Genomic DNA, 56181 nt, shown 5'->3' with positions numbered 1-56181 from the left:
CTGTATATTCCATTGAATGAAAACTCCAGTGTTTTTATCCATACTACTGTTGTTGCCTGTGTGAGTTGTTTCCAGTTTTTGCTTATAATAATGAAATTATCCATATATTTAGACATATCTTTTTTGTGCCTTTTTGTCGGGTATATAACTAAGAATGGAAATGCTTGGTCAAAGAGTATGCATATGTTAACCCTCAGTAGATATCTCAGTTTGGGAAAGTCGATGAGTATTTCAATAACTCCAGTACTCATCAATACTTGATATTGTCATTATTTTAAAATTTAACCTTTCTAGGGGTCATGTAAAAATATCTCACTATGATTTAAATGTATGTTTTCCTGATTATTGTTGAAATCACATATCTTTTCATAATGTTGATTGACAATTTGGGTATTCTCATTTCTGAAGTACTTGGTCGCATCTTTTCCTCATTTTAAAAACTGAGTTATCTTTTTTTTATTGGTTTGTTGGAACATTAAAAATATATTTTCCATAGTGATTCTTTTTCAGTTACATGTGGTACAAATACACGTTCCATCTTTCTATGTTGGAGATCTTTATAATGATAAATTTAAGTAAAATAAAATAAATAAAATAAATAAATTTAAATAAAATAAATTTAAGTAATATAAATTTACTTAAAATAAATAAAATAAGAGAAATAGAGGAAATGAATATCTTTTTAAAATTATGAAACATTATAATTAACTTCTTAATATTCCTGTAATTATTAAAGAAATCTATGAAAACTGGGTCTAGGTTGTGATCTAGGTTTGTTTTCTAGGTGAGTGCTATAAAACATTCAAGGAAAAGATAATTCCAAACTTACACAGTACTTTTTACATGTATAGAAAAAGAAGTCATACTTGATAACTCATTTTATTAGCACAGTATAACTTTGATTCAAAAAAACAATCAAGAAGACAAATTGTAGGATAATGTCATCTAAGAACTTAAAATATATATTAAAAAAGAAAACAAACGCACATACAATAACAAAAAATCCAGCAAAGGCAATCTAGCAATGGATTTTAAAATGTATCTTGACCAAGTCGAATTTTTGCTAGGAATGCAAGACTGTCTTAACAGAAAATTATTATTCTAATTCACCATATTAACATATAATCTTCAAAGTAGAGTAAAAAAAGGCAAATAGGAGCGCCTGGGTGTCTCAGTTGGTTAAATGTCTGCCTTTGGCTCAGGTCATGATACCAGGGTCCTGGGATTGAGCCTGCTCAGTGGGGATCCTGCTTCTCCCTCTCCCTCTGCCACTCTCTCTGCCTGTGTTCTCTCTCTCAAAAAATAAATAAAATCTTAAAAAAATAAAAAGATTAGAATACACGAATAAAAAACAGTATTTGGTAAAATCCAACATCCATGTAAGACAAAAAGAAAAAAAAAATCAAATCTTAGCAAACTAGGAATAGAAGGGAATGACTGTTTGATAGAGTATCTAGTAAAACCTTATAGCAAAATCATTCCACAAGGTGAAACAATAGAAGCTTACCCTTAAAAATTCAGAAATGAGACAAATACACCTGCCATCATTTAACATGGGAACCTCTATTCAATGTTGTAATGCAACATTGTAATGGCAGCCCAATAAGTCGCTAGCAAAAGGTTATAGGGATTGGGAAGGGAGAAAGAAAACTGCCATTATTCACAGACAGTATGATTGTTTACATAGGTAGGAAAAAAAATCCCCAAGGACTCCATAGATAAACAACGAGAATTATTTAGAGTTCAACAAGGTTTCTCCTAGGATGTATAGCCAAAATTATGTACTTGTTGATACACCAACGACAAATAATTAGAAAACAAAAAATATTTTTAAGTAACATTTACAACAGCAATAAGAATAAAAATAAAAACTAGAAATAAATCTAACAAAAGATGTTGAAAAATTTTATGGAAAATTCTATAATTTGATAAAAGACATTTTAAAAAGACCCCAAAGGAGAACTATACCATGTGCACAGGTCAGATGGGTCTGCGTAACAATATCACTGTTTTCCAGATTAATCTAAAAGCTCAATGCAGTTTCCATAAAAACTCCGACAGGACTTTTCATAGAACTTCACAAGTTTGATTACAAAATTTATATAGAAGAAAGAGTCAAAATAATCATACCATTTTATTTTTTATTTATTTATTTTTTTAAAGATTTTATTTATTTGACAGAGAGACAGCCAGTGAGAGAGGGAACACAAGCAGGGGGAGTGGGAGAGGAAGAGGCAGGCTCCCAGGGGAGCAGGGAGCCCGATACGGGGCTCGATCCCAGGACCCTAGGATCATGACCTGAGCTGAAGGCAGACGCTTAACGACTGAGCCACCCAGGCGCCCCTAATTAAGACCATTTTAAAGAAAATCAAATTGGGGCAGGAATTCTCCCTAGTAGGTATCAACATTTAATTAAAACACACACAACTAGTAAATCAAAGCAATGTGTACAAATTACCTAATTAAACAGAAGAAACAGCCCGAAAGTGGACCCACCCATACCTAGAGTTATGATATAGGAGAGAGACATCCCTGAAGTTTATTAGGAAAAGGGAGCCCTCAATCCATTTTTCCAGGACAACATGCCACCCAATAAATTCAGCTAGATCCCTACCTTAACTTCCTGTAGATTAAGAACCTAAACGTGAAGAGCAAAATTTCAAAACTTTTTCAAGGACAGACTTAAACAAGACACACAAAAAAGAGCTATACACCCAACAAAACTTCTTTTCCACAGAAGACACTCCTAAAAATTGGGAAAAGGCCACAAAATGGAGGAAGGCGTTTTCAACACATTTGAACAAAAAAAGGAGTTAATCGATATATGAAGAAATTTCACAAATCAATGAGAAAAATATAAACCACTCAATAGAAAAGTGGGAAAAGGTATGAATAGGCAATTTACAGAAGAGAAAGTATGAAAGGACAATGGACATTTGAAAAAAAGATTCAACCTCACCTGTAATCCAGGAATGAAAATTAAAGTCAAAGTATCACATGCCAGCCGGATTTGTAAAACCTGAAACCTTGATATACCAAGTGTTTATAAGCATGTGGCCCAACAGGTATACATACATACATGGTTGATCTTTGTAGAAATTAGCACACCCGCCTTGGAAAGCAGTTCAGTATAAAAGATCCACATGCCCTATTCAACTATTAACAAGTCTACTTCTATGTATACTACCCAGAAAAACACTTATACATGTAGTGCACAGACATAAACTAGATTATTTCTAGAAATATCATTTTAGGGGCACCTGGGTGGCTCAGTCAGTTAAGCATCTGCCTTCAGCTCAGGTCATGATCTCAGGGTCCTGGGATAGAGCCGCGCGTCTGGCTCCCTACTTAATGGGGAGTCCGCTTATCCCTCTGCTTCTCCCCCTGCTTGTGCTCTCTCTCTCTCTGTCTATCTCAAATAAAGAAATAAAATCTTAAAAAAAAGAAATATCATTTTAATATCAAAACAACTGGAACTCCTTCATCCTGTGTGAATAAATAAATGAATTTTTTAGAGTCATCTAATGGAATTTTTATGTATTTATTTGTTTTAAAAAATTTTATTTATCTATTTGAGAGAGAGAGAGCACGAGCGGGGGTGGTGGGGCAGAGGGAGAAGAAGAAGCAAGCTCCCCACTGAGCTCAGAGCCTGACTTGGGGCTCGATCCCAGGACCCTGAGATCATGACCTGAGCTGAAGGCAGACGCTTAACCGACTGAGCCACCGAGGCACCCCCAACCAATGGAATTTTATATAGCAGTACAAATGAATGAACTAGAGTAGGTGTCAGCAAACTATCACCTGCAGCCACATCTGGCCCATCAACTGTTTTTGTACAACCGAAGAACCAAGAATGGTGTATAAAGATGAACAGTCGCAATAGATAAGGAACAGGAACTTTGAGGTTAATCCAAAAGGGTTTCAGTCTTCTTGTTATTAGACCTGTATTACAATTTTTATTCAATTATTATTATCATGTTTTGAATTTCATCAAAGTTTTGTGGAAATTTGGCTTCCTTCTTGTTATATCAATACATAATACCCTCAATTTCGCTTCTTGCTTCGTAAAGCCTATAATCTGTGTTATCTGGGTCTTAACAGCAAGAGGCTTGTTGACCTTTGAACTAGAGCTGCCTGTATCAACATGGACGTATCTGTCAATCATAGTGTTGAACAAAGAATTCAAGCTGCTGAAAAACATATACAGTATGATACCACTTGTATGAAGAACAGACCACAGTGCGGTACTCTATGTCACGTGGGCAATCACTCACTGTCACTAAAACCTAAGGAGTTTCATAAACATAAGGGAGGGTTGATGTAATCTAGGAGGGGGTATGTGGGGGCATCGTCTCTATTGACGATATTCCATTTCTTAAGCTGCCAGTAGTCTGATTATTCAATCTTTCCGTATTCATATATGTCTTAGGTATTTTATAATAGATTAGAAGCACAAAGACATCAGATGAGGGAGGGATTACAGAGTCTCTTTAAGGACTCCAAACTGTGCTTTTTGGCAGGTCCTTGGTCCCCGTGCCCTGACTCAGGCCTTTCTGCAGGGTCTTTGGACAGCCCGTGTGTGTTGGGGTCCTGAGTTGCCCCTGCTATGGCTCCGGACAGTGTTTGCATCTCGGGCTCGGGGGGCAGCATGCACCCTTGTAAAGGCTGCAAGAGCATCTCTGAGCAAACGGTGCCACGACTAGCCCAGAGAACAGAGAACACGCTGGACTCAAGGGAGAGAAAGTTTATTCATGACACTGGGTTCTCTCTCAGCCTCAGGTTTCCTTTTGGGTCCTGCCCCCTGAGGGTGGAGGCTGTGCTTAGCCTGTCCCTGAGACCAGCCTGCCACAGAGAAGCTCACCGGGTCCAGGAACCCCTGGGACACTCTCACCAGCACACGTAAAGCCAGGGAGGGGCACCCCGGGGGGATCCCTGCTCAGTGTCCCCACAGCCTAGCTCCAAGTGAACGCTTAAGGCTGGGGTTTGGGAGTTGGGGGGGGGGGCTACCCAGCCCGGCTGCTCCTGCCACCAGCCCAGGGGCACAGACCACCAGCCCGAGTCTGCATTTCTCATCGCACTGGCTTTGGTCCCAAGATGCCATCACTGGGCTGCTTTATTAAATTAGGACGCATTTCTTTGAGTCTGAGGGTCACCTTCTCTCCCAGCGGAAGTGCTCCTAGAGTCGAGGAGGAGCTGATACAGAAATATAATCTAGCCTGCAAGACTCGAGGGGTAAACCACTCTATATGGTGCTGCAGAGCCAAAGGAGAGCTCAGGGAAGGACACACTTGGAAGGGGTCAGGTCTGCTTGGAGAAGGTGTGGTCAGCCCAGCGTTCACCGGGCACCAGGGGGACAGGAGGCCTTCCGAGTGCCTGGGCCAAGTGGAGGCTTGTACATGGGGCTGCAGGTGACTGTATGACCCTTGGGGCCGCAGGCCACACGGAGTCCTGGAGAGGAAGTCTGGGAGCCAGCGCACAGCAGGCCAGCGGGGCACGCAGGCTGCACGGGGCTCTGGGCTCTGTGTTAGAGGGCTGCTGGAAGGATCAGCCGCAGGCCCAGGCTGTCAAGTTGGAGCCCGGATGCCAGTGCTCACATCCGCCCCGCCCTTCCCCAGCTCCACACTGCAAACAGCAGCAGGGTCCCTTCCTCCTGCCACGTCCCTCCAGCGCCCTCTGCCGAGAAAGCTTACTCTAAATTAAAGTAAATTTGCTCACTCTAAAGGATGCTGAAGGGTGTGTCCAGACCTTCACAAACTTTGTACAAACGTGTGACATAACCACACTGAAGCGGCTGGGAGACAAGGCGTCCACCCAGCTAATTTTGGTAAACAGTGTTTGGCCTGGACACGGTAGGGCTAAAGATGAAAGGATCTGCAAATATCATACTCTAACTGGTAAATTCATTTCCCGGAGGGGTGCCATTTTTTAAAAAGATTTTATTTATTTATTTGAGAGCGAGAGAGAGAGAGAGAGAGAGAGAGAGAGAGAGAACAAGCAGTTGGGGGGCAGAGGGGCAGTGAGAGAGAAGCAGACTCCCCCGCTGAGCAGGGAGCCCAATGCGGGACTCGATCCCAGGACCCGGAGATCATGACCTGAGCCAAAGGCAGATGCTGAACCGACTGAGCCGCCCAGACACCCCCCAGAGGAGTGCCATTCTGACATTGCTCGGTAGGCGTGCTGGGGTTGAACAAATACGTACGTGGATGACAGAGGTGGGCCAGGTTGTTTGCACCGCAAGAGAGGGACGCTTGCAGGTGCCCAGAAAAGAAGGCTGGAATGGACCCTGAGGGCCGGATGAGAATTGGAGACAGCCACGGGAGCTCCGTGTATGCACAGATGGGTAGACACAGAGACAGTGTAAGTCCGCGTACAGACATGTCTGTTCCCCATACACACATCCCCCCAGCCCCGTCTGCTGAGAGGTTCTGGTAGCAACCAGCACACTGAGTGCTCACAACTTGGTTTCTAAATATCATTCACTGGTAAAGGAGTGAAGACGCCTTGGTGACATGGCAGGAAGAAATACAAGATGAGCCTGGAGCTCCTTGTAGTGCTGGGAAGGTAAGGAAGGGCTCAAAGCTCAGAAGTATGGGGACGCGTCAAGGGGACTCCAGGACCCACCTGACCCAGCTCGCGATGGCCAAAGCTGGACCATCCAAGCTACAGAGAAACACGGTATTGGATTAGAGCCCCAAGTATGACTAAGCGTACATGAATTCGCAATGACTGAGGAAATGAAAAGTAAGAGGGGAAGACACATCTTCTGTGTAGAAGAATTCCGAATTCCTCTGTACAGATGGCCCCCTCCAGGCGGTGAGACTTGGTTTGGTCCCACTGCTCTTCTTCTGGGTAGGCTAGATTTACTTCCAGGGAATAGAGCCTCAGCCCTTCTAGTGGCAGAGCACAAAGGTGTGAGTGAGGGGACCGGGGTTCCACCCTGCTGTCCCCCCACCCCGGAGGACTCCAAGCACTTCCGGCTCGGCGCTGCCCGGTTTGGGCACATTTGTGCTCAGATAAAGCTCTTCACGTTTCTCCTCTGCCTGAGTTTATCTTGTAAGAGTTCCCATCATGTGTCTGCCCTAGGATGTTGATGTTAGCTGCCTCTCCCCACCGGGCTGTCCCCTGAATGTCAATAGGAGGAAAGGGACTTTGGTCCCTTTGTTCACTGGTATGTGGCCAGCCCAGCCCAGGGCTCGAGAAATGCCCCTCGGGTGAATGGATGGCTGCGTCTGAGCCCCAGGGAAGGAGGACAGGTGGCCAGCTGCCAGGGTCCTCCTCTCTAGCGTCAGGGAACCGGCTGAGCTGGAGAGGCCTTCCAGATTGTTAGTGTCGGGAGTGAAAAGTCTTCCTGAACCCTGGCTGCCTGGGCCTGCCACCCCTCTGCAGAGGGCATGGGGAACAGGACCTCTGCTTGTCCTTCTAGAGACACGTTGTGGCCTCCCTTCCCCGGGGGGACCTGGCTTCCAGGGCCCGCAGCTCTCTGCTTTTGGGGAAGGGTGTCTAATCTATTAGAGAGAGTAGAGGGGAGAGGTAGAAGGGGGGGAGGGAAAGGAGGAGGAAGAGGGGGAGGGGGAGAGGGAGAAAGGGAGACATAGCACACAGTTGTACAGCACGTCCACGAAGCAGACCAGACCCCTCCTGGACCTAGTCACTCAAGCCCTCGTTCCCTGGGGCCGTGACGGAGGGGAAGGAACATGTGTCCCTCACTGGGAACCTCCTCCAGGCCCTGGAAAGTTCAGCAAAGTTTTCAGGCCTTTGACAGGCCCTCGGAGTGCAGTGGGGTGGAGGGAGGGAGGCTCTGAGGAATTTGGGAGAGCCTGTATTGGTTGGCATTCCTACTATCTACCCTCCCCCACTCTCCCCCTCCATTCCTCCCTCTCTCCCTCCCTGCCTCCTTTCTCTCATTCGTTCATTCATTCATTCATTCATTCAATCATATACCCAGTGTTTGTAGCTCACTAGCAGCTTGGGTGGGTGGCAGACAGGACAGAAAGGAAGACTGGAACCAACATGTTCTTCCTGGTCCAGACACTATGTTAAGCTTTTTAAAAGATAAATGATCTAATCCCCACTGCAAACGCTGGAGATTATCGTTCCCATTTTAGAGATGAGAAAACTGAGGTTCCAGCTGGTGGATTGGAAACGCCGCTCCTGTAGGCCTGGGGCACCGCTGGAAGCTAAAGGCGGCTGTTCATCTTGTGGCCGGTTTGTGTCACTCTCAAGCTCAGGGGGACCGCCCTGTCTGAGACCATCCCTCCCCACCCTTGGCATCTTTTGTCCCTGGGGCCTTCCTCCCACTCAGCCCACAAGGGCACTGCTGTGGGTCAGGAAGCCGGCAAACTTAGAGCTTCCTTGTTCCTGCCCGGGGGGCGGGGGTCTGCAGGGTGGCCTGCAGGAGAGTGGCGTTTCTGGGCACAGACACGGTGCCCACACACCTGTGCTCTCTCCCGTCTCTTCTAGAAGGACAGGCCGCAGCCCGCTCCCCTCGCCTTTCTGTCCTCCCTCTCCCAGGGCTGCACCAGCCCTCCAAGCTTCCGAGGAGGGTTCTCCAGGACGCCTTGTCTCCTGAGCTCCTTCCTGAGCCTTTGCAAGGACGGGGGCGGTCCTGGTGGGCCTCATACCCAAGGCCTCCCAGCTTTTATTTGGCCCACAGTCTCAGCTCCCTCCTCCGAGAAGTGAGCCCCCAGAGTAGACCTGTGCCCAGGTCCCACGAGTATTCACAAGGGGGAAGGTCCTTACCCAGTGGCCCACAGCACACACTGTGACCCTGGCCCCAGCAAGGACGGGTGGACAAGCCAACCTGACTGGGCCTTTGTTTACACTCCCAGCCATTAGTAGGCACAATTAATGCACCATAAATTATCAGCATTACTGCAAGGAACCCTGACCTTTTGAGGAAGAAGATGTATGAATAACCACTTTTCAGATGTGACTGCCAACACCCGCAGGGAGCAAGGGAGCTCGCCAGCATGAGTGGATTCTGTAAAATCAGGTTGAAGGGCTGGACACAGGGAAGGGTGGGCACCGCCTGTGACCTCTTTTCTCTGAGAAGTCCCCCTAACTCTCTCCAGGAGCTGTGTTGGGTCCTTGGAACCCTGACCTCTGCTCCCACTGGCCTCGCCTGTCACCTCAGCATCTCTGTGATTGACGCTAAGCAAGCAGTGGTCCTCCGTGGCCCCCGGAAGCTGTCACGGGAACTGTGGGTGGACATCCTCTACTGCCCAACTCCCTCTTTCCCAGCAGGCCTCCTTCCTTGTCCCAGCACCCCCATTCCTGCTCATTCCTGCCCCCCAGCAGGGAGCCCTGTGGGCAGTGGGTGGGCTGCTCGGGGCCCAGAGCTCAGCTGGAACCTGGGAGCTGGGAGAACAAAGCCTGTAGCCCAGTGAGCAGAACCCGTCCGTCATCACCTTCCGGACCACCTGCCTCTGGCTCAATCAGCCGGGGCCCTTGAGCTTTCTGCTGCCATCTTCCCTGCTCCTTGCAACTCCAGCTGGGTCCTGGACTGAGGTCAGAGCTGACTCAGAATTTGATCAACAAAGAATGGAAGGAGGCGTGTTCCTCCTGGAGCTGGCAGGGGCTGGGGAGAGCAGGAGGCTGGCCACGGAGGCAGTATGGCCCCAGGGGCCAATCCCAAAGGTCATGGTGACTCTCTCCAGTCTAGAGCCCACTGAGCAGTCCCCGAATGTATGGAAGGCTTGTCCTCTCTGCCCCAAGGTGCGGGCTCTTGCTCGACCCCACAAGGTGGGCCGGGGTGGGGGCGTGAGATGAGACTACGCCTTCAGGTATCAGCCCTGGGAACAGGTGTCAGCACTGGCTGGGAACATTTGACTTGATTTTTCATTTATTTCCTTATTCCTCCTGTGGGCCCCTTTGAAGTCCCTGTTCCATCAACACAGTTAATCTTGATCAACAACAATATGCTGGGGGCCCCAGATCGTGAGGGCTCAGTGCCAGTGTGGGAGGAGGGTAGACATTGGCAGAACATTCTGGGGCAGAACATGTCGGGCCCTTCTTGGCACTGCCTTTCCCATGGGGACGTGCAGTTTTCTAGGGGAGTAGGGGTAGGGTATGGGGCCTGCAGTTGCCTGGAGGGCCTTTTGGCTTTGCCTCAGCCCTGAGTCTCAGCCTCCTCATCTGTGAAATGGGCAGAATGAGGACAGGCTCTACCGCACGGGGGGTGGCGGGGCAGGGGGAGCGGCAAGGACCCAGTGAGTAGTGCACACACGGCGTCCAGAACAGTGTTTGGCGTGGTGCTCAGGGGCTCGTCCAGGTCTGCCAGACATCTTTTTTCCTTCTCTCTCTCCCTTCTTCCCTTCCTCCCTTTTCCAGAGCCCATGCCCCAGCTCAAACACCTACCCCACTGTGATGTGGAGAACCATAACTTGTGTCCATTCACAAATATTCATCCCCACCCTCTCCCACCCATCCTTTCTCTCTTTAGCCCCCGACAAGGGTTGACATTTGAGGGAGAGGGTCGTTTTCCAGGAAAGGCTTTGCTCTGCTGTTTCCAGAAGGTCCCTGGAGGAGCACCTCTGACACACCCCAAGCAAGGGCAGCACCTCTGGGGGTGACAAGGAGGCCACGCCCTGGGCCACAGCCATTCATATGCCTTCATGCTGGTGGCTTTTAAAAATAAGCTTGTTGGGGCGCCTGGGTGGCTCAGTCGTTAAGCATCTGCCTTTGGCTCAGGTCATGATCCCAGGGTCCTGGGATCGAGCCCCACATCGGGCTCCCTGCTTAGCGGGGAGCCTGCTTCTCCCTCTCCCACTCCCCCTGCTTGTGTTCCCTCTCTTGCTGTGTCTCTCTCTGTCAAATAAATAAAGTCTTTAAAAAAAATTAAGTAATTAAATAAAAATAAGCTTGTTACGTACATGTAACAAGCATCTAGAAAAGTGCATCGTTAATATTTTGTACAGCTAGATGACTTATCACAAAATGAACCCCCTCATGTGATCACCACAAGTAGCCCAGGTTACCAGCACCCCAAGTCCCACTCCTGCCCCCATCAATCACTTTCCCACCCTCCCACTCCCCAAAGTTACCACTCTCCTATCTTGTGACCTCAGAGGCTAGTTTGGCTTCATATACACGCAGTAAGGGGAGCGTGCTCCTCTGTGTCCCCCCTCTTTTGCTCAGCTTTCTATTTGTAACAGTCAGCCATGTTATAGCGGGTCACAGCGGCAGGCTCATTCTCCTGGCTTAGTTTATATTACTATTATTTACTGTGTTTATTTCTTTATCATTTATTCATTTATCATTTATGTGTCATGAGTCTACCACTCAGACGGTTTTGGATGTTTGGGAGAATGGTTTTTGTTTTTTTTTTAAGATTATTTATTTATTTGAGAAAGAAAGAGAGAGAGAGAGAGAGAGAGAGAGAGAGAGAGCACAAGTGGGGGGAGGGGCAGAGGGAGGGAGAGGAAGAGAATCTTAAGCAGACTCCCCGCTGAGCACGATCTCACAACCCTGAGAGCGTGACCTGAGCCAAAACGGAGAGTCGGATGCTTAACTGACGGAGCCACCCAGGCGCCCCTAGGGAAACGCCTTTATGAACATTGCTGTTCATGGTCTTGGTGCGCATTTCAGTTGGGCGTAGTTCTGGGAGTGGAGTACCCGGTTGTAGGCAGCTCTGTGTTGGAGCTGGCTGCTCCTGGCTCATGTGAGCTGGCTGTTCGATTGCCAAGAATTTGCAAAATTTTGTCCCATTCCAACCTTCCTTCCCTTGCAGTCCCGGGGTTCCTAAGTTGTCTCTATCATGGTGGGAATACCATATAATGTGATGTTACTTATCTCTTTCCAGCTCCAAGTTCAGTGACAGCCATCCATGTTGGTAGCGTGAAATCAGTCACGGGGGAGTTTTCACACCATGGAAATCGGCAAGTTTTACAGATCGAGGCTTAATAGATTTGTTTGGCTGATGGTCTAGGGTTAGCGTGAAGGAAGTGATGGAGAACTTGTTGGTAATGCAGGATGTGCTCAGAGATGGCTGTGACATTGTAAGTAGTGCAAAGAAACTTAGGATACATTTCTCCAGGGCTGAAAACTATGAACTGATTCAGGAAAGAAGTTCATTGCTCACATCACTGATGAATGAGTGACGTTCAGTGTGATTTCTCTTCCGTGTTACCCTTTAACATCAACAAAAATATTAACCAAAAGATATTTTTGTTGCAGCTGCACTCCCAGAGCCAGTTAGGAAGCGCTGATCAGCCCCGCATGGGCCGAGGGCGTATTGTGCCGTAGCCGGCCCCGCCAAACCATTCTCCAAAGTGGTCATGCCAATTTACATGTCTGCTGGTGGGTTTTTAAACAAAATTCAGTTGTACTTTGTACTCCTATCCCAGGACCAGCACTTTCTTAGAAACTAAGGTTAGGGCTGAACAAACAAGCTGACATGGGCTGGTTGATAATTATTGGTGAAAGATTCCTTAAGCAAATACTACTTCCATACTACTTCCACTGTCTGACGTGTGAGCCAGGCGGGGCAGTGGGCTACTTGGCTTCCTGGTGGGGGCTATACTCTGAGGGTCCCACGAGTCAAGTTCAAGTGGGCAGGGGAGGCACCAGGCACCGAGCAGGGTCAGCCTGTGAGTGCTATGGGGTAGGGAGTAAGACTGGGTTGTACTCCCATGAGCAGTGGCCGGGGGCAGAGAGCTGCGGGCATTTCCATGGGCAGATGTGTCCCTCCTGTGCAGGTTTCCCGTCCTCCATGCATCAGCCCCACTGCCCACCTGGAAGGAAGCCTGAACCGGGCTGTCTCTGGGGCAGAAGCCTCGCCTGAGAAAGCTCTTTTCCCATTTCAAGGTAACCCCTCTCTTGTGGGTTCAATTCTCATGTCTCGTATATCACTGCTCAGGTCCAATCTTAATAAATTCTTTTGTGCACTGACATCTGTGGGCAACACCGAGTGGCCCATAATATAATGAATAAACATTGTCCAAAAATGCACACAAGCCCTTCCGAGGCTTGTGAATGTGCCCCGTTGTTCTTGTGGCCAGGGTAGACACTTCCTGCTCTTTCTCTTAGGCAGAGGTCAACAATCAATCACAAAGGACTTTTAGCTGTGAAACTCGAGGAGACAGGCTTTGCATTAGATGTGGACTGTACAAAGAAAAGCTTCAGCCTCCTTCTGGGTTCATGTGCAAAGACAGCACCAACATCCATGAAACAGCGAGATGAGCCAAAGGCTTGAATGGGAGATTGTTGGCACTCCACTGCCATGGACACAGGTGGGGCAGGGGGTACAAAGGTGAGAGTGGGGCTTGAAGGAGTGGTTAGGAAAGGCTGTGAAGTCCCAGACTCCCAACATGTGAGAATGACCCACGGACATGTACAGAGTGTTTCATGAGCGCCTGGAGTTGGACACAGAATTTTGCATAACTAGGTGTCAGCATTACCCTGGGGAGAATATGGACCCATGGTCCAAAATAAATTTTAAATAAAGTGGCAAACTTCTACCTTTGACTCCTAATACCAATGCCACATTGGGTGGCAGTGAGTCGGGGAACTTCCTCCATCACCATCCACCTGGAGGTCCAAGGGTCTATTCTACTGATGGTGTGCAGAATGGAACTTCTGGTCTACCCCTCCCAGTTTCCTTCATCCAGTCTTCCCCATCTCAGCAACACAAGTGCCTTCTTCTAGCTTCTCAGGCCAAGCACCCTAGTGGCATCCCCTTCTCCCGACACTCACACCCCACATTTCTTGGTGATGTAAGCAAATCCCATGGTGTCCACCTTTAAAACACATCTAGAATCCAATCCATGCTGCCACTTCCCCATTGCTGTACCCCAGAACAAGCTGTCACATCTCTCTTGCAGATTACTGCTGAGCCCCCACAATTGTCTGTCTGCTCCCCTCCTGCCCCTCCCTCTAAGTCTATTCTTAGGCCCCTCCAATGGCTCCTCTCTTCCTCAGAATGAAAGCAAATGTTCTTCCAGTTCCCTGCAAGGTCCCACAATTCCTGGTCCCTATAACCTCTCCCTCAGCCACTTGGTTCTAGCCAGGCCCACCTTGTGGGGGTTGCTGGAAAATGCCAGGGTGGGGGAGTGTGAGGGCTTTCCCAGCCTCTTCCAGAGCTGCCCCAGAGGGTGACCCCTCCCCTATTTACAGGGCACTGGGCACAGGCATGGTCTTTCAAGCCTTTTCCCGCACATTCTCATCTCCCCCGTGGTAGTAACTGCCTGCTTTCTTGTCTGTTGTCCTTGCGGGCAGGGACCAAGTCTGATGCATGCTGGTGACCCACAGCACTTGACAGGAGCCTGGCCCAGAGCAAATGCTCTATGAATTGTTTTCAACTGAAGGGAACTCTGACTCCCCACACTCTCCTCCCTCCACCTAGTGCAATTCAGGAAGCCAGAGTCCTCCTAGCCCTACCGGGGCAGGTCTGGGCAGGCCACACGGCCCCTCGTGCTTAGAGACCCCACTTTAGTATCCAGAGAAACATTAAGCTCTGAAAGTGTCTGATTTTTTTGGTTAGCTTATTTTATGGGAGCAATCTCAAAGCAAAATATTTCCAAATATCCTGGAAATTGCTTACTTCCTTGACTCTTTCCTCCATTTCCAAATAGCCATCAGGTTCTGCTTCGTCTACCAGGTCCCCAGCTACTTTGCCCACCACTTCCTCATTCTACAAGTCGTCTTCTGCCTTTGTGTCCTTACAGTGGTCTTCTGGCATTTGTGTTGCATCCTGTGGCCACTTCCTCGTCAAAGTGCAATTTCCCTGGTGACCAGGGAATGGTGGTTAAGAACCATCTGGGCCTGGACTCACCTGGACTCACCTGGATTCACCTGGACTCACCTGGACTCAGTCCCTGGAGCTCTCCGTGGCCCCTGCTGTTGCCTGCTGATGGGCAAAGCACATCACCTGTCCTTAGTCACCAACACTGTGAACTTCACCTCCTGGGGAAGAGACCAAGTGGCCACACGGGTTCTGGGAAAGCTTCTCCTGTAGCCCAGGAAGCTTGGAAGTGGGAGGGAGAAGGCATCGTAGAACAGAGATAGAACCTGAGAACCAAGAGGCAGCTGGCTGGGAGATAGATCAGAAAGTGCCGAGGACAGTGAAGAGTCTGCTGGGAGAGGCCATTAGAGGACTTGGGGCTGCACAGCTGAGGGAGAGGGCGGGAGTGATGAGGGTGACTGAAAGGTGTAATGGGAGCACAAGGCAGAGAGAGAGATCTGGAGATGGAGAAAGAGCTAGAAGTCGTAACAGAGAGAGAAGGAGTGAGCGACAGAGAGTTACAAACAAATAACAAGACAAAACAAGGGATCAGAAGGACAGATGTCCTGGGTCAAGCACTGGGGGCACACTGCTTGGTTCAGCTTTAAAAGGGAGACTGTGGGGGTTGCCACTCTGTCCCAGCCCTACCTGCTCCTCCTGTGTCTTACAGCCGCACTCACCCATTGAAGATTAGGATGCTTAGTTTCTTTCTTTTTAAAAAAGGTTTATTTATTTATTTGAGAGAGAGAGAGAGAGAGAGAGAGAACTCGAGCTCAGTGGGAAGGGGTAGAAGGAGAGAGAGAGAATCTGAAACAGACTGCACGCTGAACATGGAGTCCAACATGGTGCTCAATCTCATGACCCTGAAAACATGACCTAAGCCGAAATGAAGAGTCAGAGGCTCAACCAACTGAGCCAGCCAGACACCCCTGGATGTTTAGTTTCTAAGGATTTGGAGATTTTCCTCTTTTTGTTATTGATTTTTAGTTTGATTTAAATTTGATCAGAGAATACATTTGTGATTTCAATCTCTTTGTTTGTTGAAGTTTGTTTTATGTTCTAGGACATGGTCAGTCCTGGTAAATGTTCCATGGGAACTGGAGAATTATATTCTGCTATTGTTGGGCAGAGTACTCCATAAATGTTGCTTACATCTTGTAGGTTGATGGTGTTGTTGGGTGCTCCTGCACCCTTGCTCATTTGATGTCTCTTGTTCCCTCAGTTGTTGAGAGAGGGGTTTGATGTCTCCAATTATAATTGTGGATTTTTCTATTTCTTCTTTCAATTCTATCAGTTTTTTAGGATTTTGTTTATTTATTTACTTGAGAGAGAGAGAGCACGAGAGAGCAAGCATGAGTGGAGGGAGGGGCAGAGGGAGAGGGAGCTCAGCTCCCACTGAGCAGGGAACTCTGAAGTAGAGCTTGATCCCAGGATCCCAGGATCATGACCTGAGCTGAAGGCAGATGCTTAACCGACTGAGCCACCCAGGCGCCTCTAATTCTACCCGTTTTTTCTTCATGCATTTTGCAGCTCTGCTTTTTGGTGTATACACATTTAGGATTGTTACCCTGTTATCATTATGTAATGTCCCTCTGTGCCCCTAACCGTTTACTTTGCTCCGAATTTGACTTTTTCTGATATTAGTGCAGTCACTCCTACTTTCTTTTTATTAATATTTACATGACATATATTTTTCTATCCTTCTATTTTCAACCTAGTTATGCTGTTATATTTTCCAGTGAGTTTCTTATAGACAGCCAATAACTGGGCTATGTTTTTTTAAAACCACTTTGCCAATCCCAGTCTTTTAATTGGAGTATTTAACCTATTTATATCTGATATAATTATTGATATACTAGAGTTACGTCTGCCATTTTATTTTTTATTTATTTTCTTTGTTTTTACATTTTTCATCATTTTCTTTTTCCTACTGTCCTGTGGGTTACTTAAACATATTTTTACAATTCCATCTTGATTTATCTATAGTGTTTTTGAGTGTATCCCTGTACAGTTTACTTAGTGGTCACTCCAGTGGCCACTTCATGTATATGATTTATCACAATGTACTGGTCTGTTAGGCTGAGAAAGGGACCCCAAAGATGTCCATGTCCTAATTCCCGAACCTGTAAATATGTTACCTTATGTGGCAAAAGGGACTTTGCAGATATGATTAAAATAACGATCTTGTGAGGGGGCATATCCTGGATTATCCAAGTGGGCCCAATGTAATTACAAGGGTTTTTATAAGAAGGAGGCAGGGGATCAGAGTGAGAGACAGAGGTGGGAAAGTGGAAACAGAAGTGGGAGTGATGTGGGGCCAAGACCCAAGGAACTCAGTCAGTTTCTAGAAAAGGCAAGGAAGTGAGTCCCCCAAGAGTCTCCAGAAGGAACACAGCTATATGTTCTTTAGCCCACTGAGGATGATTGGAACCTCGACATTTAGAACTTGAGGATAATAAATTTGTGTTGTTTTAAGCCATGATAGCTATCATCCCCAGAGTTTCAAGCTGTACTTGGGAGGAGTAGGGAGAGATGTGTCTGCTCCATCTTGATCCAGAACTGAAGTCAGACATGCGGTTTTCAGGTGCTGGTGAGACTTCCAGTTTGAGCTGTCTTGTTCACGGTTAAGCATACCTCCATCAGAGTAGACATGAGATCTGGGTGGGCAATATACTTCCAGGAGTTTTCAGCACAGAGAGGGTAGTTTAATCTATAGGAGGAAGGAAGACGAAGTTCTTCAGGCACAGAGCGTAGGGAGAAGAGAGGAGGGGCAAGGAAAGAAGCCGTAGAACCACTGTGGACTCTGTGGTTTTGAGAGTCCCTTGGGGATGGACTGTAATGGGGCAGTGAGAGGTGGGAGGGTGGTCAGGAGCTGAGGTAGGAGCCCAGGACTATCTCATGACCACGGAATGGAAAAGGATGTGTGTGCACGAGAGGCAGGATGAAGGAAGGCTGAGTGCATTTGGGCACCAGATGGCACCCAGGGAGAGAAGGAGAAGGGGGCATCTGAAAACACATACAAGTATTGACCTAGAGAGACTGGGAGCTAAGCCCAGCCCAGCCAGACTGGAATGAAGAGAAAACCATAAGAGGGCTAGGATTCCAGAGAGGAAGGAAGACTCGAAGAAGAGGTAGGAAGGATGAGCAGAGAGAAGCCCTTTGATTGCCGAGTTTCCTTTACAAATGGGGCAACATTGGGCAACAACGCTATTGGTCAGAGCCTTGGTTTCCTGTATCCCCAGCCCCCACCCCTCAGCTTCCCCCAATCCTTCATCCAACACCACACACGCTAGGGAGTTCGTATCTCTTTTCAAGAGGGCCAAGCAGGTGACTGAACTTTAATCTTTTCCCAAATGGATTTCTCTGGAAGTTAATACTCTCTGGAGGAAGACTTTGCTCAAGATCAAGACCTGCTCAGTGGACCAAGAACAGGGGGCGTCTTGGGGCACCTGGGTGGCTCAGTTGGTTAAGTGTCTGACTCTTGGTTTTGGCTCAGGTCATGACCTCAGGGTCGTGGGATGGAGCCCTGCATGGGGCTCTACACTCAGCATAGAGTCTGCTTGAGATTCTCTCTCTCCCTCTCCCTCTGCCCCTCCCCCCATCTCCCTCTCTTAAAAAAATGTCAAATTCCACTTGTTTTAAAAAAAAAGAAAAGGAAGGGCACGTCTTGCTCCCCCTCTCTGTCCCTCCTCTAATTCAACATGAGCACACAGGAGGTTAAGGATGAGTGGACAGAGTGCCCAGGAGAGTACCCTGGGCTAATGTTCTCTGTAGCCTTGGGAGAACGCACGTTCAGTGATAATATACACCTGTGGGGTTAAATGCACCGCTTGTGTGCCAGCACATCGTAGAGACACCTGGGTTTGTGCTAGCTTTGCCTCTGGTTTCAGCTGAACAAGAGTCAGGGGAGGGAAGAGGAGGATTGAATCTGGAGCTGGGAGGGAGAGGGAAGGAAGGGATGGAAAGGGCGGGGTGTCCCTGGAGAAGACAACATCTAGAAGGAGCTAGAGAGAGAGGTCCTAGGCTGCCAAGGCCCTTCTGGACATTCCAATAGGCCTTTGGCTGCAGACTGATTCACTAAGACGAGAGCATCTCTGGCCTGAGAATGGGGGTGCATTAGGATTTGGGAGGCTTTGTCCCCCTCCCCCCACAGTCCTCCCAGCTCATCACTGGTATTTCCTTGCTGCTCTCCTGGTGCCCTCTCTCCTTGTCTTTGGAAGCTGATGTGGGCTGTAGGGGAGGGAAGAGGCCTTTCAGTAGAAGGGGGTCCTAGCTTCCCCATAGGGGAGTTCTGGATATTGGGGGTCACGGAGGAATCTCTTCTCCAAACTTTCCCATCAACTCCCTAGATGCTGTCCTCATACAGATGCTCCTTTGGACACCAGGCCCACAGATGTTAGATGTTGCACAGGGCAGGGTGGGGGCAAAATGGGAATATCCCACCTGCTGGGAGGTCTCTGCCAGGGCACAGAGGGTGAGGCGGGGGGCAGGGGGGAGGTTGGGGCAGGTGCCCCCCCACATGCCACACTGGAGCTCAGTGCCCCAGTCACTGTCATGGGCCAGCTTCCTCCTACCTCCACGAGGATGAGAAGGGTGCCAATTAGACTTATAAGCAAAGGATTTTGGGGAGGGGTATTTCGACCTCTCCTCCTGCCTCTCTTCACACGCTCCCAGTGAGCAATCCCTCAGTGAGGCTCTCCCCTGGGCCAGGCCCTGAGCTGAACTTGAGGATCCGGAGATGGGTCAGAGTCAGCCTCTTCCTCCCAGGACCCAGCTTCAGGGGAGGGGTGTGGGGAGATGGGTCAGTATTACAGTCACTGTGACAGAAGGACGCTCAGCCAGGATCAGCAGGCTCCCAGTGGAGGGGCGCCCAAAAGGAATGTGGACATGGGAGATGGAGAAGGAAGCCAAGGAGGGAGAGAGGGAAGAGGCAGGGATCAGGGACAGAGACATGGAGAAGGAGCTGGAGAGCAGGACAGGGTGAGACTGACACTCTAGGACACATGGGCAGTTGAGGGCAGCCACATGCTCCATTAGAAGGAGAGGCATATGGGAAAAATAACTCTGTTGTTGTCTTTGCTCCTGGGGGGGGGGTGTCCCCTCCACTGCCAGAGCTCCCAGCAGCACCTTGTTGGGGGCCCTGCACTCGGGACGGAGACTCTCAGCACACACCGCCCCTCCTGATGGGCCAGGTGTCCCCAGAGGCCACTGCCTGCTCCCTCTGTGCCCCTGTGCCCAGCTGAGGCCCACAGAGCTCATGACACACAGGAGTGTCTGCAAATAGGACCAAAAGCTTGTCCGTACTGAGCACTGTGGAAGCATCTCAAACATCAGGTTTTAACTCCACCCACTTCATAAGGGGGGCATTATTTGTATCCTTTTTTTACACATGGGGAAACCGAGGCTTACACAGGTTACGAGACTAACCCAGGTCAAAGTGGCATCTTAGAGTGGAGCAGGCTCCGACCCAGGTATCCAACCCAGTCTCCTATGCCTCTAACTGTATCTGCCCTGCGCCCTCCGGCCCGCCGGGCCATCCAGTGCAGAAATGAATGACAGGATGTGGAAGGGACGTCCGCCTGGAGCAGGTCAGGGGGCTGGTCACTCCCGGCCTGGAAGACCCGGGGAAGAGCGGCTCTGGCCTCGCCCAGGGGGATGGAGGAAAACAATGGCTCCTTGCTCCTCTGGGCACCCACTCCAGCTCCTTCTCAGAGATGGCCCACCAATGGTCCCCGTAAGGTGCAGGCAGCAGGTGTGGAGGTCGCCAGCAAGCGGAGCTGCCAGAATGCAGCCCCAGGGGAGGGGTGGCAGCAGCAGGGCCCCCCCAGCTCAGGGGTTTCCTGGGGGTTTCTCTGGCAGGGACCTCATTCCTTCTGGGAAGAAATTTGCATGGCTGGCCCTGGGCCAGCAGCTGCCACCCTCCAGGCTGCCCTTGGCTGGCACCTTCCAGGAAGACTCTCCCTGGGCCTGGCCGGCTGCATGTTCTCATCTGGACATGGTGAGTAGGTGCTCATGGAGTTCAGATTTCTGCCAGGGAAATAGGGGTGCTATCCTGGCCAGGGGAATTGAAATCTTGCCCCTGGAACACCTGGGACGTTTCCACTGGCCCCTGGACCATTGGGCAGAATGGTGCGGTATCATTCGGCAGGTCTGCGGGGTGCTGGTCCTGTGAGGGGAGGGTCCAGAAGGACAGAGGGTGCTGATTGTGAGGAGAGGTAGGTGAGGGGGGAGGAGGAGGAGGAGGAAGACAGCTGCCCAAGGACATAGAAGCTCTTTGTCTCTGTGGGTTCTGTGTAAATTGGGCAACATTTGGCAATAAGACGTATTAGTTCATAAAGCCGCCATTTTCCTGCCCGCCACCCTTCAGCTCAGCCCCCACCACCCACAGACACCCCTGGAGACCCATCAGGGCCTTCCGCTCTCGGCAAGGGGCCCGCTTGGGGCCGAATATGAGGACCTTCCTCTGGAAATCGTGGCCATCACACTGGCCAGGAGCAGGGAGCTCTCAGTCCACCTCGCCCTCAGTTTTGCTCACTTTCTGCTCTCTCTTCAGGGTGGTCAGCAAAGGAACAACCAAGAGCCATAAAGGACCACTGGATAGGGGGCCGGGGGCAGTGGCAGATTTCTAGATCTGACCAGCGGCGTGACCGCGGACGAGTTGCTCTGCCGGTTCCCCCCATTTGGAAAGCAGGCCTGATGAGTTATGTCACGGGGCTTCCCTGAGGATCAAGGGCCATGGCTGACGCGTGGAAGGGGCTGGCCATGCGGCACCACAAGGGGCTCCATCCCTGCGGGTTCTCCTTCTTGCCAAGACCAAGAGTTGGGGCTCTCCCTGGCTCTCAGCCTCTGCATGCTGAGCTCTCGGGGGGCCCTTGCAGAGGACAGACTGTGGGCCTCAGGGGAGACTCAGGGCTGACAGTTCCATCTCTGAATCTTACTCACTGTGTGACTGCGGGCAACCCTCAGTTTACCTGTTTTTAGAGCAGTAACCATGACTTCCAGAACTTTCTGAGCCACCAGAGCCGAGGTCACCGGCAGCTCTGTTTGGAGTTCAAAGTGCCAGCCAAATGCTTCGGGTTATTATCTTGTCTGTCTCCTAGGATGGCACCACCCCCCTCCATAGCCACGCTGACATGGGCACCGCTTGCCCCCACACAGGGACAACCCCGGGCCGTGATGTGCTGTGAACTGGCTCTCCAGGAGGGAAACATGCCCCAATTCAGAGAGTTTGCTCATTTCCGTGGTGTAAATACTCCCATCATGAATGAGTTCAAGCTACCAATGGTTTAACAACCTGCCACAAAATTCCCGGATATTTAACAAGTGGCTCTCTAGCAAGCCTCCCACCTCCCACCTCCCACCATTGGCAGGGCGGGCACTCCGGCCCGTGGTCTCCTGTCGGCCAGGGTAGAGCTGCCGTGTGAGCGGATGTCTCAAGAACTCCTGTTCTCCTTGGTTCCATCTAAAGCTTGTTCCGCCCAGATCCACACCTTCTTCCCAAAGCTCCTCTTGGGGTTTGAAGCTGGAGGGTTCCGTAGAGGGCAGGGTGTGGGACTTACTGTGCACCTGTCAGGAGGGGGCTTGACTTGGGCCAGTCCTTGAGCTGGCAAAGGGTCCCTGTGTGAATTTCAGGGGACGGAGAGGGAGTGAAGATGTGGGAGAAGTTAGCTGGCCTCCCTCTCCTGCCTGCCGCACACCAGCTCCTGCCATGACACGGTGATTTGTACCATTGGCACCCTTCTTTGCACTCCTCATAGTCGCGCCGTGCTATGGTCTCAGCATGGCGACACCCGCATCCTAATTCCCGGCAGGCTCCGTGAGATCTGGCCCAGCTCCTGGCCCCTCAGAGAGCCATGCAGATCGATGCTGAGCTCACCGGCAAAGTAATGCCTCCACGCACACAGGTTCCGAGGAGGCCTGGCATCGCCAGCCCTGGGCTTCCCTGTCTTTCAGACCTGACTCAGGGCAAGCAGGATCCTTCACCCCCCATCCCTTCTCCTCGCTCCTTCAGTCATTCAACCGATACTGATCATCAGGTGTCCCTCACACGTACAGGGCTAGCTGGCCAGAGGATTTGAGCCCCCCTCTGAGGTTCATTGTTTGGAGGGTTTGGTGGAAGGTGGTAGAAAATACGAGAGAAGGTGCAGGGCTGGAGGGGGTGGGTGAACTCCATTTCAGATGTAGTGAATTCCGGCGCCTACAGGACCCACAGGAGGACCTGTCCAGAGGCAGATAGACACCCGGTGTGGTGCTCAGGACAGAGGAGGTGACTTTGTTAATCCTTCCAAGGAGAGGTCCAGGCCAGAAAGCCCAGAGTGACCTTTTGTGGTTCCTCTGCTCAAGTCATCGGTCACTGAGTTCTCATGCTCCCAAGCCCTTACTTGGCTGTTTCCTCCACCTGAATATTTTTCCTGAAGAAACATGGCCCTTCCCCCCAATACCCAGGTCAAATGTTCTTCCTCAAACCTTTCTGGAACATTCATGATGGAAACTGGTCGGTCATTCCTCCTCCCACCCTGACTTTGTATATGCTGTCCTGCCTGTGTGATAGAGGGGCATGCCTGTGCCTGCCCCCCACCCCCTGACGGTGCTGTGAGCTCCTGAGGGCAAGGACAGACCCCTCTTCTCTGCGTCCCTCCTGGAACCCACCAGCTCCGGCACGAATGAACAAAGAATGAATGTTGATGACAGTTTAGTGGAACTTCATTGGCTCCTGGGGAGACCCCACCCTTATCTGCTGATGGCCTTGGCGTGGCCATGCTCTGCATGTGTCCGGCTGAGCACATCCCCAGCCTGGGACTGGGCCATGCCCTAAAGACACAGCATACAAGCAGGCTGCCCCATGGCCTGACCTAGCCCAGTCGTGCCTCCAGGGCATATCCCTCCAGCTCAGCCTCTTGATTGTGGCCCCAGGTTCTCTGTGTTCCTGCCAACGCTGTAACAGACATAAGAGGGTCTGGAGGCCCCTGACTTCACAAGCCACCCTTTGTAAAATTTGCATTCAGAGACAGACACATGGGTGGTGACATTTCTTAATTCTTTTATAATTATGGAAGGGCAGAGCTGAGTGGCTAATTTCGGTCCAAAGATGCTTCAGCACTCCTGAGAATTAGTCAATTTTGTATTTCTTCACTATTTTTTTGAAATCGCTTATTGCAATTATTGATGAAAGCGACTTTTAATGTTGTGACACTATGTTTCCAAACAATAGGAGACGCTGGATCTGTCACCCCAAAACCCAGTTGGTGATTCAGCCCCCACGCGTGGGTCCGGCAAGCAGGGTAGCTGAACAGACCCTACTCTGTGTCTTGGCGGGCTCCACACGTGGCACAGAGCAGCCCCACAGCCTCCCTGAGGGACTCAAGGAGGCACACTCCACGACACCCTCCAGACATGGATGTTTAATTCGCTTCCAGTTGGTTAATGACACACACGGTTGCCCTGGAGACCCTCCAGTGTGGGCCGTTGTGCATCCAGGGGGTGTATTTACAAGACATATTCTTAGCAGCAGAATCCTCGAGTTTAAAAACACCTTGCCGAAATAAGGTCAGCTTAGGTTGACGAAATACGCCATTTATCAAAATGAGGTTCCCATCTCCCACCTCGTACTGCCACAAAACAAAACAAAAGAGAAATGACCCAAGTGTTAAGACAGCCATCTCACTGGCAAAGGAGGGGACAAGGAGACAGCCATTGGGCACTGGGCGCTGGTCACTTCCTCTGAGACCTCCGGCTCTGTGTTCTGGGAGCTGTATGGTGGTCTCAGTGGGGGCGGGAGAGACCTGAGCTGCCAGCTGTCCCAGGATGCTGACCTCAGGCCGAGGCAGCTGGGTCCTCTGTAGAGCGCTGGGCGGGCTGCTGGCCAAGGTGGAGTCGGCTCCCTCTGCCCTGACCAACTCCCAGGCGCTCCAGACCCATCTGCTAAAGGAAGGGTGAGCCTCACAGTTCAGATGATCACAGGATCCCTGCTCTGTGTCCAGCCGTCTAGGAGGCGCTGAGACCAGAGGAAGGACAAGACTCAGGGGCCACGAGTCCCTAGGGACTTGCAGACTGGTGGAGAGAAGGGCCATCCCAGTCCTCAGGCAGGAGCAGCGCAGACTCCTGAGGTGGCCTGGGGGCTGGGCTTCCTCTCCCGTGGTGCTAAGGCGGCTCAGGCTCTGGTCCCTCTCCCCTCCCAGCTCTGCTTCCCCTCCCCCTTCCCCCTTTCTTGGCCTCAAGGAACTAGTGGAGGAGGGGTGCGAGGGCGCAAGGCAGGGGATGCCTATTGGGCCACAGGGCGGGGCACACCCCGTGAGGTCACCCAGCCCTGGATAAAGGGGTGCAGAGCCGGGGCAGGTGGCAGAGACTTCGTTTGCCAGAGTCGCCTCAGGGACCCAGAATGAAGCTAGTCTTCCCCGCCCTGCTGTTCCTCGGGGCCCTTGGTGAGTGCAGGTACCTGGGGATGCGCCCCGCCAGGTGGGCGCCCCCCGCCCCCCGACGCCCTCTGGGTGGGCGCCTGCTTCCCCTCTCCCAGCCCCACCCCCCACCCGTCCGTCCCTGCGCCTCGCCGGTGGGCGCCCAGCGCCGGCAGCCCGGAGCGGCCGGGTCCCGCCCACCTGCCTGGGGAGGTGCCAGAGCAGGGCTCCTCTGAGATGGTCCCTGTGTCCCCAGAGCTGCGCAAAGCGACCCTGTCCCATGGCGTCCCACCCGGACCTTTGGTACGCATAGTACCGTGACAGGCTTTTTGGTGGGAGGAAAAGGAGACCCAGAGACGTGACTGACTTGCTCAAGACGCACGGGAGACTGGAATTCTAAACCCAGCTCCTGCAAGGACTGTGTAACTTGGGCAAGACAGAGCCCTAGTTTCCTCAATTAAAAAAAAAAAAAAAAAAAGTCCAACCATCTTCCCACACAGTTATGAGGTGGAGGCTGACTGCCACGTGCTCAATGGCAGGCAAAGGTACACCCACGTCTCCCACTGCAGGAGGACAGGGGTGATGGCACGAACCCTCCTGAGGGGACCCCTCCTTCAGAGCATCTAAGGGAGAAATGATTGACTGCTGGTTTTAAATGCACCCAGACTAGGGCTATCTGAAATAATTTCTGAGTTGTGCGGAGGGCACTGGCCCATCATGGACATCAGTGATGTGAATGTGAACACAGGGTTCCTGGCATCGGAGCCTCCGCAGTATGTGGGGGGTCAGAGGAAAACGACAGGTGTCCCCTCCCTTCCTGGGCTCCTGCCTGCCCGGGTCAGCCTCCTCCTGGCTTAGAGCATGTACTCCCAGCTGGGAGCTTCCTGGGGAGAAAAGGGCGATAGAGAGCACAGTGAGCTTACACCCCCAAACCTAGGGAACATGAAGCCATCCCTGTCCCCACCTTCCGGTCCCCTTCTCCAAATTCCTCCCAATGGGTGTTGTCATCCCTGTCTTCTCTGAGGCAGGATGGAGTCGGCCAGGACCAGCTGCTCAGGACCAGCTTCCCTTTGGCTCCCTGACCTGTGGCTTGCTGGGAGCAGAGCACAGGGTTGGGGCCACCTGGGAGAGACCGGGAAGCAGGAAACCTTGCTTTGCTGGAGGTGGTCATGGGAGGTGGTGCAGGATCTAGGCTCAGAGTTGCACCGCTGGGTTCCATTTTCACTTTGGTTGCCTTGGACCCCTGCCCTAGGGGATTCTTGCCCTGCTCCCATGGTCGTCCTGGCTGGCTGAGGTTGGGTGGGGTGAGAAGAGTAGCTCCATTCCATCTAGGGTCAGGGGGACAGCATTTGAATGGCTGGCACAGTTCAGGTGTGGGGTTGGGGATACAGGAGGGGCCAGCCCCAGACCTGCTTCAGAGAGCGTGTGGTCTTGAGGGGGACGTGTGTCTTGGGAGTTGGCTGGTGAGAGCCGGGGGAGGGATGAGTGGGTGGTGCATTCTGATCCAGCCCCTGTGTTTGGGGGGCTGGGACCGTGGATCTTGGAAAATCCCTCAGTGGTCCTTTATAGTCTCCTGGTTCAGCCCTTCCCAAGGGAAGAAACCACCTCTCCCCATGGGCTCCCCATTCCTGCCACTGTTCATGCCCTCACCCACCATGAAACATGGTCTTCTGTTTTGCTCCCCCTCTTCACCTTCTGGTCCCATCTGTCACCAAGCTAATTTCTGACACCACTTCCCTATTCCTCTCCCTTGTGCATTCCCAGTGCTTTTCTACTTGGTTCCCTGCTTTCACTCTATCCCTCCCTCATTCTAGGCAGAGCTCTTATCTCTGCTCTGTTTCATGAGAGGAGAGCTCTACTCCCTCTGGGGTAAGACCTCCTTGGACCAGCACTGAGGGCTTTCCCTGATCTGACCCCAAACCCTTCACTTGTCCCATCTCTACTGCAGCCTGTCTCTAACCTAGCCACCCAAAATAGGAAGGCTCACTCTGTGGTGAGAGCAGGAGGTTTCGTGTTTGACCTTGTAGGTTCAAATCCAAGACCCAATGCTTATTAGTTGGGGGGACCTTGGGCAAGCCACATAACTAGTTAAGCCATTATTTTCTCACCTGGAAATGAGGGTGTTAGCAGCACTCACAATACAGGGAATTGGGAGGATCAATGGACAGAGAAGGTGTGAAATGTTGAGTAAAGCACCTGGCATAAAACAAGCTTGCAACAATGGGGCCATTGTTTTCACCCTCCTGGACGGCCACCACCCTGATTACTGGCTGAGGTCATGGGGACCTCACTTCTGGTTTGGTATTTGTTTCTTCTAGAGCATTCATCATCCTTCGCTTCCTCTTTTTTGACTTTCTGCCTCTCCAGATGGGAGGTGAGATCTAGTCCTGTCTGCTTACATGTTCCTTTGTATATACAGTGCTGTGTATACAGAAGGCATCCAGTAAATGCTACTGGGTCACAAGAGGCTGAATATGACTGGGTTAATGTTTATGGCAGGACAGTTCCATGAGACCCTTGGGCTAGATTACATCCCCTGGGATTTCCTGGGACGATGGCTGGTGGAGAAGGATTGTGGTAGCATGCCCTTGAGAGCCTGCTGACTCGGCCTGGGAGCCGCTGGTCTCCTCCCCAAACCCCCCCAGGGAGCCTCAAATACTTTGGTGGGTCGGATTAGGCAGGGGATGGTTCATGAACAGGAGGTGGCAGAGGGCTGAGCGTTCTACCCTAAAGCACATCCAAACGGGAAGGGGGCTTTTGCAATCAAGGGTTTTGTTTTTTGTTTTGTTGTTTTGTTTTGTAATAGTTTTATTGAGGTATATTTAACATATCCCCAAAATTCACCTATTTTAAGCGTACAGTTCAATGATTTTTAGTGGCACTACCCTCACTGTAAATGTTTTAGTACATTGCCACCCCCTAGTAAGTTTCTTCGTGTCCATTTATCATTACTTCTCATTCCCACCCCTGCATCAGGCAATCACTAATCTACTTTCTGTTTTATAAATGTGCCTTTTAGGACATTTCATGTAAGTGGAATCATACAATAGGTAGTGTCCTATTTACCTATTTACATACAATATTTAGTGTTCTAAATACCAAATTTAGCACAAATGAGGCTCATTCATATCATGGTGCATATCACTAGTTCTTTCCTTTTTACTGCCAAATAATGTTCTTTTGTGTGGATATACCACGTTTTCTCTAACCATTCACCAGTGGCTGGACTTTCAGTTGTTTCCAGTTTTTGGCTTTTCTGAATAATGCTGCTGTGAATATTCACAAAGGAGTCTTTATGTGGATATATCTTTTTATTTCTTTGGGGTATCTAGAAGTGGAACTGCTGGGTCATATGGTAACTCTGTGTTTAACATTTTGAGAAACTGCCAACCTGTTTTCTAAAGTGGCTCCACCATTTTACAATGTACAAGGGGTCCCATTTTGTCACATCCTCACCCAAATGTTATCCTCTGTTTTAGTTATTATAACTAGTTCCCATAGGTATGAAATGAAGACCTCGTTGTGCTTTTAACTTGCATTTCCCTAATGATTAGTGATGTTGAACATCTTCTCATGTGCTTATTAGCCATTCTTGTATCTTCTTTGGTGAAATGTCTGTTCATACCTTCTGCCTATTTTTTGATTGGGTTGTTTGTCTTTGCTGAGTTGTCAAAGTTCTTTGTAAATATTTTCTCCCAACCTGTTGCTTGTGTTTGCATTTTCTTAACTGTCTTTTGAAACACAAAAGTTTCAAATTTTGATAGGCCCAATTTATTAATTTTTTTTCATTTATGGATTGCACTTTTGGGGTTATAGCTAATTAAAATTTACCTAACCCAAGGTTGCATGGTTTTCCCCTTGTGCTTCCTTCTAAAAGTTTAATTGTTTTATCTCTCACACTAAATTCTATGATCCACTTCGAGTTCATTTCTGTGTGTGGTGTGAGGTAGGGCTCTAAGTTAATCTTCTTATATGTGGATATCTGTGTGCTAGCACCACTTGTTAATAAACTATCCTTCTGCCAATGAATTGCCTTAGTGTTATTATAAAAAAATCAATTGAATGTAAATATAAGGATTTACTTCTGGACTCAATTCTGTTTCATTGATCTATGTCTGTCTTTATGCTAATATCACACTGTTTTGATAACTGTAGCTTTATAGTATGTTTTGAAATTAGGAAGTAAAATTGCTCCAGATTTTTTTTTTCAAAATTGTTTTGACTATTGAATATAAATTATATAAAATAAGTTATATAAAGAAAAATTGTAAATACAAATACAAATTATATAAAATTTCTTTGGCTATTTATACCAATTTATTTATTTATCCTATAAATACTTTAGAATCTGTTGGTCAATTCTTACAAAAAGAAAAAAAAAAACTGGCCTGCCAGAATTTTGATAGAATTTGTGTTGATTCTCTATATCAATTTAAGGAGAATTACCATCTTAACAATATTGAGTTTTATAAAGGATGGATGCAAATGTTTCTCCATTTGTTTAGATCTCCTTTAATTTCCCTCAGCAAAGTTTTATAATTTTCAGTGCACAAATGTTCTTGGATTTGTTTTGTTAAATCTTTTCCTAAGTATTTAATTACTTTTGATATTATTGTGAATAAAATTATATTCTTTTTTAAAAAAAGATTTTATTTATTTATTTGACAGAGAGAGACAGTGAGAGAGGGAACACAAGCAAGGGGAGTGTGAGAGGGAGAAGCAGGCTTCCTGCCAAGCAGGGAGCCTGATGCAGGGTTTGATCCCAGGACCCTGGGTTCATGACCTGAACTGAAGGCAGACGCTTAACGGCTGAGCCACTCAGGCACCCCTAAAATTATATTCCTAATTTCATTTTTTGGATTATCTGATGCTTATATGCAAAAATATAATTGCTCTTTGTGTAGTGATCTTGTATCCTGTGACCTTGTTATACTTGTATATTAGTTCGAATAGCATTTTGTGCATTCCTTAGGATTTTCTACATAGAGGATCATGTTATCTGAGAATGAAGACAGTCTCACTCCTTCCTTTCCAGTATGGGTGTCTGCTATTGCTTTTCTTACCTTATCACTATGGCTAGGATCTCCAGTATTACGCTGAATAGAAAAACTGAGAGTGGATACCTGATCTTAGGGGAAAAGCCTTCAGCCTTTCACCATTTTAATCTAATGTTCACTATAAGCTTTTCAATGATGTGGTTTCTAAGGGCTGTGAGCAAATTTGGTCCAACCTCCTTCCTAATTGCACAGATTCTAACCAACAAGGCAGTCTCAGCAGGAGAACAAATGTTTTTGATACAGAGGTGAATGGTGGTAACTCAGGCACGCTGACCCATTTGGTACACCACTTACTGTAGCTACTGACAAAGAGTCGGATGTATTTTAGTTGCCTTGGTATCATCTGGGGAGATTCTTGTCAATGCAACAGTCTAGAGAGACCTGGATTTGAGGCTGGATTTTGCCACTGCTGAGTAACCAATCATTCAGCCTCCTCAAGAGCCAGTTTCCACATTAATAAAACAGGAGCAGGGATTACCCTTTTCTGCCTATCTCTTGGCTTCAAGTGGGACAAAGGTGGTGGAAGGACCTCACAAACTGAGGCAAAGGGTCATCATCATTTTTTAGAGGTGGGAAACGTGTCAGTTACAGGAAGGAAAATAATCCAGAGGCTCTGACCATCTCCTTTCATTTATTGAGACTCACAGCCCTCCGGCCATCAGAGAATGCTCATTAGACCATCAAGACACCTCCACTCGAGGAGAGGGGCCTGACTTAGGCACTGAGTGGAGAGGAAAGGGGAGGAGCAGAGAGATGGAGGAGTCTAGAAAACCCTGTCAGAGGGTGAGGTTGTGTCTCCCATGGGCAGTGCTTAAGCCCTGACTCCTTGGTTTCTCTCTCCCAGGACTGTGTGTGGCCGCCCCTAGGAGAAGTGTTCGGTGGTGCACCATTTCAAAAGCAGAGTCGGCAAAATGCTCCAAATTCCAACGGAATATGAGAAAAGTGGGTGGCCCTAATGTCTCCTGCACTAGGAAAACCTCTCACCAAGAATGTATCCAGGCCATCAAGGTAAGTCAGTGCCACGTGTTGGGTGGGACCAAACCGAGTGGAGGGAATGAAATGGAGTGAAATAGAAAATGTGTTTCCCTTACCTCCTCTGCTTTTCTTTCTGGGTACCTGTAACTTGGGAGTGCTCCTTCCTCATAGGACACAAGGCAGGCTATTTTGAAAGGAGATATTAACATTTCAAAGCTGAGAGACCAAGTGTGGGGAATCTGGGTCACAACAGAAATTGTGAATAACAGCTGTTGCAAACACAGAAGCAGTCATATAACACGGGCAAGAGTCAGGGTTCCTCTGAACGGGAAAACCTCCAGAAGATCATTACCGCCAAACCCTGAGCAAAGTAAGCTCAGCTGGTCTGTAGTTACCACATCACATTGCTGGGGAAGGGCCAGCCAGGGCACCGGGCATTGGAAGGACATTTATGCAAGACATTTCCAGAGGGAAGGAAATGGGAATCATGACCTCCAGATGATTTCAGATTCCTTTTGTTTTTTGAAATATAAGATCTACTGAAATAATTTTTACTCATTCACTCAACATATATGTTCTGTGTCCCTGGCTTGTGCCATGGTTGTGGGTACTCCAGTCCAGCACGGAGTGCGTAATCTGTGTCAAAGTTTCTCATAAGATCTAGAGTTATCCGAACAGTAGGTATGGGAAAAAAATTTAGTTTGAACAATGTTGTAGGCTATTATTTTATAACTATGGCCTGGGGGAAAAACAGCACTGGCATACCTTGCTGGTTTAAAATGCAGATTCTTAGACCCTCTTCTAACCTATTCAACCGAGGACCTGTGATGAGGTCGCAAAATCTGCCTTTTTAATAAAAGCCTCTTCGCAATCAGTTATACATACCACACATCAAATGACATGGTTGGAAATAAAACACGTATTATTGAAGAACCAAGGGACAGGTTAATTCTCAGAACTTTAGAGGAACAAGAACTCTCGTTGCTTTTAAGCAGTGAACTAAATCATGAAGTAAACAGACTGAAAAACATAAAAAAATTAATTTATAGCCATTAAAAACATTTAAGCAAAAAATTTAGGAAGCACCAGAATGAATATGCACCAGCTCTGACAGGGGATTGCTATTGACCGTACACTCTATAAAGACCTAATTCAACTTGGTAAGAAATGTAGGACCATATACGAAAAATGGTATGAACCGAGCGTTAGTAAGAGGGCGTGTGTAATTACTAGAAATATGAAATGTTCCCCTTAGTAGCCAGAGGGATACACACCTGTCCAATTCGTTAGCACTTGCATTTTCTAAAGGAAGAGCAATAAAATGAAAGCCAGTGCTGCTGGTGATTTTCCAGCACAACTGATCTTTGTGGTTGGTGGCATTCTAAATTGGCATTACGGATCTTCTGAAAAACAGAGGCACAGTGGCCAGGGCCATGAAGATAAACGTGCTCGCTGTCTGGGTGATTCCCACCCTCGGATGCCTATCCCAAGGCCACAACAGGTCATCAGAAGGAAAAAAAAAAATCTAGGAGGACAAAGCGAGCTACGAAAGCATAGATTTCATAGCAAAAAAAGAAGTGCTGAACATTTGAGGAATTATTTGATAAACTATGGAACAAATACGTGATCATAAAGTTTTAGGAGGTCAAGCAAATCAATAAAGGCTCTGCAGATGTCAGAAAATGTCATGTGCTTTTAGATGAGTAAAGCAGTCCACCAAATATTGTCTGTACCAGATTGCAAATATAAGCAGTATGTTAAGTATATGAGAAGTAATATGCCAAAGAGAACGCACATGGTTTATTAGGATAATTTTAGGATAGCGTAATAGTTCTATTTTTTATTCAATAAAAAAAAGAACTTAAAAGAACTAAATATAGAGCAGAAAGTGGGAGAAAGCATCTAGAATAAACAACTTTAGATATAAATGACTGAAATGAATGAGCGATACAGGCAGGGGGACTCATACAAAAGAGCCAGTGTAGCAGCATTTTTGAGGATCCTTCCAGCCACGGAGATTTGTGACATCCTGGAATCGAATCGCCTGGGTGAGGGCGGGCTCTCTCCTGAAGCTTGGCTGGCCTCTTTGCTTTCAGGCAAACAAGGCAGATGCTGTGACCCTGGACGGTGGTTTGGTGTTTGAGGCAGGCCAGGACCCCAACAAACTGCGACCCATAGCGGCTGAGGTGTATGGGACCCAAGCAAGTGAGTTGTCCCTGGAGACCCAGAAGCAGGAGTGATCCTGGCCTTGGCTCTGGGCTCTGTGCTGTCCGAGGGGCTGAGCTGTAGAGACGGGGTCTCAGATAGCATCCGACTTGCAGGGAACGGAGTCCCTGGGCTCTTCGGGCCAGAAGCGACCCACGGGGGGAGGACATGTGTGTGCTCCCTGGGGAAACAGAGCAGGCGGGAGGAAAAGGCAGCATATGGCTCCCCTTTCCACCTGGGCAAGGTCAAGGTGGGCCGTTTTTCTCCCTCTAAGGCTTTCAGTTCTCAGGTGAAGAGCTTTCAATTCTCTCTGTCCCTTTGCAGAGCAACAAATCCACTATTATGCCGTGGCCATAGCCAAGAAGGGCACCAACTTCCAGCTAAACCAACTACAAGGCGTGAGGTCCTGCCACACAGGCCTTGGCAGGTCTGCTGGATGGAACATCCCTATGGGTACCCTCCGTCCGTTCTTAAACTGGCCAGGGCCACCTGAGCCTCTTGAGGAAGGTGAGATGGCTGGGGGATGGTGGCCCATCTCTGGCAGGGGTCTCCAGGCCAGCTGCACGCACAGGCCACTTGCTAAACATGTGTGATGAGCCCAAGGTGGGCCCACGGCCCCAGCGGCCCGTGGGAAGTGGCCGCTGAGTCGGCTGTCGGCCAAGTGCATCTCTGAGCTCCCAGCCTCACAAAGAGGCTCTCCAGCAGGGGTGGGGGAAGCGGCTCTCCGCCCACAGGACTGACACTGGGGGGTGTGACAAGCTGGGGCGGGGCTGGCTCACACTTTGTGGTCTATTTCACCGTGTTGAACAGCTGCGGCCAAATTCTTCTCTGCCTCCTGCGTGCCCTGCGCGGATGAGAGACAGTACCCCAACCTGTGTCGCCTGTGTGCGGGGACCGAGGGAAATAAGTGCGCCTGCTCCTCCAGGGAACCATACTTCGGCTACTCTGGTGCCTTCAAGTGAGTGAGAAGGCCCTCGTCTCCCTAGTGGCCTGAGTGCCACATGTCCTCAGCCCTGGAGGCCTTTTCTCTGGCCCCAAATACAGTTCAGTCAGCCGGCCGGGCCCACAGAGCGGGTCCAGTTCTCCCATTGCTGTGTAGACAGAAGTACTGAGTCCAAAGAGGCCACTGACTTTGCTGGTGAGCGTGTACTGTCTGGTGGAGAGGTTTCAAACCCTTTTATATAGAAAGACCCGTTTTGCCCTTTCGGTCCCTAAGACAAGAGGTGGGGTGGGGTTTCTCTGGCCAGCACCTGAGCCATCGTTCCTCACCATCTACCTGGGGGTGGCTCCTGCCCCCTCCCCAGCTGGGGTGCTCCAAAGCCTCAGAGCCCTGACCTCTGTGGGTCGGATGCCCCCAGGAGATAAGCCCCAGGACCCAGTGCTCCTGGGAGGCACGAGGAAGAAGTTGGGGAGGGCTGGCCCGTGCTGACCCTTCCGGTGCTTTCTTATTCCACAGGTGCCTGCAAGACGGGGCTGGAGATGTGGCTTTTGTCAGGGACAGTACAGTGTTCGGTAAGAGGTGGGAGGAGAGCCACGGGTACTCTCTCCTTTTCTTTTATTCTCCCATAATTTTGAGTATTGAGCTAATCGGATTCCTCACCTCTTGGCACACTATTGTCAAGGTTCCCTACAGGGCAGACCTCTTATGTCCTGTTATCTCCTATTTTAAACAATCATTTTTCTTTAAATCCCCATACCTATTGCCTTTCTTTTCCTCATAGACAGCCCTGCCACGGTACTTGACACGGGTCCTTCGAGATGTATGTGGTCTTGCGAAATGTAGAGCGCCCCTTGTGTTTTTGGTTCTAAGACCACAGAAGTTTCAGCACCAGAAACCATGCTGCTGCCTAGATTTCTCACTCAGCATTTTGTTTTAGAGATTTGTCTATGCCGTGTGAATGTCCAGTTCAGTGGTTCTAACAGTTGAGGAATGCTCCCCGGAATGTGTCCACCAGATTCGAAACGCATGCTTACATTGTCCTCTGTTAGTATGATTTTGCTGTAGCCATTGTGATAAATGGCATTTGTCAAGGTCAAGAACTTTACCAAGTTCTCCATATCACTTGTTTTCTGAAACTTACAAGCAAACAAAGTAGCTATTGAACATACACATTCTTTTTCTGCCTCTATTAAGATGATCTCATTAATGACGTGCATTGCTTTAGCTTTTTTGATGACCGACCATTCTTTTGTTAATGGAATAAATTGATAAACCTTAATCCTGATCTATTAGTTTCTAAAATCCTCTGTTAGACTGAGTTAGCTAATGCATATTTGAGATTGATGCATTTATGTTCGTCAGTACAAAAGGCCTGTAATTCTCTCCTGTACTTCTCTCTTTGATTTCGAGATCAAGGTTGTACTAATCTCATAAGATGAGTTGGGCAGGTTCCTGTCACTTCATAGATTCTGAATCAATTTTTGGCCGAGATACATTAGCAGTTCCAAATCGGGCTGAACTCGCTCATAAAAACAGTCTTTCCCCTTCTTTTGAAAACACCCAATGTGGGGAAGGGATTCAACTCTATTTCCTGCCTTAAAAGTGCTTGTAATTTTTATTCTTTCTAGAGAGGTGGGTAAGGCATCACCCCCTGGCTGGCAAGCTGGGCTGCCTCTGCCATGGGGCGCTTTTCTAGGCGGAGTTGCCATGGAAACAGATGGCGTCTGGTCGGCCTTCTTGGCTGGCGAGACAGCTGTCTTAATAATGCCAGAGCAGCCCATCTGACACAGAGGAACACCGGGCTAGCCTCCAAGGCTTTCTGGGCACTATCTTTCTTTTTTTGAATGTTCTGGAGCAATCCACCGCCCTTCTGACCCCCCCCCGCCCCCCAGTTTTATAGAGGGCTCTAGCTCACCAGGTGGGGGAAGGGGACCTACAGCTCATGGGCAATGCCTCCAGTAGGCTCACCTGGGCTCCCCTTCACTTCCACCCTTCCTCCAGAGAACCTGCCAAACAAGGCTGACCAGGACGAGTATGAGCTGCTCTGCTTAAACAACACTCGGAAGCCAGTGCACGCTTTCAAGGACTGTCACCTGGCCCGGATCCCTTCTCATGCTGTTGTGGCCCGGAGTGTGGATGGCAAGGAGGACTTGATCTGGAAGCTTCTCCAGAAGGCACAGGTATCCATCCCCCTCCCCCCATTCCAGGAAGGCCCTCTGCGCCTGCTTGCATTTGGTGTGGGGAGATTCCTTCCTTTCCCAATTCCTTGCTGCCCCAGAAGGCCTTCTGCAGCCTCTCTGCACGAAGGGTTAACAAGTTCAGGGAACCGCTTAACTCAGCTGGCTCTGGACAGCAGGAGCAATAAAGCTCTCTCTCCAGCGCTACCGATGAACGGACAGGGTTTCAAGGGCTGGAGCAGAAGCAGAGGGAGGATGAGGCAGATTCTCAGGACCCTAAGGAGCTTGGACCCTAGCAACTTTCTAAGGAATAAGCCACAGCTGAGCTCCTGTCACAGGGATGGCGCCGGTCCCTGCACAGGGGGAAGCGAACCAAGACTCCCGCTCCAGGGTCATCCCCCAGCTCCAGATACTGTTTTTCAGCATTGTGTTTTTGCTTTCCTCTCTAGTTACCACTGACACTGTAATTCTAATTTTTCCTGAATTAGGAAAAGTTTGGAAAAGACACGTCGTCTTCGTTCCAGCTCTTCGGCTCGCCCAAAGGGGAGAAGGACCTGCTGTTTAAAGACTCCGCCCTTGGGTTTTGGAGGGTCCCCTCGAATATAGATTCTGAGCTGTACCTTGGTTTCAACTACATCAATGCCCTCCAGGGCCTGCGGGAAAGTGAGTGAGGCCCAGGCAGGCCCCGGGGGCAGGCTGGTGCAGGGGCAGTAAGCCACGGGTGAGGCCTGCCGGGAACTCCCTTCTCAGGCAGCATGGCCCTGCCCTGGGAGTGGTCACTTCTTCAAATGTGAGGCAGCTGCCAGTGTGCAGTCAGCCAAGCCAGGGCATTTAATACGTCCAAACTCCTGCGACAGGCACCCAATTAATGCCATTCTATGTCCCTGGGTACATCAGGCTCCCCAGCTCTGATGGCACCATCTACGGGCCTCCTATGAAGATATATGCACAGGAAGCAAGAGAGCCAGGGTACCTCCAGCGATGAACCCCGAGGCTGGCACCCTGCACCTGGCCGGGGATACCACAGTGGGCCAGTTCAGTCATGGCTCCTCCTCTCCTAAGTGCAGAGGGGAGCTGGCGGGGGGCGGGAGGGGGGGGAGACTAGGCCATCTCCTGGGACTGCGCTGTCTCTGTGTCCTGGAGCTTTGATCCCGTGGTCCTGAGATACTAGACAAGTCATTGCTCTAAGGCTCAAAGGGTGGATGAGAAGCCAGGGAAGTCTCCAAAGGAAGGGAAATGAGAAGCCTGGAGAAGGGGTTGGGCCCCGAGGATGGAGGGGGAGGGCGGCAGGTGCCCAGGGTGCTTCTCTGGGCTGGCGGGCGGTGGGCAGTGCCGGGATGTCCCCGCCAGGCTCTGGGCCCCACCACGGCCGTGTCCCTGTGCGCAGAGGCTTCGGACGTGGAGGAGAGGCGCGCGCGGGTGGTGTGGTGCGCAGTGGGCCAGGACGAGCTGAACAAATGTGAGCAGTGGAGGCGCGCGAGCGGTGGGAGTGTGAGCTGCACGTCGGCGCCCAGCGGCGAGGACTGCATCGCGCTGGTCGTGGTAGGGACGCGGACTCTGCCGGGGGTGGTGATGGGAGGGGCCTGGACGCTCCGCTCTCCATTCAGAACCGCTTCTGGTGGCCTTTCCACCCCCCTGCTTCAAAGAACAACTCGCGATTATTGCAGGGGACCGGGACAAATTAGACAGGTAGCATGTCGAACACAACTAGCAGAGATACACGCGGTTCAGGTGTTGATCGCTCCCTACCCCCGGATTTCTCCGTATGTGTGTGCACGTGCCGGCAGCCACCCTGGACCGCCCCAGTTCTGTCCGTAGGCTTTGAGTCCTTGTCGCTTGACTGGACGCCGTGGCCATTTTCCCACGTGAATATATATTCTCTGAAAACACTTAAAAATGATCTTTCTTGTGGATGTGGCTTGGTTTAGCTGTGATCCTCTTCTGCTTCGTCCCCTTATTTCATCATTATCAATAACCCCGCGGTGCTGCATCCCTGAATAGAAATCTTCAGCCACGTCTCTGGTTAGTTTTAGTAGAGTTGTCAAAAAAATTATTACGGAGTCGAAGAGGGAGTTTGCAGTCTTGATGAATCCGTGTTCATCACCCGAATTTGGGTGCGAGCTTGTTCATTCCCAGGGTGAGGCAGATCAGTCATAGCTGCTCATTTGTTAAACAACTTTTTTTTTTAAGATGTTATTTATTTATTTATTTGAGAGAGAGCACACACAAGCAGGGAGAGCAGCCGGCGGAGGGAGAAACAGACTACCCGCTGAGCAGGGAGCCCGATGTGGGCCTCGATCCCAGGACCCTGAGATCACGGACTGAGCCACTCAGGCGTCCCCATGTTGAACAACTTCTGGGTAGTGCTTTGCGTGCAGTGCCCGTGGGATGAGACTAGACCAGGCCAGTTGTTTCCATGCGTCTCTTCAGTGAGTGAGGCTGGTCCAGGAGGGTGTCCCGAGATTGCTTGGAGGACAGAGGGTCAGTGCCGCCTGTGCCTGGTCTCTGCATTGGAAATGACAGCATGAAAGGCGTGGGGGGCTGGTTGAGAATCAATAGTGCACCTAGTATTTCTTTGGGTGCTCTGTTCAAACAAACCCCTGTCTCTTTCCGCTGTTTTATTAGAATAGCTGACATTCTCTGACCTAAAGCCATGCTCTTAGAGACTGGAAGGACAGGCGGGACGGGAGACAGCCACACTGTGTGGTGCTGACTATTTGCTTTGGTTTTACAGAAAGGAAGAGCTGATGCCCTGAGCCTGGATGGAGGCCTTATCTATGTGGCGGGCAAGTGTGGTTTGGTGCCTGTCCTGGCAGAGAGCCAAAGTAAGTCAGGGGAGCGTCCTTTCTGGTTTATTCTGTCTGGGCCATGGAGTAAGCCCACACCGTGGGGCCAGGTGGCGATGTCGCGATGGGTGGATGCATTCAAACAGGAGAATCGGGGGAAAGAATGAAGGAAAGGGGCTTTTACCCACACAGCCTGCTCTGTTGAGAAGTGACAGAACATCGATTGGTTTCCTCCTCTTCATTTTAAAAAAGGTTTTAAGGGCACCTGGGTGGCTGAGTCGGTGAAGCATCTGACTTTGGCTCAGGTCGTGATCTCAGGGTCCTGGGATTGAGTCCCCACATCGGGCTCTCTGCTCAGCGGGGAGCCTGCTTCTCCCTCTCCCTCTGCCTGGCACCCCACTCATGCTCTCTCCCTCTCAAATAAATAAATAAATAAATAGAATCTTTTAAAAAAGTTTTCAGTAAAGTATAAGATACATACAGAAAAGTGCCCATAGGAGTGCAACTCAGTGATATTTCACGAGCTGATACGTCCCTGTGCGCCAGTGCCCGGATCGAGACACAGCAAGTTCCACGTGGCCGCAGGTGTCCTCCTGCCACCAGTCCCCTTACTCCGGCCACGGTGATGACCCCTGACCTCAAACAGCACAGAGCAGTTCTGCCTGTTTTTAAACCTTACATGCGAGGCGTGTGCTTTGTACGTCTCTCGCTCGGTGTGAAAGTTTGGGCTGTTCATCCAAAGAATATTGAATCTCGTGGCTGTGCGGTGTTCTGCGATGTGACCCGACCACAGCTCTTTGTCCCCCCCGTGGTGGAGAGGCATTTGGTAATGTCCAGCTGGTGGCCATTGTGAACGAGCTGCAACCTGGGACCGCGGCACAGTCTCTTCAGATTTGACCCCGCGTGGCTGAGGTTTAAAAGTTTGCGGCTTCTCAACAAAGCCTGGTGTTTAATGACATTTTGCTTGTTTTTGTCCTTTCAGAGTCACAGAACCCTAATAATGCAGGTTGTGTGGATAGACCGGTGGAAGGTGAGTTGGAACCTGCTCGTTTCAGGGTCGAGGGTAAGTCCTCGTGGCCAGAGGAGGGGGTGGCAGAAACTCTAAAAAAACTCACAGAAAGAGATGTAGCCGGAGAAGCCGTAAGTTCTTTTGAAGATGCAGATAATTCATAGATGAGTAATTGCAGTGAACGTTCTACTGACCCTCACACTTGACAGAGAACTGTCAGAGCTGCTCGTTGTGTGCTGGTCACGGGGCAGGAGGGCTGTTACATCCCTGTCTCATAGGGCTGGTCAGGGACGGTCCCAGCAATCACTTTGAAGGCTCAGCTTGTCTTACTTCTTCATTTCATAGCCTGGATCGGTCTCCCCTTTACACAGAGCAGCCAGCTAAGCTTCCGACAATGGCCAGATACCCGGGGGCATCACTGCCTGGTGGCGCTCCCTGACTTGTTCTGGGGCTGCAGACAGCTGTGCTCCAATCCCATGCCAGCCCCTGCTCCCCCCTCCGCCCCCGGAGGTTCAGACCTGCTCTTCTGTTGTTCAAGGGTACCTTGCTGTGGCCGTTGTTAGGAAATCAGATGCCGATCTCACCTGGAACTCTCTGAAAGGCAGGAAGTCCTGCCACACCGCCGTGGGCAGGACTGCAGGCTGGAACATTCCCATGGGCCTGCTCTTCAACCAGACAGGCTCCTGCAAATTTGGTAAGGCGTCCTGAGGGACTCGTGGGTACGTGGGTAGGCACGCTGAGCTGTGGGACCTCAGGGGAGGGCGGGGACGGGGAGGGGCAGGCCGACTGTGGCCGGCGCGCCTCTTTTGGGATGAGCGTGTTGTCCGCGTGGCTGCCTCCTGCAGACAGAGCAGCCCTGAGTGGGTCCCACTTCACCCTTCCCCTGCCCCAGCCACCCCACCCCAAGATAAAAAACTGGGGGATCAGTCAGTCTGCTTCTCTGCGCTCTAAGAATAGATGCAGGTTCTCCGAAGTACAGATGTTACTTTTTCTTTTAATCTCTTGGAGCACCGGATCCAAATTTCTCATAGGCGCTTGCTTTCTAATTTGGGGAAAGGCACGTGCCTGCCTCAGGAAACGGACTTCTTCCTCCACACTGCCAGGAAACCGAATAAGAGCTCGAGGGTTCTGGCTCCGCCTGCTTCTGGGGCCTTCTCTCCCTGCCGCGCCCCGCGCTCCTGCCCCGCGTGTAAGCCGCGCTCCGCGCTCCTGCCCCGCGTGTAAGCCGCGCCCCACCTGCCGCAGCGTGTGGCATGTTCTCGCCGGGGCTCGCCTCTCCTGCAGGCGTCTCCTCCAGGGGGCGCTGCCGCGTTAGGAGTGGGTTCGGGAGCCTGGCTCCCGCCGACTTCCGCGGGGCTCCGCTCCTCGCTGCTAGCACTCGCCGTGGTCGCCCTTTCCAAGCCCCGTGGCTGCCTCCGAGCTGGGGGGACCTTAGCAGGTGCTCCCCGGGCTTCTCCGGAGGTTGACACGCGGTGTGGCTCTTCCAGGAGTTAGGGGCCGCACAGGTCTGATAACGGGTTCTCGCCGCTCGTCGAGGCAGGACTTTCATGTCCCCGGCGTGTCCTCTCTCCTTCACCATACTAGTCTGTGTTAATGTGGCTCAGATCACAGGGTGGGTGAGTTCAGATGAAGTTCAGCGGCAAGGAGAAAAAACTCCAAGCAGCAGAGGTTTCGTTCTCTGTCACGTAAGTGAAACCCAGAGGTTAGGTTGTCCAGAACTATTGTGACAATGACGTGGTGTCAGAGAGCCGGCTTTCAAACATCTGGCTGTCCTGATCTGTGTGGCTGCCATGCTCAAGGTCCCTTCATGGCCCATGTATGTCACCACGGGAGGCCTAGTGCAGGTCCGCATGCCGCGTGCAGAAGGAAGGAGAAGAAGGGGAGAAAGGCCTGTGCCAACTGTCTTCGAAGGGTGTTTCTAAGGAACTCGCTGGCGAGGTCTGTCCTAGCCACAGGGCAGCTGGTAAGGCCAGTCTTTCGTCTAAGGGACCAGGCGCCCAGGTAGAAAGCAGGGTTTCTATTTCCGAGGAAAGGGGACGTCAAATCCTGGAGGGTGGCCCGCACGTTCTGCCGCGGGTCGCCGCCGAGTTCATCAGTCGAGTCTCCCGCTCGAGGCTGTCACGATGGGACCTTCTGCCCAGTCCCAGACCCTCTTCTCCGGCCTCCAGGCAGACTTCCTGTCAGTGCCTCCCGTGTGAAGCTCTTCTGATTTCTGCTGGGCCCTCGGTGGGGGATAGCACGCGGCGGGGTGTGACAGCGAGTGTGTGCTGTCTGTCCCAGGCCACGGGATGAACCCAACCTAAGCTGCGGGGCCTGCTGGGTAGAGAGGCCTCTGGTCTCGACTCCGGGACGAAGCGCTGATGCCCGTGTTCTTTCTCCACAGATGAATTCTTTAGCCAGAGCTGTGCCCCTGGGGCTGACCCGAAGTCCAGTCTCTGCGCACTGTGCGTCGGCGACGAGAAGGGTGAGAACAAGTGCGTGCCCAACAACAGTGAGAGGTACTTCGGCTACACTGGGGCTTTTAGGTGAGTTCTGCGGCCGAGCCTGCCCAGGGTAGGGCCTCATCCTTCGTCCCTCATCATCCAGCATCTTGGCAGTGCATTTCTAAGAAGCCAGATACGGCCTGTCACAGCAGAGCCAGGGGGCAGCCTCGGGGTCCACTAAGGGGCTGCACCCGTTGGGGCTCCTCCACTCCTCCCCGGAGGCTGCCACGGGGCTGCCTGACCTCAGCTCTGCCGGACCCCTCCCCGTGGTCTGGGGCCAAAGTCAGCCTCAGTGGGCCTCAGTGTCCCCCTCCTCCAAATCAAATGGGTCGTGTCTGTAGTCTCTTAAGTCCTTTCTACAGTTCAATTTTATGGGCAAGAATTCTCTTTCCCGTAGCCACCAAACTCTCCACCCCCAGCCCATCGGGGTTGTCATTCCGTCGCATGCCTCATTTTTCTCTTTGATTTCAGCCTTAGAAATGGCAGGGACAAAGCCGTGGTGCCGTGTTATTCTCCACTAGTAAAGTGAAAGATAAACCAAAAAACATGTTTTCAGAATCCACCGGTTATAATCACTTAGTTACCCACGGCAACTATCCACAACTCAAAAGTACAACCCCATTCCTACAGACGTCGGTGGTCACTTCTCAGGGGTCCTCCCCAGTCCCTTTTTCTCTATCCACCAAGAATATATTGCACTTGGGGCCCCTGGGTGGCTCAGTCAGTTAAGTGTCTGACTCTTGATTTCAGCTCAGGTCTTGATCTCAGGGTTGTGTGTGGAGCTTACTGGGCGGGGGGTGGGGGGGTGGGGGGGTGAGGGGTGGGGAGGGGGTATATATATATATATATATTCCACCACCAGATGGCGTCATGGATCAGAAAATGACAGTGGCCCAACTGGGGTCTTTGAACTTTTTAATATATAAATTCAGTAGCCGTCTCTCCAGTGATGGGATGATATAGACGTAACTTTTCCTATAGTGTGAGTGACTCATGAAAATATTCTGTGAATGTCCAAGAATATCTTAAAAAGAATAAGGATTTGCAAATGGAAAATTTATGATGTGATTCTGCTCAGAAATACTGAGTAGACACATATCTGAGAAAAACCCAGAGGAATCATGTGGTTTTCTATTTTAAACTCATGGGAAGGTATTTTTTTATTGGAAACACCTACACTTTCGTATTCCTATTTATACAAGAAGGAAATGGTTTGTCTTTTGTCTAAACTGAGCGCTGGACCCAGAAGTCCTATCACCACTATATTTCTAACTAACATCCTTACATTGCTGGTTCTTAATTTTCGGTTTTCAGCTCTTGTCTGCTGACTTTCCATTACGGGAGAAGAAGTTCTAACCTCTCCTGCTGCCTCTGTGCCTGTTCCATTCACAAGCACAAATTTCACCTGCTTTTAGCACCCCACAGATTCACGTCATGTTCAGTGCTTATGTTATTATGAGTATGTACATATCCTCATATTAAATATGTGGTATTCATTCCAAATATGTCCCTTATGGTACAAAGTTTTTGTTTACTCTAGAGTTAATAGGTGTCTTATTATTTATTTATTTATTTATTTTTTTGCTTAATTTTCTGTGCTTAAAAAAATCATTAATTCATGTCAAAATCCTTAGCCAGTGGTATAAACCCCCTCAAAATACGTACCCACAGTGAATGCTGACTCGGATTCATCAGATGCTTGGGAATCTTGCTCTGGCCCGGTTGGGTCCGGACTGGTGTTCTCTAGGCCCCCCGCACAGCTGTGGTCCTGGGATTCCCCTTGATGGTCATTCTGGGATTTCCCTTCGACATACTTCATGTTCAATTGCCTGTTTCCTGGATTCCATATCTTTGGCTTTCTTGGTTTTGTTGGCATAGAACACATATTTTTGAGAAAGGCTGAACTGGCGTTGCTGTTTTTCCAGCATGTCTGTAAACGTTTTACAGACATTTATCACATGTCTGAAAACGTCTTCGTCCTACCTGTGGAATGATGTAGAGTTTGGCTGGATAACGACGTGTCAGTTGGAAAACATTTTCCCGAGGGATTTTGACAGGATTTTGCCTATCTGAGAGAGGACAGCATTAGCTATTTTGACCAATTCTGTCACTAAAAACAAGCAAAAATGTTGGATTAGTCCACACGTGCGCGCACACACACACGTTCTTAAGAATATCAAATAAATGACAAAGTTGTAAGATGATTAAGGGGGAGTAGGAATTCAGAGAGCTCAGTGTTCACTTTGTCCTGAGGACGGTTACCTGTCGTGACAAGTTTGAACACCGAGGTTACATACACCTTTAAGGTAGGGGTGAATCAGAAGTAATTTCCACACCTACTCCTGAGGGCAACAAGTTGCTGGATGCTGAGGAAAACAAGGAGGAGATTGCACACCATCCCTGAGAAACAGGAAGCACGAGCCAACCCTGCATGGATTTGCTGCTCAAACTTATATCCCCTAGAATGGTCCAGAAATTCTCAACTCATAAATATTTTTAAAAGTGGTCCCAGACTAATGGTCCCTCTAGAAACCTGCCTGAAAGACAGCACCTTAGGATAGTCCTCAACGATTACTCAAAAATCCTGTCTTGATAACAATGAGCAGTACACAGTCAAAAATAACTATAATGATATTAGCCAAACACACAGGGGGGAAGTTATCAGAAGCAAGTTTTCCAGCAGAAAAAACAAGGTAATATTTTTTATAAAAGAATAAATAGAACTTCTGGAAAGGAAAAAAATGTGACAATTGAAACTAGCTATGCAGCTGACCAGTTTAACAGCTTAGATGTAGCTAAAAAGGGAATTAGGGAAGATAGGTGGAAAAATTATCCATAATGTAAAAGAAAGACAGAAACTACAGCAAATACAAAAAATTAAAAACATTAATCCATTGTCTTCTAAATCTAGAATTTCTGTTGGGAAATCTGATACCATTTTGGATTCCTGATTCTTTGTATATGAACTCTTCCTTTTTGAAAAAAAAATTATTTTTGAGTTTTCAACAATTCATTTGTAACTTCCTAATTCTGAGAGAATAAGCTTTAGGAGGGTTAGGAAGTGTCTTAGACGCACAGGTCGACACAAAGAATATTTTGTGAAGAGTAAAGAAATCAGACCCCTATACTTCTCTCTTAAAAGTGTATTTCTCTCTAAATTTACAGAGATTTAACAATGAATGAAAAGTACTTTTTAGGAAAAATTCATTTGGGGTTTTATCAAAGTAAAATGCTTTGAAAACAAGTTTCTTAAGAAGTTTCTGAGTTTTTAAAAAACCGTTTAAAAAAATCCCCAATGTTCTGAAACTTCACACTGATATTTCTTTTTTTTTTTAATAATAATTTGTTATTATGTTAGTTTATCTGGGTCTCCTTGTAATCCTTTGGATTGGGCACTTGGTGGACCTGTTTCATCTGGAAGCTCAAGATGTTTCATTTTGGAAAATTTTAATTCATTACTTCTTTGATAATTTCTACCTGTCTTCTCTGATTTCTCTTTAAACCTTAATATCTTAAATTATTGACTCCTGGATTAACATTTCATTTTCTTCTTATTTATTTTTTTATTATTTGTTTTTCTTTATCTTCTAGTTTCTGGAATATTTCCTCAGATTACCCTTCTAATCATTTTATCATTTTTGAGAATTTTTATGATGATTTTTTTACTTTCTAAGAACTGTTAGTGTTCCGACTGCTCCTTTCTTAGAGCTTCTTGCTCTTGTTTTATGAATGCTACACTTTCTTTCATCTCTTTAATGATATTCATTGTAGTAAAAAAAAAGTTTTATTCTCTCTCCTGTATTGTCTCTGTATTTTCTGAGTATAATTAGCTACTTTTTTTTTCCAGTCTACAATTTTTTCTGGCATTTCTTCAAAGATCCAGCAGTTTCTGGCCATTTGTCCATATTTACGAATGAAGCACTAGCTCTGTTAGTTCCTCATCAGGTACCACGTCTTGGCTTGGTTATGAGTCTCACCTGTGGGGCAACTGGTTTGTGTCATTTCACTGTGGGGCATCCCCATGTCAGAATCTATAGGAATTTTTCTTGGCTTGATCAGCTTTTCCAGAGAAAGAATCATCCCGTATGCTTCTTGGGAGGTTGAGTGTGGGAAAGAGCTTATGATTTAACCTTCCAGAATATAGGTTTTTAATCCACTCTCTGATATCAGTGTTGGGCCTCTGCTCTCCACTGTGCTTGGCTCTCTGTCTCTAGTGTTGTTCAGGTTCAATCTGTTAGGAGCAAACCTTTAGTCTTCTGCCACACGGTGAGGTGTGGAGAGCCATCTCCCATCCATCTGGAATAGGAGGGCACCTAAGCTGTGTCTATAAACACTCTATCCAGTCCTCTTGTCTTAGTCACTTTCGTGGTGCCTGGTACTTCTCGTTGATGAGCCTTTCTGGAGTTCTGTAGTGCACATCAGTTTTCTTCTGGGCTTCCCCCACTTCCAGCTTACGTCACAGCTGTCTCTGCTCTGCTGGGTCAATTACAGCCCATTGATTTGCCCTCTGTCTTCCAAACGTTGTCAGTATTACCTTCTCTCTTCCCCTCCTGCCGTTCTCTGGCTCATGGTTTATAGCTTAAAAAAAATCTCACTAATGTAAAAAAAAATTCCAACAGTCTCATTAATGTCATTTTATTGGGATTCTAGAAGCAGGGAAGGTTCACAAACATATGTGTTCAAGCTACCATTTTAAACCATAAGTGCCTGGAAATATTTGTCTTTATCTGTTCCATGTTTACTCCCAAGCTTCAGTTTTTGGAATCTATATTACAAATATTTACGAAAACCCTCATTGTTTGTCTTCTGTGGCAATGTGTTTATTTTCTGGAACATTTTAGGTGCCTGGCGGAGAGGGCTGGAGATGTCGCCTTTGTGAAAGATGTCACTGTCTTGCAGAACACGAATGGTAAGCAAAGTGTTTCCCTTTCTTGTCTCAGTATTCAGATTTGCAACTGGGAAGCTATTATAACCTTTTCTAGGCTTTGGATCAAGTTACTTCCAAAATTCTTTATCTCATTATGCCACATGGTATGTCTGTGAGTGTCACATTGATTTTGAAACCAAATTCCCTCCCTCTCTCTTCTCTCTCTCTCTCTCTCTCTCTCTCACACACACACACACACACACACACACACACACACACACACACACCAGCCATACTCAGTAGCAAATGTCTCCACAGTGGCTTAGTCTCATCAACCACAGAAGCACACCATCTTCCTGTCCCATAGTTTTAAAAAAGGAAGTAAAGGCCTTCATTCGGACCCATGTGAGCCCTCAGTCTGGAAACTCCTTGGGAGTCTTTGAGGGACCAAGTCACAGGCAGGTACAGATAATGGAAGAGGAATAATAATTTGCCAGCTTCAGCCCCTTGAGCCATCTGGCCGCCATCCAAACTGCAGCCTTCTCCCGAACCCCCACTCGGCCCCACGGCCCCCAGCGGATGACTCACCACTTGGTCCCCTGAGAAAGAACCGCCTAGACCTTCTGCCTCTGTCCTTCAAATATCGGCAGTCGCAGCCCCTCCTCCCACCTTCTGGTCCTCCCCATGTCTCTTGGGAGAAGGACTGAGGACAGACATAAAAGTTTGGCGTGATCTCAATATTAAATAGACAAAGCCAAGAGAATGGATAAAGTGGGGTTTTTTTTGTTTTTGTTATGAGGTGAGAGGGGGCAGAAGGAGCAGATCAGGGGCCTGAACAATGAACCTGTGTTTGCACACACACAGACATGCATACGATTCTATTTCAAATGTATGAACCAGTAATCTAAGTGGTCTCCGGGGATCGATTGATGTCAGTTTTTTTTTTTATTGAAATATAATTAACATACAGTGTGATATTAGTTTCAGGTGTGCAGTATAGTGATTCAACAATTCCGTACATGAGTCAGTGCTCATCATGATTAAGTGTACCCTCGATCCCCTAGAGCCAGGTCAGATTTCAGTGTAAGTTTCTTTGGGATTTCATAACTATTTTTTTTAATTGAGAGAACATATTCAATAAACTTGTAGAAGTTCCTATCCTTTGTCTGGTTATATGCTAAGAGCATTTGAATATGAAGGGAAGGACAAAACGCTTTCTTCTTGAACATAAACTAGATATTCTTTTCCTGAAACTCATTGGAAAATAGGGCACAGGTGGAGGGCGTTCTTTTAAAAAAATTAACAGCTCTGTTGAGATATAATCCGTGCTATAAAAATCCACCCATTCCCAGTGTGGGATTCAGTGGTCTGCAGCACACTCATGGAGCGCCACACCCACCAGCCCAGTCCAATTCTAGAACGCTCTAGAACGCCCCATAAAGTACCTCTGCACCTTTCCCCCACTCCTCCAGAGCTGCCAATCATCAGTCTCCTTTCTGTCTCTGTAGGTCTGTCTGTTCTGGACGTTTCACAGAAATGGAATCACATGGCCTTTTGCGCCTGGCTTTTTTCACTGAGCATCACGTTCTCAGAGTTCAGCCACATTGTAGAATGTGTCAGGGCTTCGCTCCCTTATATTTCTGGATCCTGTCCCCTTGTATGGAAGCGGCACTGACATTTTATTTGAAGTTTGTTTGGCTTGTGCGGACAGACCTTTCCCTCTCCCTCGCGTCACTGCGACCCTCACGTGTGCATTTCAGGAGAGGCGGGCGGACCCGCCTGAGTGGGGGTCTGAGTGGGGCAGACTGAGATTTGACTGAGTGGGGCAGCCCCGTGGCTGATGCCGCCTTTCTCTCTCTCCCCAGGAGGGAACCCTGAGGCCTGGGCTAGGGATTTGAGGCTGGAGGACTTTGAGCTGCTGTGCCTCGATGGCACCCGGAAGCCCGTGACGGAGGCTCAGAGTTGCCATCTGGCCGTGGCTCCGAACCACGCTGTGGTATCTCGGGGAGAGAAGGCAGAACACTTGAAGCAGGTGCTGCTCGACCAACAGGTGTGGATCGCCAGGGCCTCCCGCTGTCTCTTAACTGCACGGGCTGCTGCGAGGGGGGCGGGTCCCAGCGCTGTAGGGGTAACAGCCTGTCCAAAGCCCGTCTTTCCTGTCCCTCTGCTTGAAGCTGGTGCTGACCGTGTTTGCTTCATGCCGAGGAGCTGCCCAGAGTCTCAGTGATGAGAACGACAGAGGCGTCCACGTGTGTAATCTCTAGAAACAACACACCCAGAACTCCTGTAGGTTTATGGCTATCTATGGGAAGTGGTTTGAAGGAAACCATGCAATTTCCTTCAAGTCTGTGATTCTCTTTTAGAGCTTCTAGTTTTTGTATCAGAACACCTTGTGTCCAGCTGTGATTTAAAGATGGTGGCCCTATGGGCGCCTGGGTGGCACAGCGGTTAAGCATCTGCCTTCGGCTCAGGGTGTGATCCCGGCGTTATGGGATCGAGCCCCACATCAGGCTCCTCTGCTATGAGCCTGCTTCTTCCTCTCTCACTCCCCCTGCTTGTGTTCCCTCTCTCGCTGGCTGTCTCTATCCTGTCGAATAAATAAATCTTTAAAAAAAAATAAAAATAAAGACGGTGGCCCTAGAATGGTAGTAATGGGTCCAGTAACCTCACTGTGGCACACTCACTGGTGCTGGTGAGAGGGGTTCATCACTGAGGTGTGTTCTTCTCGGCCCACGGCACCGAAGAGGGACTGTGGCCACTGGAAGCTAAGTGACCCCACCCTCCCAAGGCAATGACCTGATCAATGGCAGAGACAGATTTCCAGTGCAGACTGTCTATCTGCGAGAGCTGGCCTCTCAGAATGCTGTAGGTGATCAGCTTTTGGGGGAGATCTCAGAAATCCTCAGCTGACACCTAGCCACCCAGAGGTTCTACGGGAAGAGGCCACAGGTGGACCAGGAGGGAAAGATGGTGGGAGGTGAGATCAGAAGTAGTGAGGGGCCCAGGCACTGCCCGGTGCGTCTGTGACCCCCGGGGGCACGGGCTGCAGGAAGACATGGGGCAGGGGAAGGCTCAGCCAAGCAGTGGAAGGCCTCCAGAACTCTGCTCCTTTCGTTCCGTGGGCTTCCCAGGGCTGAGCTCTTGATGGAAGAGATGTCCTTGGCCTCCCCTAATCCCTACATTCTCGAGAACCCTTTCCCTCGGCCACTCGTTTACTGTCTGCCCTGTTACTACAGAATCAGTTTGGAAGAAACGGAGCTAAATGCCCGGGAGAGTTTTGCTTGTTCGTGTCTGAAACCAAAAACCTTCTGTTCAATGACAACACGGAGTGCCTGGCCAGACTCCAGGGCAAAAACACGTACGAAGAGTACTTGGGATCCGCGTACGTCACGGCCGTCGCTAATCTGAGACAATGCTCAAGCTCCCGTAAGTGGAACGCTGCGGAGAAGCCCCCGGGTGGGAGGGGTGGCGAGGTTGGAGGGCCCGGCGGCGTTCTAGGAATGAAGAAAGGAATACAAGTTAAGGCGATGGGTTATCCTGCTGCGTTAGGGAGTCACAGCGTCACTGTTGAGATGCAAGACAGAGAAAAATAAGGCAGTAGTAACATGCGAAAGTTTAATAATGCTGTAGTGCCTGTCGTGGTTTTAGAGTCTGATGATTCATTTTATTCAGTAGGAGAAGTGTGTGTGTGTATGCGTGTAGTTGTATGTACATAGGCTTACACACGCGTACACACACATACGTGTGCATAGACACACGTATGTATTCAGAAATGCCAAATTCTGGTCTCTAGACAGTTACCGTAAATACCAGCCAGGAAAATGAATTGACAAATAATTTGCTCCTTTAAACACATTTATAAGATATTTGCAGGGTCGTAAGGCTCCAGGCGGTGATTCTAAAATTGCGATGTCCACCGCCTCCCCTGTGCATGGGGTCACCCAGGGCCCTGTTCCTGGTACCTCATCAGACAGCCGGAGGCATGGGGTGGGGGGCCCAGGGATGGGGTGAGGCCGAGAAGCTCTGTATCAGTCCTTCTCAGCGAGGCGCAATGTTTCCCCCCCCGAGGGGACAATGCTTGGAGGTGTTTTTGATTCTTACAACTTAGGGGGTGCAGCTGGTGTCTGTGGGCGGGAGCCTCGGGTGCCGCTAAACAAAGCAGAGAACAGCCCGGCCAACGAAGAAGTCCCCAGCCCCAAATGTCAATATTGTCACTGCCCTTTCCCAACCGGCATCTGGGGGAATTGTGACCAGGTGGTCTGAGGACTCCGCTCTGACAGAGAGGCTGCAGGGCTCTTCTTATGAGTGGTCAGCTCAGGTGGGCAGAGACCGCGTGCCCCTTGAGGGCAGGGCCCGTGTGTGCCTGCTGAACCCTGGCACTTAGTGCCTCGCACGAAGTAGTCCTCAGCGAGTGCATATGACCCAGTGCACGAGTAGGTGACCGCCACTGCAGACGGATTTGCATGAAGACCAGGGCGTTGATTGCTCCCGTCAGAGGACCATCTGCGTCTTGTGAACTTGAGAGTGACAGTTGATTCAACTAGAGACAAAGGGGGGTGGGGCTTGTGACACTCAGGCCAGCGCAGGAAGTCACCGGGGTTAGTGAGGGCCAGAGCTGTGGGGCCCCCGCTAGGAGGAGGCTCAGGGGGCTTGGTGGAGAAGGCAGGTGGGAGAAGGCCTGTGTTTCAGCACCTTCCTCGATTGACCTCTTGGTTTAAAAAAAAGAAATCAGTTTCTGAATCTTCTGCTTTGTTGTGTCCCACAGCGCTTCTGGAAGCCTGCGCCTTCCTGAGTAGATAAAACCCGCCAAGGACGGCCTGGCCTTCCTTCCTGAGACGCCTCAGCCCCTCGCTGCTCTCGGCCCCTCCTGGGGGCGCTGGGCCTTCTCCCTTCCCGGCCAGTCATCTGCTTTCCCGGCTCCTTGCTGTCGTCCTCGCAATAAATAAAATGAGAAAGGCTGTTGATTTTCATTCCTTGTAAAGTGTCATCGTATTTTCTAGATTTTAGGCTGAAATCCCGTGTCTGATCAAGTGTCCGCACAGCTGGACGCTTCCTTCCGCATTTTCCAGGTCCAGCGTCTCCTCCGTCCTGCAGTTTCTGGAAGCAAAGGACAGGCCCAGCAGCTAGTTTCCCCAAGGGCCTCTGGCTGGTTGTTCACATGGTTGTTTGTGTGTGTGCTTGTGTACGCGTGTGTTTCTAGGGCAGGGGGAGGGAATAGGGAGGAGGAATCAAGGCATTGGTGAAAGAAACCGGATATCACAAAGATTTTTGAGTATTTGGTGTTTTAAATAAATTGCATCAGGTATAACAAATGTGCAGATAATACAGGCATCATAGGGAGAGGTGACACCCTTCTGTCCCTTGGCCTTCTGACTGGCCTTATTGTCCCCCCACCTCCAGCTAACCTCCCCTCACTTGTTTTTCCCCCACTTTCCTCGGCCCAGCTCTGGAGAGCACGGTCCAGGCGGGCTGCCCTCTCTTCCTTCTGCAAGCCGAGCAGGTGGTCAGGCCACTCTCTCGTTCTTTCTGCACCTCACTGTGACTGGGTTCTAACCTATTCTCTCTCCTGAGTGGTTCTGGAAGAGACCGCCCATGCCCTCCCAAACCACCAGGCTTCGCAGGGTTTCCAGGTCTCCTTCCCCGAGCCTGTGGCCGCTCCTGACCCCGTGGCCCACACGGTCCTTCTAGAACCCCGTTCCCTCAGCTTCCATACCACTCATCCGTCTCTCTGGCCTTCCTTCCTCTGCCTTGTGGAGGGCCCATGCTTTGTCCCTTAAGTGTGTCCCCGCCATGGTTTTCTTCTCCAAAGTTTTGCTTCTGACCCACAAGAGAACCAAATGACAGGGTCTCAGCTACTAATGCAGACTTTCTTCCAGAAACTGGGGCTCGGGGGGGCCAGGTACCAGCTCTCTCAGATTGCTAACTCTTCCCTGGGAAGGGATCGTTTTCCGGCTTTCAGTTTTTCCATTGGCTCATTGGACCCAACAGGTAAACCAGTGCCAACCAGGTGAAGACAGCCCCTTCGAAGGCAGACGCCAGACAAGGGTGGCCAGCGTTGACCACCACTAATGGGTAGGTAGCTTTGCCGCTGCCTGCGCCAGGCTCTGAAATCTACCAGGAAAGGACGTGAACTAGGGTCCCCTAAGCTTAGGATGAAATCTCTCTTTTTTGCTACTATGAATTATTGGCCCAGATACGCAGTCTGTCTTCACTAGCCTGAGAAGCTTCTTCAGTGAGCAACATTTGATGCTGTTGCCGTATTTGTTACAATACCAGCCCCGTAAAGCATAACATTTGAACAGTATGAACCTTCTTCTATACATAAGATATGAGGAGAAATTAAAGCCCCACCAGGGAAATCCCCTTTCCGGCTGAAATTAAATTTGAAAATTGAACATCACTGCATCCATCAGCTCATGCTAAGTTCTATCGAAATCCTAGCGGCTTACACAACAAATGCTTGTTTCTGTCTCACACCCATGTCTTTCCACCAGTGGCTCTCCTGCTCATGGCTTTGTTCTGAGACCTGGGCTGGAAGGGAGGTGGAGGCACCTCACCATCACTTCTAGAGCTTCTGTAGGACAGCGGCCTTGTCATTCCCATCATTTCATTGCCCAGAGTAAGTCAGGCGGCCACGGCATCAACGAGGCGGGCGTATGATGTTCCACCGGGGGAGGCCCAGTGGGAAGAAGCCATGAATATTTTGGCACTAGGACGCGATTTCACTTCTGGATCTGAGGCAGTACCTTCACTCCTTTCGACCGTAAGGCTCTGGTACGTCTCTCTTTTCTGAAATTCAGTGTTGTCAACAGCACACACAGCAATATCTGTACATCAGGCTCACAGCCATGGAATGTAGAGAATGTAAGCAAATAACCATCTGTGCTATAGCTGTGGGTTGATGACCCACCTGCTCCTTCCAACTGAGGTGACAGTCCTGCTGCGCTGTGAACACCATGGCCCAAAGCGGCTCATTTCTAGTGTTTGAGCTAGAGTGAAATAAATGGGTGATGTTGAGTCTCAATTTTAGGGTAGAAGCAGAGGGTATGTCAGGAAATCATCTTAGGTGATTTCTCACTGGGGTTGAGAAAAGCGAGCCTTCTACCCTACGAGTGAGAGCTTGGAGCCAAATCAATCGAGCAGACTTGCTCTCCTAGGTGAACGGGGGAACTTAGAGTTGACCACAGGTGAGGAAAGGTGTGGAGATGGTAGAAGATCTGCTCAGAGAGGACACAGCCACTCAGGTTCTAAAGAAAAAATGTCATCATGGAGACAATTCCTGCCCCTGCTGGCCAGGGTGGTGTATCACCGACTCCTAATACCTATTGATGATTGACCCATCTTGGCCATCACCCACCAGGACCGTGTCTGCCCGTGGGGAGAGCACATGGGGAGGTGATCGCAGCTTCTGGAAAGGAAAAGTGGTGAAGATCAGTAATGAGGGAGCAGAAGGATGTGGGTGACAGGTGGTCAGAAGAAGGTGAGGCCCCGGGAACCCGTGGAATTCTGAGCGGGACCCTGAGCCCTCTGCAGAGCAGGAGATTGGTACCTCGGCCTGCTATTTGAGTTTTAGAGGAAAGTGTCACCCCAGAAAGTTAGAGTCTATGGAGAATCGGGGGTAAGGCAGGGACAGATAGAGGAAGAGAAGAAACAACCCGACACTGCCTTCGCTTCAGCTTGGCTGGACGGCGGTCAAAGCTTCCAGTCACGAGAAGGAACCAACATGTGGACTTTGTCTTGGCCAAGAGCAACATCCCTCCTTCTGTGTGTCTCATATCTTTGGGGACACACAAAGCCCGAAACCGTACCCACGGTAAACCGTCTCAGAGCTTCGTACTCATGAATTCTTGCGGAAGTGGGAAATCTGCACATTACAGTCCCATAACTGCTCGGATGCTCCTTTCTCCTCCCTCTCGGGGTGCATCCCACGTAGCACAAGCCCTGGGCTGCCACGTGACCCTTGGTCCCCACATTCTTTTCACACTGAATGGAGGGTGGCTTTGGTTTGGTGTCCCTTCCTCCAACCCCTAACTTCTCACAGGCTTCAAGGGAAAGCCTGAGGCCTTGCATTCTGTATGGTTTCCACCCTGTGTCTTCTTCTCTGCCTCTCTACCCTCTGGCAAGGCTTTTCCAGGCCTGCACTGGCTTGCAGCTGTCTCTGCCTTGCTCCTTGATCTGCCCCCGAGTTTGGTCCCAGAGGGAGACAACCCCTTTCCTGTTTGTCCTGGTGGCAGAAGGATTCCCATGCCCACACACAGGACAGGGGACAGGGCAGTGGCACAGGGAAAATGTATTAGAGCATTTCATGGTGCCTGGCCAGAGAGCAGTCAGATGACAGCCCTGCCAGCCCATACAGGGCCTCCTTGCAAAGACCAGGGAAAGTACCCCTTTCCCAGGGTGTGTACAGCCCCCTGCCTGGGAGCACGGCCCTCTCAGCAACATAGGCTGGATTTCAGGACCAGTGTGTCCCTCATTAGGGTGCGTAGGCAGGACTCCCCTTGCACAGCTGCCCAGGCCCCACAGAAACAGAAGACGGAGCAGGGGCAGGATTCCTATGGGGGAATCACTC

The 56181-nt window shown here is 49.6% G+C and overlaps 1 protein-coding gene across 1 annotated transcript; it reads left to right on the top strand.

Annotated features, from left to right (window-relative positions):
• The first annotated feature begins 25062 nt into the window (after positions 1–25062).
• Positions 25063–52582, top strand: LTF (lactotransferrin). The gene is made up of 17 exons (XM_026500672.4): positions 25063–25140; positions 31015–31178; positions 33242–33350; positions 33675–33857; positions 34161–34308; positions 34807–34862; positions 36292–36470; positions 36956–37130; positions 37855–38009; positions 39202–39292; positions 40236–40283; positions 40801–40956; positions 42646–42787; positions 47587–47654; positions 49478–49662; positions 50849–51038; positions 52378–52582. The coding sequence occupies exons 1-17, from the start codon at positions 25098–25100 to the stop codon at positions 52410–52412; spliced, it is 2127 nt and encodes a 708-aa protein (XP_026356457.2). The 5' UTR covers positions 25063–25097; the 3' UTR covers positions 52413–52582.
• The last annotated feature ends 3599 nt before the right edge of the window (positions 52583–56181 follow it).

The sequence above is a fragment of the Ursus arctos genome, unplaced genomic scaffold (assembly GCF_023065955.2).
Source record: "Ursus arctos isolate Adak ecotype North America unplaced genomic scaffold, UrsArc2.0 scaffold_14, whole genome shotgun sequence".
Taxonomy (NCBI): domain Eukaryota; kingdom Metazoa; phylum Chordata; class Mammalia; order Carnivora; family Ursidae; genus Ursus; species Ursus arctos.
Note: the sequence above shows the minus strand (reverse complement) of the source record. Positions and strands in the feature narration are given on the sequence as shown.

Excerpts from the sequence above, each read along its gene's own strand:
- LTF (XM_026500672.4), top strand. The coding sequence starts at position 25,098 with ATGAAGCTAGTCTTCCCCGCCCTGCTGTTCCTCGGGGCCCTTG. Across the intron at positions 31,179-33,241 it reads AATGTATCCAGGCCATCAAG|GCAAACAAGGCAGATGCTGT; the intron begins GTAAGTCAGTGC and ends CTTTGCTTTCAG. Across the intron at positions 33,858-34,160 it reads ACCTGAGCCTCTTGAGGAAG|CTGCGGCCAAATTCTTCTCT; the intron begins GTGAGATGGCTG and ends CGTGTTGAACAG.